General features: G+C 29.7%; 3 protein-coding genes and 1 pseudogene across 6 annotated transcripts; 3 read left to right on the top strand and 1 right to left on the bottom strand.

The window, feature by feature from the left end:
- Nucleotides 1-15,317: 15,317 nt before the first annotated feature.
- Nucleotides 15,318-16,990, bottom strand: LOC114388386 (probable BOI-related E3 ubiquitin-protein ligase 3). The gene is made up of 3 exons (XM_028348843.1): nucleotides 16,731-16,990; nucleotides 16,260-16,620; nucleotides 15,318-16,049 (listed from the first exon to the last, which is right to left on the bottom strand). Exons 1-3 carry the CDS (start codon nucleotides 16,784-16,786, stop codon nucleotides 15,453-15,455), a joined length of 1,014 nt encoding a protein of 337 aa, XP_028204644.1. The 5' UTR covers nucleotides 16,787-16,990; the 3' UTR covers nucleotides 15,318-15,452.
- Nucleotides 16,991-43,357: 26,367 nt separating this feature from the next.
- Nucleotides 43,358-48,717, top strand: LOC114387071 (kinesin-like protein KIN-1). 3 transcript variants are annotated; one of them, XM_028347188.1, is made up of 16 exons: nucleotides 43,358-43,442; nucleotides 43,860-43,999; nucleotides 44,103-44,205; nucleotides 44,546-44,592; nucleotides 44,885-44,914; nucleotides 45,002-45,124; nucleotides 45,216-45,241; nucleotides 45,399-45,480; nucleotides 46,262-46,303; nucleotides 46,388-46,421; nucleotides 46,824-46,902; nucleotides 46,972-47,191; nucleotides 47,275-47,366; nucleotides 47,514-47,628; nucleotides 47,701-47,877; nucleotides 48,327-48,717. In XM_028347188.1, exons 2-16 carry the CDS (start codon nucleotides 43,886-43,888, stop codon nucleotides 48,492-48,494), a joined length of 1,452 nt encoding a protein of 483 aa, XP_028202989.1. In that variant the 5' UTR covers nucleotides 43,358-43,442; nucleotides 43,860-43,885; the 3' UTR covers nucleotides 48,495-48,717. The 3 variants fall into 3 exon arrangements, with proteins under 3 accessions (XP_028202989.1, XP_028202988.1, XP_028202990.1); XM_028347187.1 differs by having other exon boundaries at nucleotides 43,358-43,447; XM_028347189.1 differs by lacking the exons at nucleotides 43,358-43,442; nucleotides 43,860-43,999; nucleotides 44,546-44,592.
- Nucleotides 48,718-66,398: 17,681 nt separating this feature from the next.
- On the top strand, nucleotides 66,399-66,938 carry LOC114386848 (annotated as a pseudogene).
- Nucleotides 66,939-70,648: 3,710 nt separating this feature from the next.
- LOC114387403 (cysteine-rich and transmembrane domain-containing protein WIH2-like) lies at nucleotides 70,649-71,511 on the top strand. 2 transcript variants are annotated; one of them, XM_028347590.1, is made up of 3 exons: nucleotides 70,649-70,781; nucleotides 71,008-71,149; nucleotides 71,248-71,511. In XM_028347590.1, exons 1-3 carry the CDS (start codon nucleotides 70,652-70,654, stop codon nucleotides 71,291-71,293), a joined length of 318 nt encoding a protein of 105 aa, XP_028203391.1. In that variant the 5' UTR covers nucleotides 70,649-70,651; the 3' UTR covers nucleotides 71,294-71,511. The 2 variants fall into 2 exon arrangements, with proteins under 2 accessions (XP_028203391.1, XP_028203390.1); XM_028347589.1 differs by having other exon boundaries at nucleotides 70,653-70,781; nucleotides 71,005-71,149.
- The last annotated feature ends 578 nt before the right edge of the window (nucleotides 71,512-72,089 follow it).

Below are 72,089 nucleotides of genomic sequence, written 5' to 3'. Positions count from 1 at the left end.
CTAATGTAGACAAGAAGGACCTATTAACACTTTTAGACAAAGTCCCCACTGAAAAGAAAGGGAGGATGGATGGCAAAGGCATAATCATTTTACCCAAGATGGGGGGAGTTGGGGTTGTGACCACAAACTCCAAGAAACCATTAATGGGATGAGTAAGCCTAGGTGGTGTTGGCACATGGATATTATTTTTAGTGGGGGGGAGTTGATGTTTACACTAGCACACGCCAATCTGTCTAAAGGTGAGAGGAAAACAATAGTTAACAATGTTCCTCCTTTTTATTCTCATGTTCCTTTAGTTTCTCTTTTCCATGTTTCATCCATAGTGGGAGAGGCCGGGCTTCCTTCATTCAAAAATGCAATAAATAATGTCCTTATCTTTAGCCTCACTCCACCTATCGCACCAAATCCATCCTTGTAAAGTAGCCTCATGGCAGATCATTCAAATTCCCTAGTAAAGAAATTTTTCATTATGTGAGATATGATTATTGATTTCTAGGTGAATGGTTTATGCCCCTTTCTTTTATGGATTCTTAATTGCCTATCTTGACCCACCATCTCCTTTTTGAAAATTATATACATATCACCCCATTATCCTTACAAAGTGAATTGAGAATCAAAGAATGCAAGAAAGATAAAAGGTACTACTATATATATTTAGACGCCAGCTAGGCCTTCCAAATATACATCATCTCAAAACAAATCTTAATTATAAGAGAGTAATAAAAAAAAAGTATAATAGATGGAATTGACAATGTTACATGTCCAACCTTGGCTTAATTTTCTTAACATTTAATAAAGAAAACGAATCAAAAGGGAAACAGAAGCCTTTCTCACATTGGCTTAAAAGGAAAAAGAATTAGCCTTTAGATAATGGCTGTTGAGTATGACCATCCACATTAATTTCAGAAATAAATGTTATTTTTAAAAGTTAGGCCGACCTCAATAGCAACATGTCATTGGTGATTGAAAAATGAAAAACCAAGAATTTCATTCTTTGGATTTCTAAATGCCTTTCACTGTAGCACCTTTAGACTTTGAGATTCACAATTGTTATGTATGAAGAGAGAAATGGATATGCCACTTTGGGAACCAACTTCATTTTAGTTCCATCTTACCCTAGGTGTTATCATTTTATTTTATTTTATTTAAGTGACTTGTGATATGGGACAGTAGTAGTAGTGGGGCCCTCTTCTTTAAAAGAAGAAAACATGTGTTAGGATAGAACAAAAGGAAGCAACAAAATCAATTCTATGATGGAGTAGTACATGAGTGCCCCCTTTCACAAGGGAAGAAAGTTAGGTTCGGCATCATGGACCACTCCCCCCCCTCCCTCGTGCTTTCTTTATTTAGATCCATATTCTATGCTTTGTACTGTCCCAATACTTGGAGCAGGCCCACCCAACCCCCAACTGAAAATTTGGAATATGTATATCACCGATATGGACAACTTACGTGACACATTTCTAACCCTTTTGCACCAAGTCTAACACGTCTACAACACATTCTTGAGCAAGATAATTAAAGAAAGCAACATGGCATGGGTCTAGATACTTACAAGGCTTGCCTATCTCCTTAGCCCCTTGAGTGTATATATATATATATATATATATCTGTGTGTGTGTGTCCATTGGGTTAAGTATCATTGTCCTAATTGGAGAACAGGTGCGTAGTGTGTACGTGACCCATGGATTAATTTGAACCTGCCCTTGATGATTTTCAAATCCATAATTTACTATTCCTATGAGTGGATAGATAAAGACATGTTTTAATGAGTAATTTACTCATCAAAATGAGTATCATTGTGAGGAGAAGATGGAGAGGGTGGGAAGAAAAAGGTTTTGACCCCACATAAAATGGATGTGTGATTCTATGCACAAGAAGAGGGACCAAAGCAATGAAAGTGGGTTAGTTTATTCACACGTCTTTGTCTCAAAAGGGAGACATGGGGCACTGTGGTTTAGTGTTTGTTGGTTTGCCTTTCCTTTGGGCAATAATATTATTATTCAGTCACATTGATAAGGGGGTGTATCTTTGATTGGTTGAATGTTAGATGATTTTTCGTAAAGGCATTTTCAAAGCTTGGAAAAGTAGTAGGGGGGTATTCCAATGTGCAATGCACCACTCAGCCAAAACACCCTTCATGAGATATGCCGTTTGACAAACTCAAACATACATGAAATTGAAATCCCCTAGCTAGTTTGACAAATCACAATTATCTTCAAAGACATCATTTTAAACAGGGTTACCCATTTCTTTAATTGCCAAAGAGGTCAATTATATAGTTTGATATCTTAAATTATTCATATACTCCTACATTATACCATCACCATCAATTGAAACCTTATGATAGTATGCAAAAGGTCCCACACACACTCATCAATGTGGATCCACTAAAAAAGGATTATGCCTATAATTGATTTTTTTGGGTAGGTTTATAATTGATTAAAAACAACGCCCTTCTAAAATTGCAAGTTACATTTTAATTCTCCCAATCAACTAAACTGTTCATTATTATAATTATAGGTGTTATTTGCCTTATTTATTTTATACCATGTGTATTTTAAACAATAGAACTTGAGCCAAATGTTTCCATCATGCTCAAGTCAAATCATGTATAGTTTTCTTAAATAAGTAGTCCCTGTGAATAGGTTTAAAATGATATCAAAATAAAAGTTCATTGAAACTATTTTTGCGGTTCATATATATGATGGTTCAAACTGCTTTAAGTAAACACTAATGTGGTGTTAATCGTTGAAAAATAATTCAAGAACGGAATATAAAAATTAATGAATCTTAAAAGAAATAATGTGATCACAAAATGGAATTTAAACTCATCACCTCCTTTAAACATAAAAGAGTCAATAAATTAAAATAAATAAATAAATAATTAACTAAAGATGTGGTGCTCATCGTTGATTGTGTTAGTGACTCAACCATTTGGATCTCCCATGTAAACTTTAGCTAAGTACATTGTTGCTTGTAGGCCAATATTCATAGTTATGGTTGCAAGATGCTGGTGGCCTTGGTTACAATCTTTGAAATAAATCAATAATAACAAATAGCTCCAAAAGCAATTCTTTTATTACTGTTATATTTTAGTACTCACTTTGTAAGCAATTAGAAGGCAAGCATATGACATAGTAAGACAAGGACCTCTCAATTTCAAAGTACAATAGTTGGAAATGCCAATTAAAAATATTGGGGGGGGACAACCACCACCAAGAATATGATGGGAATCAAATTCAACACGGCAAATTGATGGGAAATAGAAAAATTTTACAGATCATACATTTTTGGGCGTCACCATATCCATTGCAAAATAAATAATTAGTCAAAAAAATGGTTGTCTATCTCTAAGCATAGGGTGAGAGGTGACCCAATTGAATACCTCCACAATCCATAATTGAAAAGGAAAAATTAGTCAATTTCATGGAGCTGAGTATGATCCATACATAGGTGGGTGGCACAGACAATTTCAAAGAGAGAGGAACTAATGTCATTCCCAACGATGATATGGGTTGTCAATGAATTATATAATATAAAAATAAAAAAAATAATTTTTTAATAAATGCTAAAACTATTCAATGATTTAAATTGCAATCAAATCAAATGCAGGCCAAGGAAGCATAGAACAAATAAGAATGATATTTCCGCATCATAGATCACGTCCACTAGTGTCCGAATTCTAAAGTCTGTATTACAATAGATGTTTTTAAAATAAAATAAATAAATTATTATTATTATTATTATTATATAATAGCATACTCAAAGCGAATCATTTCTTGATTAGGTAAAATGTTCACTAACTTTTGCTTAGATTCCTAGGTAGAAGCATCCTTTCTAATTCATTATTTTATTTTCTCTCCTTTTTATTATATTATTCAGGTGGTAAGTCCTACTCCACTAGGTGATTATGATTATTAAAGAATTTGGCCATCAACGTTAGTATTTTTTAAAATAAACGTGTTCATATTTTAAAGGATATAAAATGCTCGGATTCATGTGTAAGAACTGAATGTATTACAATGATAAAAATTGATAAAAACAAATTATTTATAAAATTTAAGATTGTATAAGTTCTCATTAATAATTATGTATACTCTATTCCTACAAAATTTCATTATAATTTAGCAGAATCAAATCTCACTAAAGCAATTGGTTCATTCTAGTAACTACTTAGAGCTTATTAAGGCCAAACAGTAAGTAAAGTTATTTTATAATATCATTTAACCATATATTATCACATCATTAAAAAAAATATTGAAAAACCATCAATGTTATTCTTTTGATTATTTGATAACAAATAGTTAAACGATAACATGAACAACTTCAATACCAAATCAAAATTGAAATTAAATTAATAAACTAGGAGATAAAGTACCTAATTATTAGTTCCTGATAAAAAAAAATAAGAAACCCGATAAAAAAAAAACCTAATTAGTTTATGAAGTTCAATTGCAAAGTTTTGAAAAAATATTCATAACCACAATTTTGACGCAATATCAAGGTTTTGGGAGTGTTTGTAACGGCAACAAAGGGCAATTGTAATCGTATTTATGTGTAATATCAACCAATATGATGAAATATCAATCATCAACACAATTTTTGTTTCTTGTTTATTTTTTCACAATTAATTTCCTTTAAAGATGATGTTATTCAAGATGCGGTTTAGTATTAAACGTAATCAACTTTTCTAACAAGAATTCTAAGTTTATTTCGTTTTGTCAGATACTTCCTCTAGATTTATATATAAGCAAAAAAGTGATCTTATATGTTGGATTTAAATATAAATAAATCTAACTAATTTTGTTTTATTTAATATTATCATTTTTTTAAAAATCTTTTATTTAATTCTAATTTTATTTTTAATAACTCTTTTTTATTCATAATAGCAAGTTCAATGAATAATATTTTAAAAATAACTTTATTTTTTATTTAAAATTAGTAAAATTAAACGATGAATTAACTTTTTCAATTAGTGTGAAATTAATTTTTTTATATATATGTGAGTTAAGAGCGTTTGAATCAATATAAAATCCTTTCTTTTGTATTTGTATGAATCTAATATTATTACATTTCAAAATTTTCTTCTCATATCTTCTAGAAAACCGAATTAAATCTCAAATTGACAGGTTAGTGTCAGTTTATTCATGCGGTTATGCACCCTTTAGGAATCCATTTAGCAGCGATTACTAATCTTTTTCTATATAAAACTTTGCTAATTGATCACTTAAAAGGTGATCAATCTTAAGGATGATATTAAATTGAAGAGATTAGGATTTAAGGGGGGATGAGTGGGAATCAGATTCACGTGTTTTGGGAAGCTGCTGGTCACTAAGGGACAGATGGTCCTAATCGAGTGGGGGCCCACAAGAGGCCCAAAAAGATCCCACCCTACAAAAAATGAAATCTGCCCATTATTTTAGTGTTGTCCTTGTTAGGGACTGGTCACTAAATGCTACCTTTGGCGTTTGCTCCTGCCCTACTACGTGGGGCCCCCCCAAGAAGGGGTTTTATTGTGACTTGCTCAGTCCCACAACTGCATCAAATCAACAAACATCATTTTTTTAGCTTTTTATTTTATTTTCTCTCTGCATACATTGCACACATAAATCTCTTTTGGCCCATCTAAGCAGTGAAATGAATTGAGTTGGGTGGTGGTGACTCTTCAACTATGAAGCACGGACATTTCAGTTCTTCAGTTTTTTGTTGTGTTCAGTATCTGACACGATACCGACATCGACACGACATCAACGCTCATGTCTAAGTTGAATTTGATGTGTTTGACATATATTCGTGGTCAGTGTCTGGGTCGGTGTTTCATAGCTCCTCAATTAATTTGGAATTTTGAAGCTTTGCCTCTTGCATTGCACAACCAACACGAAACAAAGGTCGCTAGTAGTAGTAGTACGTACAGCTAGTGCTAGCTAAGCAAGCTAGCTTTTCAAATGGAGGGCACTATTATAGGCCTCTTTCTTTCTTTTTTATTTTTCTATTTACTAGCTGTACTTTTCTATTGGATGAATGTGACCATCATAGATAATTGAAGCTGATTCCAATGTGATTACACCAGCTCTACTTTTGGAATTTGCCACATTTCTTTGTTTAGTGATTTCTTTTTTTGTTGTTCTTAGACAATGTTTTATAAACCAGATCCAACTCGTGAGTTCAACTAATTAGATTGTTCATTGGTAATGGTTCTAATTTAAAAATGAATTACACCAATTAAATCATGATTGTATTGATGTAGTATCTGATTTGATTTTTAAGATATTATATGCGCACACACTAATATACTTCCAGAAACTTGTTTGTTGATCATTAATAAGTTTTCTGTAAATTATGAGATTTTATTTTAAGTAAAATCTAAAAATGTGTGTTAAAAAATTATTATTATTATTATTATTATTATTAAGTAATGATTACAAAATGCATAATTAAAGTATAACAAAAGAGATCTTCATTGTTAAATAAATATTCTATTTTGTTATGAGAATAAAATAAAGTGATAAAACTACAGAAATCAATAAAGAAATTATGAAAATAAATTATTAGAACTAAGAGACAGAAACTTTCTGTTTATTAATTTAATACGATATGATAAATTAAAATTTTGAAATTTGAATTAAGATTATTTTTTTTAGGTAAAATTAAGATTATTGTTTGTATTATTAATTTAACATGATGTGATAAATTAAGATTATTTTCAAATTTAATAATAGAAATGTTATTGTTTTTTTTTTTAAATTTAATAGACTAAATTTGGGTGTCTTAAAAATGTAGATTTATTAACTTTTAATATAGTGTATTATGATTTAAAATTTAGTGTCAATTCAAATTTAAGTTAGGATTAACTAAATTTATGTAGTAATATTTGTGAAGAATGAAAAATATAAATAAACATGAATTAAATGTTTGACGAATATGTTAAGCAATTAAATAAAAAAAATTACTTAAAAATAAATATTTAAATTTACAAAATATATATGTGTATGCATAGATGAAAGTTTGAAGCCACACTTTAAAGGGGGCAATAATCTTCACTTTTTTATTTTACAGGATGATATATCTTCATTGTCAATAAGAAAAGGATAATATATCTTGCTTGTAAAGAAAAAAGGATAATATATTTTCACCTATTCAATCGACGTGTTATATGAGTTTACTCTATTATTTTTTTTATAGCCATATTAGACTATTAGTGCACTCTATAAAATGGATTATTGTACAAACTATTTGTCAAGACAAGAGTATGTATGTTTTTTTATAAAATCATGTTGCAAATAGCGTTATTCTAAATATTTTTATAAACATTTTGAAAAAATAGCGAATGATGTAAGGATCATAGCGTCTGAAACTTGATTTGTGAAAACATGCATTGATTGGAATTCAGAAACTCACATAATGACAGATATGAGGTTGTTGATATAGTCTTTATCATGATGTAAGTTGATGAATTCCATTAATTGCTGATTCATGCGATGTTTTCCCATTCACCAAATTGCATATTATACGTTCATTGAAACTTAGGTCCTACGAATGCTTCGTCCTTAATTATTTAAATTGATTTAAATCAAATATACAGCTAAATAACTTTTTGGTGGGGTGCTACTTGTGTGTTTATTCTGAAATCATATAGCATATATGATAAAAAAAAATAGTAAATGTAAAGCTATTCTTATTACTATATGATTTTCACGAATTAGAAAATACAATGGTTATTATGTCATCTCTTAATACCATATTAATATCTTTTATTAGACCAGTGGATAATTAATTTCGGCACCTTCAAATTTCATCTCTAATTATAAGACATAATTGACTAATTTATGTTTATTAAAAAAATTAATTAATTTAATTATTATCATTAAATTTGACTATAATTATAATATTTTTTAAATTTATCTTTAACGTTATTATAAATTTATTCATCTTCTCTGATCTTCATTGAAGAAAAAAAGAGAATTTAAAATATTTTAGACAAAAAAATAATTACATATACAAAATAAATACAATAAAATTTTATAATGAGAGATAAAGAAATTTGAAATTTATTGATTATGTCTTATAAATAGTGATTGAGAAAGTACAATATCTAATCATGTTTTTATGTCATTTTCAACATAATGGCAATTAGATTTCTATTTTTTTGTTAAATCAATGCAATAGAAATTATACTGAATCACATTATTCTATTAAAGATGCAACAATGTTATGTATTACAACTCGTTAAAGTTTGTCTAGTGGTGAAAGTTGAGATAATTACGTGAAAAATTAGGTTTAATCTTCATTTTTTCCATTATATATACACACACAAAAATGTTGAATGCTAGAAAAATGAAGTTGTTTATCCTTGCATTTTAAACAAAGTAAAAAAAAAAGACAATGAAAGGATATTATAATCAAAAACCAATGTCGAGAATTACTAAGTAATGCTATGCTAGTGCTCACCATTATCAAAAACCAATGAAATGGATAAATATATTTATTATGAATTTTAACTATATTATAATTTATAATTCATAACATGTATTTATTATGCCTTTAAAAATATATACTACTATATTATAATTTATAATTCAAACCAAGTCAATAACACAACACAACATCTCTCAGTCTTAAAAAAAAAAAAAAAAAAAACGTAAATCCGTTTGTTTCCCTTCACTTTCCCAGAAAGAAAAATCCTGTTTCATGAGAAACCCATCTGATCACGCGGATCGAGTGGATTGAAATCTTGCTAATATCATTATTCCAAATATTTCTTATAAAAATTATGAAATACACATAGTTAATGATGTATGATCGTAGAGTACTCTGAAACTTGATTTGTAAAAATATACATTGATTGGAAGTCAGAAATACAAATAATGAAAAATATAAGGTTGTTGATTTAGTCTTTATCGTGATGTAAGTTGGTGAATTTCATTGCTGATTCATGCGATGTTTTCCCATTCATCAAAATGCATATTACCCAATTATTTTTATCATAATTCCTTAGATGATGATGAAGCATTACGAGAGACATTTTTGTTCTTTTTCTAGATTTTTTGTGTGTACTTTAACACTTATATTTATAGGCGGTGTTTTAATTTTTTATTCATTTCCATATTGTTATTCATTGTGGCTTTGTTTCTTTTATGTTTTATTGCAATGCAATACGGTGTCTTTGTTATCTATAATTATTAATAAAGATAATTATTGCTTTTGGTATACATGTTTTCTATTAATTCCTAAACTACTCATATATAATTATTCCATTTATGAACCTTTAAATTATAATTATTATCACTATTTTTTCAACTTTTTTTATTTTTTATTTTAAAAATTACTGATAAAGACACGAAGTATCTCTCTTTTTACTAGTGTTTTTATAATTTTAATTTATACATTCAGGTACTGAAACCTAAGAAGGTTGGGCAAAATTCATGGGCCAAATTCGGTCAATTAATTGTTAAGAAGTATTAATAAATAATATAAAATATTTACTTTTAGCATCCAACAGAGTCTAGAGGTTAAGTGCAAGGATAATTTTTTGCATTGCATGTAGTTACAATCACGAAGGATAAGTAAATCAAATCGTGCAAGTAATAAATATACGATAAGATTAAATATGTGTTCATAGAGATTTTGTTTGTGCAAAATAACTTTGTGTGAACCAAATTCTAAGTAATGAAAATAAATTATTAGTTGGTTTTTGAAACTAAAGTGCAGAAATTAAAAATATCATAAAATCAACAAGCGTTAAATAATAAGTCACAACTACAAAAACAAAAACACAAACACTTAGAAGGTAAAAACGGGAAAAGTAAAGAATATGTTAAGTTATTTGGTGCTTGACCTTACTAAACCACTCCTATTACAATATTAATGATTTTTCACTACTCAATGCTCATTGAAATGTTATCCTAATTCATAAAAATACCCTAATCAAGATTCCTCTAGTAAAAAAGCCTAAGTCACTTGGAGTGTTTAGTGCACCAAGCTTCTCAGCAATGGGCGATTTAGCTTTTCATTGTCATGAAAGACCTTACAAAATAAAGAAATACAAGAGTGAAAGGAGAGAAAATGGTGAAGAACAAGGAAGAAGCCTAAAGTGTTATGCGTTTTCGCTCCTCACCATGCCCTAAGTTGATTCCCTCTAATCCCAAAGGAATGTCCCTTTTATAATGGATCCAAGGCCTTTGTCTTGTCACTTCAGAGAATGCACTACTCATTGGGCAAATTCTTCATGAATACCAAAAGTCACTCTTTAGTTTTCTGTGCTCATTGATCGAGCTGCACTTACTAGGTAAGTTCTTATGAATTCCAAAAGTTACAATTAATTTCTTCCTTCTATAGAACTTTGCTTGTTGGGCGAGTTGCACTCGTTAGTCAAGATATGAAGATGATCTGCAGGCTCTTCCTCCATTCCTGAATTGCCACATGTCCTCAAATGGCCTCTCTCGCTGGATGAGCATATCTCACTGGACAAGTCTTCCTTGTTGTGACAACTCCCTTTTTCTTTCTTGGTGTTCCAAAAAACTTGATCAAGGCACAAAGCTAGAAGAAAAGCTTAAAGTTTTATTTATAAGCAAAGTTCTATAAAACAATAAATTCTAACTAATTAAGGCTAAAATAGACGAAAATTAAGGAAAAACATATAATTATTGTATTAAATGTAATGCAAATGTAATTATGCACCATAATTATCACATGGTCGGTCCCTTTTTCTTGTGAAGAATTCATCAAATAAAGAGTAGTTGTTTCCGTCCATTTTTTTTTCTTCTTTGTTGACCATTTGTTCGTTAATGTGTAACTAGAAAATACTAAAACAAAGCTAGTAGCCTAGTTGTTTTTGACAAATGTGATTAGTTAAGACATGTTTTGTTTTCAGCACATCTTAAAGAATAAAAACACCAAAAGTTCCTAACCATGTGTCCATGTTGGTGATATACAAAATGCCATTCATGTTTTTCAAATACAGTTAGTCATATATAGCTTTCTCATTGGTCAAATTGAATTTCTTTTGTCAATAGTTGCTACCATTGACTTATTCTTGAAGCTTAAAACCCGCACGACTTTTGCTTCTCTTGTTCACCTCTTATTCTTATCTATCTATATATCTCTTTTATTATGCATGATGCAACAAATGCTTGAATTGTTCTTCATAATACAAAACTCAATTGGAAAATTATTTGTTGTTTTTCATAATGGAAGTTCGGTTCCCACTACCATATACACATTCAATGAACAACATTATCCATCTAGCTACAATTTGTGATAATATATAAAACTGATTGAACTCACTGCTTGGATTGTATGCAAGCTAATGTAATAGAACAACATAAGTTGATAATTGGTGAAGTATCCCTTACATTCCCATTACTAAATCTTTTTTAATGTGTTTTTTTAGCTAATGTAATCGAGCAACATATTGTATTACTAAATACTTAAATTATAAATTCAAGTATTTATGTGAGGTACTATTAAACGAGGATACTACAAAATAATTAATATTTTTTAACATTTCAAAATGATAAATATTGAATAAGTTGCTATATTTAAAAAATTGAATGCAGATAATATTGAATAAGTTGCTATATTTAGGATATTTATTAGATCTTGTTAACTGATGCTTACTAATAAAAATATTTTATTAAAACAAAATAAAAATATATAAGGAGTATTTAAAATCACAGTATCATAAATTAATAATATTTTTAATAAAAATTAATTTATTATCGAGGACGAAGTTTTTCTTATATCTCCTACGTATCCTCTTACAAGTCATATTACATTTAAGAACATTTAATAAATGAAAGTTTTAATACATTTAATACCTGAAAAATAAAATAAAAATATAAAATATTTACTTTATTTAACAATTAAGCTAAATTTTAAGAACATAGTACTACTGTACAAGAGAACAAATATAGAATATTAGAATTAGTCTTTCTTCGTATGTATAAGAAAAAAATTGCATAACTTTTATGAATCTAAAATAATATTGATTGTATTTCTTAATTTTTATGTTAATTTTTTATATATAAAATTAACATATTAATCAAATTTCTTAATTCTTGTTATAAAAATTGTAAAACAAACTAGGATGAGAAGGGAGTAAATTAATTAAAAACAGTCTTAAATGAAAAATTAAATACACTTACAGAATTGATAATTCAGTTACCATTTTACTTGAATTATCAATAGATTCAATTGCAAGTTAGCAACATGTTTCATTCATGTTTAAAAAAGTTTTTTTTTTTAAAAAAAAAAAAACCTTCCAAATTCTGATTCTCATAATAAAAAAAACCTTTGTCCATCATTGACTTGAATTAGCCACACAAAACAAAAGGAAATTGACCAGTCACGTGCCGGTCACATGCGGTTCGAACCACTATTCGTAGTATTACTTTCATAATTTTGTTTTTCTTTTGGTTCTTTTCGAGGGAATGAAAAAAAACTCCTCAAAATAGTACTAATCCATTCGGAAAAGGCCATTCATCATTCAGAAAACAGAAACAGAGCCAGCACAGTAGTTGAACAGAACAAAACAAATGCAGTAATAATAGACTATAGATAGCACCAGTGCAACCACCATGGCTTTCCATTTTTAACCGCGTTCCGTGAAATCTTTACTTTAACGGATCCACAGTAATAATTAGTCAAAGGACGACCGTACCCACCTAGGAAACAGTAAATCTTTATTATAGTACTACTTATTCTTATCTTTGGAAACTATCTATCGAAAAAAATAGAAATTTTAAAGCTACCAAAATTAGAGTTTTTTTAATTATTTAATGTGTTATATATTTGGCATCTAGATAAAAAATAGGGAGAAGAAAAATAATAAAAAAATTACATATTCACAGAGTGTTATTTGATCATAAACTTTTATTCTAATCGACCTTGATTATAAGAAAAAAATAGTTTTTATACTTATTAAAGAAATTTGTACTAATTAATTTTATTAAATTGTATTAAAGCTAATTTCAAAAAGTTCAATTCCTCTTCATTAGAATTTAATATCAAACAATTTTTTTTGTCTTACTAAAGGAAAGATATTTTAAAAATAATTTCATTAAATAAATAAGATAAATATATTCAAGATGGGATGGTGTATATAATTAAGTTTGTTATCTGTTACAATTATAACGACAATGTAATTTATACTTAGTTGATCAAATAAGATTATTTTACTACTGCATAATTATTAATCTCTAAAAAAATAAGTATAAAAATACAATAAATTCTAAGAGTAATTAAAAAAGTAAGAAAAACTTGTTAATAAAAGACAATATGTTTTTTTTTATAAAAAAAAAAAGTTAAACAGACACCGTTAAGACAAATCTTTGAAATATTAAGAGTTTAATGTATACATATTATTATTATTATTAATCTAATCATTCATTATTTGAATTATTATAAAATAATTATTTTAAAAATTAATAAATTTATCATATATAATAAGTTATAATTTGATAGCTGTATAAAATATTTTCCTTCTTATCAATGTATAATTTTTTTTCAAATTAAAACTTTTTAACTGAATTATTTATTGTTTTTAAAATTTTAAATACATTTAAACTTTAGAGGAGTCTAATCCATTAACATTATAATTCAAATAATACATTTATTTGAATTTAGATTTTTGTAATTGTAAATTTACACTTTAAGATGTGTTTATAATTTTCTTCATTTCAGAAATCAATTTAACATTAACAGCACCTTCTAATTTTAGAAACTAATCAATTATTGATTGTGAAAGAAAAATAATTACTCTCACAATTTTAGTATTTTGTTAAAGTGTCAGCCCCACAACTATTTTTTTTTCTTTTTTTCCCTTTGCTTCACCAAAACTAACGAGTGAAATTCTCAAATCTTTCTCACTCTCCCACCTCAGTTTTTTACTTCCATTTCTTCTTTTCACTAAACAAAGGCCTAAGAAAATCTTTTGTGCTACAAAATCGGAGTGAGATTGACATAAAGGGAGAATATAATTGGGGTAGGTATAGGCACTGGTAGCTCTAGTTCCTATTTAACAGTGAAAATAAAGCAGTGTCGCACAGTAAGAACCGTGTGGCACGCCTCACTCAACCACCACCTTTCTTTTTCACTCCCCAAAACTGATCCATAATCTTCCACCTGCACCGCCTCCCAAATTAACACCCACCTTTTTTGTATTTTCCCTATAAACAACAAAACGCCGTCGTCCTCTCCACGCCATCATGCCACCTTCCCAAGACTTTTTCCACTGTTTTTATTTATTTTATTTTATTTTGTTACCGGTTGTTTTAAATAGTCATAAGATTTTATATTATTATAAACCGTCTTTCCATTTAACCTAATGAGAAGTCTTCTATAAGAATAAAATTATAAGGATTCATCATATACATAAGTAATCAATATTTGTAAGAATCAAAGAATCAAAGGATTCATATCAAACCTTATTATGGTCTCTTTGGGTTAGATGGAATGAAAACAAAGGGGAAAAAAATTAAAAGTTGAATTAAAAAGAAAATAAAAGAAAAGAAAATTTTTCATTTTTTTTTTCTAAAAGTCAACTTATCCTTCCTTTTTCTTTCAATCAACCAGCAGAAAATATTTGTAAGTCGTGTTTTTTTATTTTTTTATTCCTCGTTCTCTCCTATCAAAGGCATTATTAGTAAAAAATAAAAACTTTAATTTTTTTTTAATAAAAATAGTACTAATGTTTTTGGCGGGGTGTTGGGAACCACCGGTTATCTTGTCGGGTTGTGGAATGTGCATTGGCCTTTGGTCCAAAGTCTGAGCTCTTAATTAGAAAATGGCCATTGCAGTCACTCTTCAAACAACAGCGACATTTACGAGCGTCCTACGTGTCAGATTTTGCTGCACACCTGTCACTGTCTGTCCCCACCCTCGTTGACCCCACGCGCCATTCACCACGCGCGCCAATCCTCTTCCTAGTTTCTCTGCTGGGGAAATTATCTAGTAGATCCACCGCGGGTCCCACTAAATTTTACTTAGTTAAAAAAAACCAAAATGTTAATTAAACAGAAGTACTACTACTACTATTGGTAACAAGTTTCTGTTATTTATTCAATTTCAGTAAAATCTCTCCTTTTAAACTTGTTTTTTTTTTCATCTCTTGGAAACTTTTCTTAAGAAAATTGACATCAATTTCAATCCAATCAAGTTGATAAACTAATAATTAATTGAACAGCTCAAAATGCAAATTTGATGAAATACAATCGGCATTCTATGGCTGTCATCAAACCAACCAGAATGCACAAAACAACATAACTATGGTAACAAAACAAACATAGCAATTGGAGAGAATAATAGAGAAATCAGAAGGATCAAAATGAACTACTATTCTTTAACAATTTGTCAATTTATGAAAATTTGATATATTTTTTCCTTTTATGAGATTGAGTTGAGACAAAGAGATGATTCTCATTAAGGTCCTAGAGTCCTATCTTATCCAAAAATTAGGACATGTTAACATGCACACTAGCAGTCTTATAGGATTTACAAATGGGACAAATGTGGAGTGAAGACCCACACACAGTACACAAGCACAAATGACGGCACGGCAAAATCAGCACACAAGACTCTTCCTTCCTACAGTTCCTGCACAACCTCCCATTACCACCACCCTCCTTATCCTTCACCCCTGCGCACCCCGCTAACGTGCGCCAACCCCCCGTTTCCTTTTCTAAACCGTCCTCCTCGGTGCTCCCGCAGCAGGACTCGGCGTCGTCCATCTCCGCGCCGCCGCACACGGTGGCGCCTCCGCCGACGTCTTCCTCCGCCGCCATTCCGCCGCGCTGCGCGAGAACCTGCTCTAAATTACACCGCAGAGCATTCGCTGTGGCTTCGTTGGTTTCCGCTATGTTACGCCACACCTGATTCTCCATGCAGAGATGCTTCACTTTCTCTTCCAACGCCCAATTCAGTTTTCCGATTTTCTCTATCTCCTCTTCCTTCGTCTTCAGCTTCTTCATCACTCCAACCTCAATCGCTTCAATGATCCTCCTCGCTTGCCTCTTCCTCTTCTCATCAATCTCCATTCTCACCTTCTCCATCTGAACAGATTAAAAATAAACAAAAAACAATCAGAATCAGAAGATTATGAAGAGTCAAAATGAAACAAAATTACATGCAGTAAGGTTTCAAAACACGGTCTTCCACATCAAGATTTTTTTACCTATCCGCAACCACAATTGGTTCACACAAGAAACTATTTAAAACCTTGATTAGATGTATGAAACTACAAATGAATGAACGAGACTTACGCGTTGCATGATTAAATGCTCGATGTCGAGTTGCTGCTGCTGGATCTGGAGAGAAACGTCTTGGCCGAGAAACGAAAATGAATCGTTGTTGTTGTTGTTGTAACCGTAATTGTTGTTATTATCTCGGGAACGCTTTCTCGACATGGGAGAAACAGAAACGTTGTTGTTGTTGTTGTTGTTGTTGTAGGTAACGCCGCTTTCGGATTTGACGGCGTTGGCGAGAGAATGGTTGAAAACCGAGGACGGAAGCGCCGTCTCCGTGACGGCGCCGGATAACGGCAGAAACGAAGAGTAACCACCAATCGGAGTGCTGTTGTTGTACATGTTCATCATATTCGCCTCACCAGAATCCATCACTTGCCTGAATAATCATTTAAGAAATTTCACAAAAGTGAGAATAATAGTAAATAATAAACAAAAACAAGAATTTTTAAGAAAGATTAGAAGAGGAAGGGGTAGTGATATATATACCGGTTGGTGATGAGTTGAGAAGGGAAGAGATTGAGATGGCGCGCTTCAACGGCCATGATGATATCTGAGATATGCTGCTGTTGTTGTTGTTGTTCTTCTTCTTCTATTGTGCTTAAAAGGAATGAGTTTTTGTTGGGTGAGAGAAGAGAGAGCAATGGATGTGAAGGAAGAAGGGAGAAAGAAAAATATACAAAGAGTGGGAGAAAACTGAAGAGAGAATGACATGCAAATAGGTGTGGTAAGGTTGGATGGTGGGGTTTATTCGGGAGTTTCCCTCGGTCCACACACATTATTAATTACTAGATTTATTATATTATAATAATATTATTATTATTATTATTAAATGTGACCAAAAGTTAGACCAATAAATTAAAAAAATATATATAAAAAAAATAGGAAGAAAAGAGTAAAGATAGTGTTTGTTCAATTACTCCAGTGAGAGGAGGAGATCTTTTTGACTATTGTCTATATAATAATAATCCCGAGCAGCTAGACAAGACAGAGAGACAGAGATTTTCCAAGGGCATTTTAGTAAAATCAGTATTATCATTTAATTTAATTTACTTTAACCAATAGTAAAAACTGAATGAATCAGAAAAGTAATGGTGCCAGGTAATACCTGCCGACTAGACGGTGCCACGTAGGCAAGTATTAATTTTTATAACTGTTTTAATGTATGGGGTGTTGGGGGAAGGAAGAACAACGTGAAGGTGGTGGGGCCCAGGAAGTGGGGCTGGACACGTGTGTGGCAGGGTTGTGGGGAACAACAGAAGGGGGCACGTGCGAGGTGCCAGCGTGGAAGAGAGAGTACGGTATACCCGGTGGATTAAGGGGAAGGAGGGCTTTTTGGCAGTTTCCTTTTTTTTTCTTTTTTAAAAATAAAAAAAATTTTAAAAAAAATGGTTATTGTTTGTTTCGTTGGTTTGTTGAAACATGGTAATGGCATGGGTAACGTTGTTGCTTGCGATGTGTCTGTGTGTGTGCTCCCTTTAGACCCTTTTGCGCCACGTGTCCTCTTTTTCTGGGTGCGTTATTATTATGGGTCCACACCCCCTTCTTATGTCATTTTGGAAAATCGCAGCCGTCGGAACCTTCAACTTTCAACGATCCTGATTCCACCGTGCCTTGTTGTTTATACGGTTCTTGATACTTATGTTTTCCTAAACTTTTTGTAGTACTATTATGTAGTTATTATTAGCTCCCATTACATTGATTATCACTAATGAAGCGTGAAATGAGAAAATCAACTCCCGAAAAAATTTGCACCGATATTAAATGTATTTAGGTTGATGATGTGGAGTAATCTTAAGAGGTTTTAACTCTAGCTAAGTAAAGGTTTTGTTAATAAGTTTTTTTTAAAAGAAAAAAATGTTTAATGTTTAAATTATAAGAGAATGAAACAATATAATTTTTTATCTCTCAATAAAAATATTTATATTTTAAGTTTTTTCATCAATATTCTTAAAACACTCTCGTTAGCATTTGTCATAAATAAAATAAGTAGTATTAATTAAGAAAATTGGTTAATAATAATATTTGATTTTACTAATTATATTTTTCTTTAATATTATTATTTATTAGAATTTAAGATCAAGAAAAAAAATAGATTATTGAACATAAAATCTCAATTAAATAAATAACGTTTTAAATAAGTATTATTGAATAAGATGACAGTGGTTAAAATTTGTTTATTTTAATCCACAATCATAATTTTTTCTCTTATATTTAAGTTTAAGACTTCTTTATAAGTTGAATTTTGATTTTTTGTAAGACAGCTAAGAGTATTTCTACTCGATTTTAATATTACCTTCATCTGAAAATAAGTTTCACATTCATCTTTTCAATATAAATTTTAACCTTTCAAAAAATTCAAATTAATTGATGTTTTAACTTTTTATTGAAATATTTAAACGTCTATTTTAATTTTGTTCTATAATAAATAATAATGTTATCTAACTTAATAATACATTTATTGAAATTATCATTTTCTAATAAATATTAATTTTCTTGAAATACTTATTTTTTTATATGTATGAAAAAATCTTAAACATCATTCATTATGGGAGGAAAAGAATATTATTCTCTTTCATCTATCTAGTAAGATTAATTTTGTAAAACTATTAATCTATTGCATTTATGTATTAATTTTTTTATATGTATAAAATAATTTAGGACCAGAGTTATTTTGAAATTGATTAAGTATAAAACAGTGTAAGAGTGTTTTAACTGGCAAGGAACTTAGATGATATTGATAAATCTAGAGTATTTTCTCAAAGATAATGAATTGTTCGGGCTCAAATATTAAACACTGTTTGAATATAGAAATTAAACCAATTCTCAAAGATAATGAATTGTTCCGGCTAATATTAAATAAAGGTTGTTAGTTTTACCTAACTATCAATGTTTAAATGTAATTATTTATAACATATTAGCACTTTGCTCGAAAAAATATTAGCACTTAGAAGTATCAATAAGTTTTCTGTAAAAAAAAATATAAATAAGTTAAATGGAATATAAAATAAAATCATACTCGCATTGTACTAGTAGTTTTAACTAAATTAATTTTCAAACTTCCTTTATCTCTTCAGTCTTCATATATATTGTCTATCTTATTAATTAATTTATCTCTCATTTATTGCTCTCATATATATTTTTTTCATTCAGAAAGATTTAATAGTAGTATATTTCTTTTATCGTTTTCTCTCTCTCTCTTTTCTTGCGTAGAACAAAGTAAAATAAGGGTGTAATTTGATTTCTCTCAAAAAGAAAAAAATATATAATTTGAAGATGATAAAACAATTTTTTTTCTAACTGCTTAACGTACTATTAATATTTATATATCTCTAGCTTTATCTACTGTCTCTCTTATTAATGAACTTATCTCTCATTTATTACTCTAATATTTCTTCTATAGTTGCTTCTCTCCCTTATTTGATATATATGCATAAAATAAATAAAAATAATAGTGTAATTATGAAGATAAAATTATTTTTTTAAAAACTTTTCTTAACGTAATTTTTACCTTTCCTTAAAAAAACGCAATCTTTATCTACAGCTTTATTTATTGTCTCTTTTATATTTATAATTTACCTCTCATTTATTACTCTTATATTTCTTCTATCATTAATTACTTCCGTCTTTTCTTTGCTATATGCATAAAATAAATTAAAGCAAGGGTATTTTTTCGGTACATTGAAATAAAAATAAGGATATATATAATTAAGATGGTGACGCTTCTGATAACATTCAATTTTTGAAATAAATAAGAAAACCAAAATTTCTTCTGGAATAAACAATTAAAAAGAAACAGAAAAAATACCTCCAAAGACACTTTCATTTGAATCTAGAACTTATATTTTCCCTAACCTTGGATCTGGATTCTAGAAACGTAAACTTTGCGTAAAAAAGAATTTCCAACCAAACAAATTACATTCTTTCTCTTTAATTTTTTCGGTTCAAATTTGTGATACGTCTTGAGTTTACATGGGACAAAATTTTCGAAAAGTTTTTTTTATTAAAAATAAAAACAATGCATTGAATATAGACGAGATATTTTGATGGACTTCAAATATGCGACAAAATTCTAAAATCAAAGTGATAATACATCTTTTTCGTGTATGAAAAGGGGAAAAGGGGGTATGCATTAACTTCTAATAATTAATGTTGAACTTTTGTGAGGATATAATTTGTTTTGTGGTCACGACTTTATCTTTCTTTTTTTTTTTTACTTTTTTGAATGCGTAGGCTTTCTTCCATTGAAATTCCCTTCAAAATCTAACTTCTAGTAAGGTCTAATTAATTCGAGATTGCCAAGCTTTCATACACAATGCATTCTCTGAATCCAACACTTTGTCCATATCCACCTATTCATGGCAAGAATTTCGAAGTTGTGGATAGACATGGATGTGTTGAGTCCATTATTGTTTAGCTAGCTTCCATACGTGGTTGCGTGTATTACGTTGTCACTTTTCCATGAAAGTTGCCTATCATCATATATAGTCATGTTCAGTACCTATGTCTCTATTTAAGGTATTAATATTTAGAATAAATGGTAAAAATATGGGTTGCTTATTAATTATATTTTGAAGATGCAATGTTTATGATAATTGATAAAATTGTGAACTTATAATTGTTTAATTTGGCTGTTCATTCTCTTCATTACGTATCTATAAGACTTAATTGTCAAAACCCTAAGGAAACAACTTGAAAGTTGAAAGTAAGGTGAGCTAGAATTGACACACACATGAGGTGGTTGAGTTCACAATTTGCACAAACTTAGCCGCCAAGGTTTAACCCGAAAAGAAAGGAAGACCATTCTTCTAAAAAACCTTTCTGTTGAAGAATTAGTGGCAACCAATGAAGGATAGACGTTATATACTTTTAATATAATGTTAATTTTAATGAAATGTTATATAAAGTATGCTTGTCTATTTTATTTAAGGTATACAGTATTATTGGGAAGTAATCTATCTCATTAATGTTTGATTAAGCTGCCATTTTCTTTTTAAGGTGTGCATAAAATCATGTCAAAGTTCATGATTTACCTTCGACATGAACAGATAACATCATATATGTTAATACTTGAAAGAAATTAATCGATTAGCTTAATGGTATTCATAATTATTTAATGCTAAATATATTTTATATTCAACGTATCATTTCAGTTGAAATTTTGAAATTAATGTATCTTATAGAATTTGATTATTTTTCTCCATCTCGATCAATATGATATTTTCTTTTGGTAGAATCTCAATATAAGATTTAAATACACTTTTTGGCCCTACTTTAAGGCAGATCTCACTATAAAGTCTACATATGTGGTTTCTTTAAAAGAAAATATTTCGTGTTTATTTATATGTTCATAATATTAAATAAATAAAGTATTGAATAAAAAGTAAATACGTTTAATTAATATCTCAAAAACTGAAAATATGTTTATTTTTTTATTTAATAAATAGATGGATTAGTAAGAAGAAGTTGTAGGATACTTTAGAATTATATTTCTTCAATTAATCACCTGATGCTGGTTCATAAATTATAAAAAAAAATTATATAATTTGAGAAAACAATTTACTATTTTATTTTTATTAACAATTTTATAGAAAAAATTATATCGTTTTTATGTTGTCTTATTTAAAAAGGTTTCTTGTGAATAATAAAAATAAAATTTAATATTTTCACAAGTTATTATTCAAATTATTATAAATAAAAATAGTATGACATTTATGTAAGTATTAATCAATAAAAATATAAAACATTTATTCTCATCACTTGGGAAATATCATTACAATGAGACATGGAGATGTAGTTTGTCTAAAATAGTTTATCTGCATATGCTTTTTTTTAGGAAGGCAGCATATGCTGTTATTATGATTATTACTTTGTTATTATGAGCGGCATAAGGGGCAAGGAAAAGCTGCAATGATATTCAATTTACTACACAATGATCTCAAACAAAATAAAACCATACGATGTTTGTTGTATAGTTTTTTTTTTTTTTTTGTAGCATGTTTTTTACTTTAAATAAACATTATATATTAATTGTTTACATATCCAAATCTTGGACACGCTAGCTTGCTTTTAGGAGACAAAAAAGAAATAACAAATACATGCATGAATCTCTTCAGCAAGTGCCAACGAGGAAACATGGCCAAAATTTTATTCCCAGGTCAATATTAACTGATCAATCCATAAAAATAAATAAATTAAAACTACAAAGGCAAATGAAATTAATGGCAGTGCCAACCAAGGATTCCTCAAGTTGATTTAGTTTTACGTGCAAAATTTAGTTAGCACGTTGCGGAGGAATTGTGGAGCTTTAGCCTTATAATAGCATGAAATAAATTAAATATGATTAGCATGCACTCAAAAGGATACGATTGTATTAGTTAAATAGATAATTAAGTTTAGGATAAAATATGTGATTTTAATTTCTAAAACTATGATTTAATATCATTTCATTCTTCTAATCATTTTTTAGTATATATATATATATTAAAACTTTAAAGTGATGTCTATTATTAAATAAAAATGGCAAAACATGCCTCTAATCATGTAATGTCATATTACTTTAAAATAATCCTTGATGTGACATGTTTACACAGATATCATATTATTATTAAATATCATAAAAAACTATTTAAAATTTTATAAATATACAAAATTATGCCTAAACCTTAGCCTTATTAATTTTAAAGTAAAAGTAAGCTGCATAAGGCAGGCATGCCGTACAGACACAGAAACAATGCATTGTTCATATATGGCAAATTGGCCTTTCTTTTTTATAGTCCTCGATATTCCCGATAGCTTAATGTTGGATTAGAAAATGTGCATATAAAAAAGCTAGGGACATTAATTTGGTTATATTATTATGAATAATGGAAACGAATGGGACGTGATCATGAAGTAACATGAATTATTGCATCAGGATCTTGGCAGAAAAAAGAAATTATTATTGCATATGGAGGGCCATCTTTTTCCATGATTTAAAAATTTATAACCTTTATTTTTTTTTATCCTTCAAGTATGGCATGGCCCTCGGCATTAATAAGACGGAAAGTAAGAGAACATTCAATTTAACCCAATTAATTAGCCAAAGAATTTGAGGTTTAAACAATTAGTACTAATTGCCAACCTTATCAAGTTTCTTGAAAAAGTGAGATGAATTAGACAGATAAAGAATCCATTGGAAGATGAGTAGATGAGAAGTAGCTGCTAGATTGATTCCACCTTGTCAACTCTCTTCACATTTCTCTTTCAATATTGTAGCTCCATTATTGCACATATATACTCCCAACCACATTGACCCTACTTTATTTTAACCACCAACGAAATGAATATGAAAAGGGAGAGAGAAAAAAAAGTAACCAAAAGTTGGGGGAGAAAAAAAAGAGGGGTCACAAAACAACTACATTTTGATTAGTGCTAGTAATTACTTTAGTGGAGGATGATGGATAATAATAAGGGGGATATATCATGTGTGTTTGTGCTTGCCCTTCTTTCAAGGGAAAATCGTTTTTTGCATCTTGACTTGTGAAAATAGTTTCTTTAGTATGGGATCCTTTTTCTCTTTTCCCCATTCAACCTAAAGTTTTTTATATTCTACATGTGATCTCCACCCTTTACTATTTCTTGCATTGAGAGAATCTCCTATACTCTCTCTCTCTCTCTCCATACCCTTTGTTTTCTTTATTTGGGAATCTCATCTTTCACCTCCACAATACAAGCATATAAAAACTAATCCTTGAACATGTCAAGCCTCTGTCTCTCAATTTCTCTCTGTCAGTCAGAGTGTGTGAGAGAGAGAGGGAGAAAAAAAAAAAACAAAGGTTGGTAATTAATGAGGGAGGATCTTCTGCATGACAAAGTGGAAATGAAAGAACACTTCTCTTTTTCTTTTGTTTTATTGTTTTGTTTTACGAAGTTTTCTTTAATTAAAAGTATTTTTATTTGTAGACGAATATTGATTATTGTTCTTGAGGTATTAATTAAAAAATTAAAATGAGAAATATTTTATTGGGATACATAAAATTATATTTCTCATAATTTGTTTCCATTCTTTTATATGTTACACAATCAATATTTTTTAAAATTTTTTTAAGTAATGTCTCAAAAACACTTGTTAGTAATACGTTTGTTTTTATATCAAACTCGAGGGATTTTTATTTTTTTTCTTCTGAAATGGGTGTGTGTGTTGAGCTATCAGTATATCTTGTATTGGAAACATACCTTACTTGTGCTCGGATTCTTGAAAGAGGGTAGCTTTTATATCTATCTACGGGCAACAAAAAAATTTGACCGTTAGGTTGGAAGGAGTGAATTTCAGAGAAACTGTATTGCATGCACTCATCCGTAGGGTTTTTGTGTGGACCCCCCTCTTAAGCAAAGTTGAAGTATTTACTACTTGATTCTTTTTCTTTCTTTACTTATAATATAAATATTTTTTTTATAAACTTTTCATTTAATACATGTTTGTAATGATAGCAAGGTAAAAAAAAAATTGTGTCTAATCTTGGTGAAGCCACAATAACACACAGTTACTTCTCAAAATTTATGATTATATTATACACGATTTTTTGGCCCAAAATTGATTATTATGTGTCTAGCCAGATCCAAAATTGATTATATGCCTGTCCAAACACACATTTAATTAGTTATTTACATCATACATGTTTGTTTTATAGTGTATTTAGATTAGTTTAATGGCAAAAAAATAATCAATTTTTTATAGTAAAAACATATTAACAAATAGTTGTTTTTATTTTTGTATGATATTATCATAATTTTATGGAGTAGAATTTATTCTTGTGTGTTATCTAAATATATTACTAATTTCTAGTAAGATCTGGATAATAGAAATTTGAGTAAAAACTTATTCCAAGGAAAAATATTTTTTTTTAATTTAAAAATTAAACCAAACATGTATGAGTAAACATTATATATATATGTACTTGGCCAAATCCCATGCCTCAAACTGAAGAGTACATTTCCCAACACATGGCCTAATTTATTTTTATTTTTTTTTGTCAGGTTTCATAATTCCATGTGCATTAATGTGATTCTCCTTCCCACAAAATACGACAAGTCATTTCACATTTATTTTTTCAGTTCTCACATACTGTATTGAAGAAAATATGCTTATTCTAGAGGAACCACATTTGCTGGTGAGGATTATGAGTTTGCATTTGCAATTGGGGGGCGGGGCGGTGTTGTCTATACCATTTCTTGACTCTTTTGCGATAGTGAAGTTTCCCTACATACATTTATTGTCTAATATATACTCTAATTTGTTTTTTTGGGTTTCACTTACTTTTTTTTTAAAAAATATATAAATTATATTAAATTTAAAATGATACAATAAGTAAGACATATTTCGGGATGAGAGAAAATTAAAAACCTTTAATACCATTCATCATTACAAAAAAGTCTTGTAGGTAGTATAACTCAAAAATGATAAAGAGGATCAATAGTGCAACCATGTGGGAGGATATAAAAATTTCAACCAACAACGTATTGTTCTTAGTACATAGTAGGATAGGTAAGTTGATCAGAGCTTGGATAAAAATGAGTTAAATTTAGATTTGCCATAACAGTTCGAGTGCAAATTGATGAAATAACTACAAAAAGTGGAATTCAAATTTAGGTGAAGTGTTATAAATGTTTTTTATATTATTTTTTATACAAAATGGAGTTGTTTTTAATAATTTATAAAATAAAAACCGACACTAAAAGTTACTGAAGATTGGTTAAAATTCAATTTTAATGAAAAAATAGAATAAAAATACTTTTAAATAAGTCTTATCATAAAACAAATACACCATCTCGTGGCTTAAGCACTACAAGAAGCCAAATGTTAATCAAATCCTATATCTGTGCAGATGCACCTTAACAATTTTTTTCTTATATTTTCACTTCATTTGCTATATATGTATTTTTATAAAAAAAATATTATTTCACCTTCTTATTTTTTTGTTAACCCTTCAAATGATCAGGAAAAATGGATGTTAATTAATTCAAAATTTAGTGGAAGATAAATAAAGTCTCATTAAGAATTATATTTAACTTTAATTTCAATATATTAATCAGTATGTTTAATAACTTATTATTTTACTTTATTTAAGCTTAAATTAGACAATATTATTAATAATATGTTTAGTTGAGAAAAAAAAATATAGTAAAAAAAGTACAAAATTACAATATATTTTCTTTTTATTTAGTGGAGTACTAACCTGATTTTATAACTCTTAAAATCATTATGATAAATTTATTAATTTTGATGATAATTATTTTAAGATATAAAATATAATTTTAAATTAATTGATGTAAAAATTTTTAATAATCTAAAAATATTATGAAAGCAAAATATGAAAATGATAATTGTTCTATAATTCATCCCCCTATATAACCAGCAATTGAAGCAAAACATAAAACAATTTCAATGCTCAAAGTAACTGAAAGTTAAGTTTATTGCTTTTTCTTTATCAAGTTTAACCCTCATATAACACAAGCCAATGCTCGGCCTTACGTACAATGGTCAGTAGTACATTTGGTTTTACGTGACTTGACAGAAAATATGACAGTGGCCTTGTAATTCTTCTAGTTCAATAGGTTTGCATGCCAAAAAAGATTCCAAGGGTTCGGCTATATCATTCTTGGACTCCACGTTTCTGATTAAAAATATCATCATCACAAGCTCAAAAAATGTTGGGTTTGGGTCTAAGGAATAATGATATCTAGACCATAAAAACAAAATAAAAAGAAAGAAATTAATATCCCCACTACCACTTTTGATAAGTAGCCAGAATAGAGAAAAGTGTTTTTTTTTCACATTTTTTTCATCCATTTCTCTTTTTTCTTTTTCCATTCTTCTTATCATCATTTTTTCTTTCTCCTGCATTTTTTATGTACAATAGAAAATAATACAATGGAAATACAATTTCATTATATAAAAGAGGCAAAAGTAAGCTTACAAAATGAAATAATGATTTTGTTGTATTATCTAGGGATCATGAAAAATTGTCCAACAGAACCATGTTTCCTTTGTGCAATTGGGGGTGAAAAAATACATAATGAAATATGATTTCATTATAAACTTATACAACAAAAACGTACTTTCGTTGTGTATTTCTTTTCACCCCTCAATTGTGTTAGACCTTGTGACCTCAATAACTTATGAAGGGGTGAATTAATTTTTCACTAACAAATTTTTAACCCCCTTCTAAAAGAGATAGACTTAGAATGCAGAAGCAACAATCAATTTAATAATGTTTTTTAAACATGCAAGATACAATTGATTGCAACAAAATAAATAAGATAAGGGAAGAGAGAATGCAAACACAATTTTATACTGGTTCGGCAAATTCCGTGCCTACGTCCAGTATTCAAGCAACCCACTTGAGATTTTCCACTCTCTTTGTAAAACTCCTTTTACAAAGTCTGAACCACACAGGGATAACTTTTCCCTTGTGTTCAAGAATCCTTTACAACAAGAGACCCTCGGTCTCTTAATCCCTTTTCAGAAGTAAGAAGAAGAGAAGAAGAAATCTCTCTTGAAAGATAAAGATATTACAATTGAAGATCAATCAAGATTCCTTATTGAATATGCAAGTATTTGACCAAGGAATCTTTTTGAGAGGATAAGACATTTCAGTTCAGAAAAACTCTCTCCCAATTTCGTCCCAAGTCACACATATATATAGGCATTTGATGGTTATTCACAAATCCAATCAAAAGATGTGACTGTTGGCAGATTTTCTGAAAACTCTTCAGTGGTAATCGATTACAATGTTTGTGTAATCGATTACACAGTTATAATTTGAAGGGTCGTGACTTTTGAATTTGAATTTCAGGAGTTTCGTTGCTGGTAATCGATTACAGACATATGGTAATCGATTACATGTTCAAAATTCAAATTCAAAACCTTTTTCAACAGCTCTTTTTCATTCTTCCCTTCTGGTAATCGATTACCAGAGCCTTGCATGACTTTGAAACCCTTTGTTTTGAGGCAAGGCTTGATCTGTAGTGAATCTTGAAATAAAGCTTTGTTTGTTGAAGCAATCTTGAAGCAAATGTTTATCCTTTGAAGCGGCCTTGTTTGATTCTTCTTTGACATTATCAAAATCATGTATACGTACATTCACATTCTTCCCCTTTTTGATGATGACAACGAAGTGATTTCTTTTTGACATCATCAAAACATACATGATTCACATTCTCCCCCTTTTTGATGATGACAAACATGTGATTTCTTCTCGACATCATCAAAGCTTGCATAATTTACATTCTCTCCCTTTTTGATGATGACAACCACCTGTAGGTTAGGAGCAACAACAAAAGAAAATATCTATTTGCATATAGTTTTACTCCCCCTTGATTTTGCAATGATTGCTTATATTGAAGATTTCATAGATTTCATATATAAAACGTTGTCTCATAAAGAATAGATAATTTCCTTTACTATTTTATCTTATATCTCTCCCCCTTTGTTATCATCAAAAACAAATCATGAATAGAGAGAAGAAAAATGTTACCACTTGTTGCAATGTATGAAAGTCAAGTGATACCAAAAGACATTAAAACAAACTATTGTGCACTCACAAAAACACATATCCAGTATCTAAACAAAGTCATTCATAAACCAAGACAAACCAACACATCAATCAAAAAACACAATCAATCATCAAACACAATCAATCAAATATTAAATATAATCAATCAATCAAACTAACAAACATTGAAGATCAATCAAGCAAAAACAAACACATCATTCCAACAAGCACAATCAATCAAATTCAATCACAATCATCAAGAACAGTCTAAACTCAAGTAGAAAACAAGCATCAAAAGTAATCAATCAAAGACAAGTGACATGTTGGTATCATTTGATATTACTTGTTGGGCATGTTGATCAAGTGGCCTTTGCTTATTGTCTCCATAAATCACATATTCACTTTTCTTGAGATTCACTTTTCTTGGGGAGAAATGTGACCTTTGTTTGTTGTCTTCATAAATCACATATCCACTTATCTTGGGGAGAAATATGAATAAACTTTGATGCCTGCCATGTGTTTGGAGAAATTGCTATCAATGTATCAACTTTGCTCTTCTCCATTTTCATAGTCTTTCATCATGATACCCAGACTTATGATTTTATTCTCTGAATCACTTGAAGAATTTATGACATTATCTTCCCAAGTGATGTATCCTTTCTTTTCTTCCTTCTCTTTCAAATTCCTCTTGTCAGATTTTTCATTCTTCTTTTGAAAACAGGACAATTGAATCTCATGTGCCCAGATTGATCGCATTCAACATTTTGGGGCTAAGGAGGAATCTTCTTCTTTCTTCTTTCATCATCATCTTCTTTCTTCTCTAGTTTTTTTTATGTAGTTGCATTTCTCTCTACCATTGTAAGAATAAAGGAATCAAATTCAATGACTTCCCATATCTTTAAATCTATGGCTTCTTTAAAAATCTGCATTCGGGTTTTCCAATAATGATAACCCTCACCATTGAACATAAGAGGCCTATTAATAGATTTTCCCTCAGGAAATGCAAAATTAGATGAGACCATATCTATTCTTGAAATTTTTAAACTTTAAACAAGAACCCTGCTCTGATACCACTTGTTAGACCTTGTGGCCTCAATAACTTACGAAAGGGTGAATTAATTTTTCACTAACAAACTTTTAACCCCCTTCTAAAAGAGATAGGCTCAGAATGCAGAAGCAGCAATCAATTTAATAATGTTCTTTAAACATGCAAGATACAATTGATTGCAACAAAATAAATAAGATAAGGGAAGAGAGAATGCAAACACAGTTTTATACTGGTTCGACAAATTCCATGCCTACGTCCAGCACTCAAGTAACCCACTTGAGATTTTCCACTCTCTTTGTAAAACTCCTTTTACAAAGTATAAACCACACAGGGACAACCCTTCCCTTGTGTTCAAGAATCCTTTACAACAAGAGATCCTTGGTCTCTTAATCCCTTTTCAGAAGTAAGAAGAAGAGAAGAAGAAATCTCTCTTGAAAGAGAAAGATATTACAATTGAAGATCAACCAAGATTCCTTATTGAATATGCAAGTGTTTGACCAAGGAATCTTTTTGAGAGGATAAGACATTTCAGTTCAGAAAAACTCTCTCCCAATTTCGTCCCAAGTCACACATATATAGGCATTTGATGGCCATTCACAAATCCAATCAAAAGATTTGACTGTTTGCATATTTTCTGAAAACTCTTCACTGGTAATCGATTACAATTTTTGTGTAATTGATTACACAGTTATAATTTGAAGGATCATGACTTTTGAATTTGAATTTCAAGAGTTTCGTTGCTGGTAATCGATTACAGACATATGATAATCGATTACATGTTCAAAATTCAAATTCAAAACCCTTTTCAACAACTCTTTTTCATTCTTCCCTTCTGGTAATCGATTACCAGAGCCTTGCATGACTTTGAAACCCTTTGTTTTGAGGCAAGGCTTGATCTTTAGTGAATCTTGAAACAAGGCTTTGTTTGTTGAAACAATCTTAAATTAATCTTGAAACAAAAGCTTATCCTTTGAAGCGGCCTTGTTTGATTCTTCTTTGGCATCATCAAAATCATGTATACGAACATTCACAAATTGCACAACAAAAACAAGATTTCATTGTGCAATTTTTCAGGGGACAATTTTGGAATATGGATAAAATGCACCAACATGGGTAATGTCGTTAACAAAAGTGGTAGTGCAAATAACAATACCCTAAAAAGAAACTTCACTAACAACTAAGTGATTTTTCTTTCTTGGGCCACAAAAGATGGGTTTTGACTTTTAATTCAGGAGCGGAAGACTAGTATGTGCAAGTGAGGATAGGTCTTCCATCGTGCGAAGGAATTTATAGCCATTGATTATAAGCTTATAAAAAAGGAAGACACAAATTGAATGTGATAAACTAGTCTCAATCATAGGGGATCCTTTTTCATAATTAGTCAGTTCTAGGGCTTTACCCTCTCCAACACCGTGTCACCTCCTTTGCCATCCTTGACTCACACCATGTCAATAGAACAAGTAGAATCATGAAAACCCTCCATTTTGTGACTTAGTCAGAAAACCTTTTTCATTTGTCAGATAACCGCTTTCGGTATTGACGTGCCTTTTTTGACATCTCCAAAGGATCTTGGTCTTGATCTTTTATGAGGAGTTGGATGTCAGATGTCTTTGTGACGCAATGTTAGCATTCTTCGACCTATGCACATCTAGATCTGAAAAAAGAAAACTCAGATCTAACAAAAAAATGAAACCTTAAATTTGCTTTTCCTTTTCTTGATTACGATCATTCCATTTTTATTTGGTGACTTTTCTTTGAGTGGGTTTTGTGAAAAAGATTGTCTCTTCTACAATGGTGGTCAACTTTCGTTGGTGCGATGGTGACGATGGCTTGTAGATTTGTGATAGTGCATAGCGGTGGTGATGAATCTGTTTGTAATTTCATTGATTTTTGTTTATGAATTTTTGGATCTATTGAGAGACTGCTAGACATGATTTCTAAATTTATTTTTTAATTTGTTCATTTTTTGTTTTGAATTTGTTTGTAATTTCTTCAAGAAAGGGGATCTAATTTTTGAATCTATTTTTTAATTTCTTCTATTTCTTGGTTTTTGATTTCATAGATCTGTTGTATAATTTTATTTTTAATTGAATCTATTCCAATTTTCAATTTGATTTCTTTGGATTAAAGAGCAACTTGCAAGAGAAGGAAGAAGAGTCGTGGAGTGTCAGGTGGAGGAGGAAGCCGGGAAGAGAAAGAAGGATACTTTGGAAAATGGGAGAGCAGAAATAAAATAAAATGATCTTTTATGGTTGAAACTAGGTAATCTTCTCAATTCATTATAGAGCAAATATATCCAAGGATTGGAAAATGTTATGCATGGTGCATGACCTATTTCCACTCATGCACACTAGAAGTCGTCTTAATTTGACCCATTTTTCTTTCATTCAATATTCAACCTCACAATAACTTGTAATCTTGAAACTATAAATATAATAAAAACAAATCTTTCTGTTACAGAGAAAACTTCATATAGTCTTGGATTTTTCTACACACTTTTTTATTCCTTTCCTTTTTTATTTTGTTTTATAATGGTTAATTTTGATAATTATTGTAAATGACCATTTTGGTCTCTAAATGTGTAACTCGATGATAATTTAGTCTCTAAAAAAATGAAAATTCTAATTTAGTCTCAATATGTTTAAAAAGTACGACAATTACACTCTACATGAAACTAAATGACAAATTGATCCCTAAACTTTACAACTTAATGTCAAATATATCCTCGAAAAATATAATTTATTAACAAATTGGTCCTTGAGAATTATAGCTTAATGATAAAATGGTCTCATAAATTTAAAGACAAAATGAAATTTTCACACTTTTTACACATTACAGTGACATTTTTCGTGGACCAGTTCAGTAAAGGCTAGTTTTTTATGGGCTGTTGGATTTAAAAGTAAGATATTCAAAGGTTGAGATAAGGTGACTTAATTTTAACAGCCTAATTTATTTAATATGAAATGGATATTTAATTTTATATAGATTTTATGATATTTCCTTATGTAAAAAATTAGTAATTTTGGTAATATAGTAATTAGGATATGAGATTAATGGAATATTTGGGTTGAAATTGGATTTGAGTTGAAGTTTATTATTTTGGGTATTTTTTTTCATTAGGGATTCTCTAGAGTTTTCAAAGGGTTCATGGTAGATGTTGATTCATTTTCGACTTATTTGGTATTTGGATTAGGGATTGTCTGAAGTATGGAAGATTTCAATGGATGGAGTAAAGTGGTTTCAACAAACCTTGGTTTGAAGTTCCATTTGGGTTAGGATATTTAAATCTGGATAAGGGATTCTTATGTGGTGGTTCGATTTGGGTTGAAGCTGGATTGTTAGGATAATTGGATTATTGATTCATTAGGATTTGGCAAGTTGGGGATGAAGTTGTTTGTTGTTGGCAAGAGCAATATTGTTGTAATTTAACTTTCTTACATTATAATGAATAATGAAGTTGTTATGTGATTTGTTTAAGTTGTTGTACGAAAGACGGGTAAGTATTTTGTTTGGTTCCTTGAAGTATGTTGATGTTTAAGGAAATTTTTGTAAACTAAACATCCTTTGATGATGATTCCACGATTAGGTTATGTTCTACAACAAATAAGATGAAGTATATCACTAAAATGGTTTTTGCAAAATGAATATCCAACAATTGCATTTTGAAGGCTATTTTGTGACAATGGTGTGTATGAAGTTGATTCTGAATTGTTGGACTTATTTGTGACTATAATGGTGTTGAACACTAATTCCATGAGAAATTGATAAGTGGAGGTTGATGTGTAAAATATGTTAGGCTCACACAAGGGTAAGTGTACCCTATGCAATAGTAACAATGAATTTAAAAATTTGGATATCGAACCTAATAGACCAGTTATATTTTCAATTAGTTAAGCTTATTAAACTAATAGTAGAATTGATTAAGAATAGGATTTAAATATTTTTTGGTTTTGGTTTTTTAAGAAAGCAAATAAACAAATATAAAGAGGAGTTTGAGTTATGACAAAAAATGGCCAGGGGTTATAATTCACTAGTATCAATTTTACCTCAATCCTAATCTTAATGAAATTTCTTTCCTAGTTAATTACCGATTCCCAAAATCAACTAAAGCCTATGATCAATGTCAAAAGATTTTTTTTTTGCATTAAATCAATATCCCAATGATCACGAATCTATTAATTTTAGTCAAAGGATAAGATTAATTCTAGGGATGATTAATTGAAGATTAACTAATCTATCAGAGTTTACCCAAACACTTTGATCATGTAATTTGGTATAAAACATTCTCTACCTAAATCTACCAATTAAATGTAGAAGATCACTACTATACAATTAAGTGAGTATTAGAAAGACCGACTTCAAATAAACATTAAAATAAGAAAGAGAATTAATTATCATAAAAACAATGAGAAATTTCATTAAGAACCAGAAGAGGAGTACATTTAGACAATTACATCATAACCCCCGAACTAGAAGGACTAGCCACTTATGATCAGAGAAAAACTAGCAATCGTATAAAGATTAAACATAGACATACCAATGGTCAATAACGATGATTACGATCTATCCTAACGATGTTATTCATGTTCTTTAGCTCTCAAAAGTCCCTTAGTTCTCTCAAGATCATAAAAGACAAGAATAAAACATAATAAAATTAAAAAAAAATCCCTTTTTACAAAGATAGAGATCTCTATATGTAATTTTTGAAAGATATTTCACAAAAAGGCATACTCCAGCCATGGTAAATTCACCACGGCCGTTATTAGAACTGATGTTGAAGCCTTGGGCCATCATGGATTGACCACGACCCATCTGGATTGACCACAGTTGTGGGGGGATAATCACGACTGTTATCGGATCCTTGATGTTGTTCTGAGAGGGTTGTTATCTTCTTCCCAGGGTCATGCTGATTACCACGACCATGGTGAATGGACCATAATCGTTATCATGTGCGGAGTCTTCAAATCTTCATAAGTTTTTACAATTTCCAACTCTTTCACTCAATTGAACATTTTAATTCTATAAAACAAAACTAGTGTCCAAATGTGAGTTCTGCCAAGAAAATGCAGGCAAAATGTCACAAAAACTCACACAAAATACCACCCAGAAAGTGATTTAGAGGTTGCAAACAATGAATTGAATTTTGTTCACCTAGAATGAAGCGTGTTGGTAATTGGGGAACAACTTAAAGTAAAGAAGGTTGACACTTTTGAGTCAGAGAGGAAGATGAATTTCCGTGAAGGCTTAGGAATGGCTTCATTATTGGGAATGAATCCTTTATGTGCGTGTAGGAAATTGTCAGTTGTAGATTGCAAATAAATAAGGTGGAGGTCCATTATTGGTTGTTTTCGTAGAAGGATGTTGTGAACGAGGATATATGGAAAAATTAGGCTTATTTGTTTTGTCTGGAGAGACCAATGATGGCCATTAAGTAGATTGAAGACCCATTTTATCATTTTACAATGTAATTAAATTTAATTGAAAGTTAATAATAATTTTTGGTTGTACCATTTTTTAATTGGAATTGTCACACAAATGATTATAAATTATGTAGATATATATATATATATATATATATATATATATATATATATATATATATATATATATATATATTCCTTATTTCAATTTTTAGTTTGTCATTATATTTTTGTTCTAAAAATATTGACATGGCAAACCTAAGGATAGCATTGTGATGCGAAGTCATGACAAGTTTGATGTCATAAGTTGTCAAAGTCATCTTCTTTTGACTTCAACATGGAGTTGAAGTTTGTCATTAATTTGATGAATTAACATTAGTACTAACAAAAAAATAATTATTGAGAACAAAAACAAAAAAAAAGGATGAAATTGTATTAATAAAAGAATATGTTAGTCTTTTTGCGATAAGTTAGTAAATAATATTTAAGTGTTTTTGTAAATGAATGATGAAGTTGTATGGTGTTATAGTGTAATAGTGATGAAGTGACATGCTAACACGTGATGAAGTTTTTTGATGTTATGGTTTTGTTAACCTAGATTCACTAAAGGGATGGAAAAGCAAAACAAACCTAAAGAGTTAATCACAAATCACAAGTAGTCTTAATTTTGATGATTATCGATTTTGACACGAGAGTTCATCATTCCCTGATAACATAGACCTACACCATAAACCCTAATCCTAACCCTAATATCGACAATTAATGTGCATGTTAATGACAATTTTTTTGGTTTTTTAGTTGAAGGGATTCATAGTACAATTAAGAGATGATTTTTGTTAATGGAAGTTATTTGGTTTTTTAATTGAAGGGTTTCATAGTACAATTAAGGGAGTTATGAGTTTAGAATCATTTCAAGGGATTCAGAGTACAATTAAAGGAGTTATGAGTTTGGGGTCACTTCAACGGATTATATTACAGTTAAGGGAATTATGAGTTTAGGATCACTTCAAGAGATTTATAATACAATATAAGGGAGATATAGGTTTAGGGTCACTTCAACGGATTCATAGTACAATTAAGGGAGTTATGAGTTTAGGATCACTTGAAGGGGTTCAAAGTACAATTAAAGGAGTAATGAGTTTATGGTGATTGAAATGGATTGATAGTACAATTAAGGGAATTATGAGTTTATGATCACTTCAAGGGATTTAGAGTACAATCAAGGGAGTTATGAGTTTAGGGATTCATAGTTCAAATTTTTTAATTTGAATTTAATATATTTTTGTACTATTGTCATTATTATTATTATTATCTTTTGATGTAGTATGCACAAGTTTTTGTTGTTATTAAATTACTTATGTTTTTTATGCGTTCATCAACTAATTAATCAACGTGTGGCTAGTTAGTAACAACCGTCTCTTCAATTGATTCATAAGACAAACATCAATAATTAAAGAAGCACTGATAATATAGACTTTTCTTAAAAAAAACACAACGAACATATTTTTTATATAGTAAAAACATGACTATATAGATTTATCATGTATTAGAACAATGATCTTATTAATTGATCTTGGTTTCCTTGGTTAGCATAGTAGGATAAGGATTTTATGTGGAGATCGACCAAAAGTTGTATTCAATCTAATCTGACCTTTGTTACTAAATTCCGAGAAGATGAAAAACATTTTTCCCACATCATCATTGCGTTGAAACTCCATACAATATTCAACAAAATCATCACCTACATAAACAAGTTGACGGTAAAAAAGATCAAGTAAAATTCAGCAACCTCCAATGACATCCATAATTATTTTTCTTAAAGCATTAAGTGACATATCCTCACGTATTGTGATGACTTTAGGATCACTAGGACATTCAAAAAGTATCCATTCAGATGATGAAATCATGTCACCATCATATTTTAGGCAATATGGTGAATATGAAGCAAAGGTGTTTAGTTGCATCAAACCCCTACTTCTTTTTATATTAAATGATCTATTGTTCTCTCGTAACTTATACCAATAGTTTAGATCGCACTGACAATATAAACTGTTTAGATTGTGTTTATATTTAACACAATTGGTCACTAGTGCAGAAATAAGCAGTGTGGTGTGGAAAAAATAACAAGAAAATTGAGATCTAGTAACAACAACCTCACGGGAGTCCCTCACATATTCTACACTACATGCATTAGTTGGAGATGACTTGGAATCATACGATATTATGCTTTTTCTGCTCTCTGTAAGAATGATTTGTTCCATCACAATGACTTCAACTTTATGTGTACACTTCCTCATTCCACATATCAAAGGATATATTTATTTAATATAGTGTATTTGCTAATTCATGCTTGGGAGATATTCTGCTCCCAATAAATGGGATGGAGGTTTGATGAAAGACTTAAGAGTTTGAATCTATACATTACCATAGGGTTCTACGCTCTCTTACCATTTAGTTAGATTATGTTCATAACCATGGTTGGAAGACATACTAGTCCAAGAAACAGAAGTTTGTCTATGAGTGTCGGTCTTGTAAATTGTTCAATTAAGTTCAAGTAACAACTATACCTTTCTTTATTTTGAATACTTTATTACAGTAGAATATAATGATATATGCAACATGTGCCTTTTTTTAATTTGTTACCATGTTTGCATACTAGACAACCCCCTAAGAATTGATGACATACTAAATAAGAAGGTGCACCTATTTTATTAATTGTATATTTAATAAAATTTATGACCTAGACCTCTTGCTACAACCACTTTTATATAATAACACAAACTAAGACTTAAGTTCTCACATCCATGTTGACATAAGTAGAAAGCAAAGTGGTGAGCAACATCCACGTTAATCCCTCTGCTATGAGCCAACACAAGAAGTGTAACAAGTACTATGTAGTATTTGAGGGTCAACGCCCTAGGACCTAATTCTCTTGGGCTTAATGTAACCGTTAGGTCTATAGTTACTTTGGTTCAACCTTAAGGGATTTTCAAGTTATGAGGAAGCTAAATTCCACTAGATGGATTGCCACATCAATGGTGCTTACAATGTTGTAGGTAGTCATCCCGATGCTCATACTAAAGGGTAGCCTTTTCATGATAAGTATTTCACCCCGAGAGAAAGTCACAAACATGACGTTGATGATACTAAGCCTTTCATGCAAGGTGACAAACACCAAGCTCCTCATGCTAAGCCTTTCTTGTAAGGTCACAAAGATCAATCATGTCATGGTATGTGTTTCATCTAAGAAGAAGGTGAAAAAACCATTATTTCCTATTTTTTTTTTCAATAATATAAGGTTTAATATTGGTATGCACATTTTTAATGTTTATGTCATTAGCTCACTTTTGTAAATGAGGTTGTTCATTTAATATATCCTTAGGAAGCTTGGGCTCGGGGTTGAAGGTTGCATCATAGTTTTTTGAGGAATCTTTTTACATTGTCAAATCATGAAAGAGTTATTATTTAAACTTTGTAATCACTTGAGTATTCCTCCACCAAAGTATAAATGTGAAGGACTCACACTCATCAATGGTGTGGAACATTGCAAATATTATGGATCGCTGAGTGTGGGAGGAATCAAAAACGAAATTATGGTACACTACAAATATTATAAACTAAGTGAATACGATGCTCAAGAGGATGTTTCTATTTCATTGATCCACAAATTTGTTGACTCAACAAGGAAGATAATCAAAGACGTTAAGAACTACACTATCGAAGCATTATGAGATCAACCACGAAAAACCAAATATGAGAAGAAGGAAATGCAGATAAAAATAGATATATTAACATACATGTTGCACAATTTTTCTTCAAATTTGGTGGGGAATGAGTGAAAGTTTGGTTCATAATCTAAATCATAAAGTGTGGTTTTTATGTGTATTATGGGCGAATAGGTTAAGCTGAAGAATCACCTCATGTGTGCGTGTAAGAAATGTTGTTTACTTTCTGTTGTAGGTAGGATTGTTTCCATTTTCCCACCAATGTATGAACCCAGAAAGGTGTTTCACCATCATATGTAACCAAAATTTTAAATTTCAAAATCCCATGTTCTTTGTGGTAAATATGGTCTTTATTTAAAATCGTTACCTTTATTTTGGTCAATTAGATAGGTTGCATGCATCTCAATTATTGACATTGACCAAACAAATTTAACATCTTATTAATACCCTTTGTTCGGGCCAGTATTATCCCATGCATTATGTATTATTTATTTAAATAACAAAACAAATACTTAAAATAAATGTAACAACTTAAATTTTAAAAGCTATAATATCAACCACATACTAGCTATTCAATAATATATAGGTAATTTATTCAATATTATTAGTTTTCAAATTAAAAACAATCAAATAGGTACAAACTATTTTAAAAATAATAGTAGCAATTTATTTTCAATATAACATTTTTAAAAGTTTCAACATTTTATAAATTAAAAAACCAATATATTGTTTACAATTTTTTTAAGAACAATAAACAATTGGTTGACCAATATAAGATAAAAATGGACTACAAGAGGAAGTAGGATTCTAAGATTCTTATTCCCATACAAAACAAGAATTGACTGGTCATCATATGTAAGACTTTTGATCCCATATAAGACAAAGGTTGACTAAGAAAGTAACTAGTTAATAAGACTATGGATATTAGTGCACGTGCAACATTACCAGATACACTTTTATCAACTATTAAAATAATTCTATGACAACCCATTTTGAGGAAGGTGTTTTGTGGGAACTTTTCATAGTGTGACATGATGAATTTCATTAAATGTGATGGAACAAGCATCTCTCCATTCTTGTACTTCTCTGCATTCCTTCCTCCTTCTTGATGTGAATTGATCACTTCATGATATATATGCTTAGTTGTAAGTTCCTTTGGTAGAAGTGAGAGAACTTTGTATTGTTGTCATTAGCTAAAATTCTCCCTCTCCCGCATGAAATTTTCAATTAGCTCCCATGCTGTTCAAAGTTAAGGTATCATTGATATCCTTAGCTCTAAAAACTTCATAGTTATTATCCTTGTTCCATATTTGTAAGTGTTAACCATAATGCTTTTATAACAACCCCTCTGTTGTCCACCGTCGTTTAGTCTCAACATTGTAAGTTTTAAACAAATAATAGGAAGCAACTAGCCAATGATACCAAACATGATTTGACAACCCATTTTTGCAAGTGTTAATCCTTCATCCATCTAACACATTTTTTTACATTTAATAACAATGTTCGATGGCAGAAGTTGCATATGGGCAGAAGGATGTTGATGAATTAGTCAAAGACAAACTCATAGAGAAGCTTATAAACACCGTGGATGTATGCCTACCTTTAGTTGTGTTTCATTATCCCTTAAGTTACGAGAAAGAAAATAACTATTAAATAGTAACAACATACCTGGTTCTTGTTTTGTTATATTTAAACTTAAACAGGAACACAAAGGTCAGATTGTGGGTTTGACCAAAGAGGTTGGTCAAGTAAAACAAACCAACGAGGCAATCTTGTGAACTCTAACTAGAGAACCCTTCAATGATAACCCAAAAAATGCATGCAACACCCTGGAAAAAGAGCATAGTCCCTCATAAATGGATGTCTCACCCACAATGCACCAGCAAAAAAGTCAGAGTGTGGTGGACACCAACTGTTAACTCATTGACAAGTGTATCAAATTGTCTCAACCACAAGGACTTTGTTTGTACTTAAATTAATGCCAACCCAATTTAAAATCAATAAATAAGGAATTTAAAATAAAAGATAAAGAAAGATAAAAGATAAAATAAAGATTTAAAATAAAAGATGATAAAGATAAAAAAGTAGAAGATAAAATATATAAGAAATTTTAATGTAAAAGATAAGAAAAATCAAAGATAAAGATGATGATAAAAAGATAAATTCAGAATGCAAATATGTTGGGGCCTAGCATGTCTTATTTGCCTAAGATGTATTATTTTAGATTTTTCTCTATCAATTAGGTGAATTTTTTCTATCCACATCTATTACAATACTTGCCCCTGATGTCTCACGATGACAAGTCTATCTTATCTATCTATCTCCCAAATGTATTTGCAAAGACTCAATAAATAAAATGTATGAAGTTCTAATTCTAGATGTTTGCTTTGATACATAGGCATAATGTAATCACTCTATGTCTAACAATGATTTTATTAAGATATCTCTTTCTTTGAGTTCTATTAGAAATTACCCTCTTTCAAGCGACTAATCCCTAAAGCTGATGATATAAGACCTTCCTTGTATTTCTACTAAAGATTACCCTTTGTCGAGCACCTAACCCCTAAAGACGATGTAAGGATGAATGATACATGAAATTAAAATAAGAAAGAATAATATGAAAGAAAACACATGTTTGCATTGATAGATATGAATCATACAATATATCTTTTGGCTTTTTAGGCCCGTCAGGCCCTAACTAAGAGGGTTTAACCTTGAGAGACTTTACACTTTAGGGACTGATGTGGATAAAATAAAGGAAGGGATGGATAAAGGGAGAGAAGGGAATAATGGACATAGAAATAGGGTTTCCCCTATTAGAGATACTCAAGCCTAAGATGTATTCATTAGAGAGCTCTAAGTCTCCAAGGTGGTGTCTTTTCCTTCTGCTTCCTACTCCTTTTATAGGCTTAAGGTAGCTTACTTTTCACGCTGACTTCGTGCTGAGCGTGGGCTTTCGCGCTAAGCGTGCTTTTGGACTTCCTCATGGGCCTTTTTCGCACTAAGCCTTAGCTTTCCCGCTCAGTGAAGGTGAGCGTTAAGCCTAGATTGCACACTGAGCAAGCTGTCCAATTCTTCCAATTTTTCTTCAAGGCTTTTTCTTCCAATTTTTATATCAATTTTCCTCCAAAACACTTGAAATCTTCTTCTTTTAACTTATACTAATAAAAAACTACAAATGTATTAATTTCTTTATTATTTCATTAACAATGACAGTATAATAAGAAATTGCAATCATTCTTAACCAAAATTGATTATCAAATTAACTCAAATTTCACAGTTATCATCAACCAATTTGAGTATCATAAAAAAGAGCCAAAAAAATTGATACCCACGATCCTGTGCTGAAAAATATAGACACCATTTATCTTGATGCGTACAAGGGAAGTATTGGCTGGTCACAAAAAGGAGGCCTTAGTGCACCTTATACAAGGTCGAAAACAAACAAAACATAGAACCAGTTGTCTAAGGATTAGCCACTAGCATATAAAACACATGTAACTGACATTAATATGAACAAAGACAAAGACAAAGGATTGGCCACCGACTAACTAGAAGGTAGAAGATGGATGACAACATGGGATACTTGAAAAGAAGGTTATCATTTACAGGCTTTCCCACCATATTAGATAGTTCCATAGAAAACAAAAACAGTGAAGAGGAAGGATAACAAGAAAAGACAATCCCGAGAAAAAGAAAGTCTTTCAACATGGTGGAGCGTAATTCATGATTTCATGTATTGATACCTTCAACATCAGGAGCTAAAAAGTACATTATATTTATTTTGTGTTGGGTGAATCCATGATGCTTTTTTGATGTATTTATTAATTTGTAATATTTTTCTAGAAAATACTTAGGATGTGTTTGGATATGCGTTGAAATCATATTGAACAGAAAAATCACACTTTTCAAAGCAAAAATGTCAAAGCAACTATGTGGTTTCACCATAAGAACCTTTAGGACTTGCACTAAGAGGTGAGTGCAGCTCTTGTTTAATTTGGTGAAAATTGAAAAGTAAGAACTAACGAGACAAATTTTTCTGCTACCACTAAGTGTGCGTTTAAGTATGATAAACCATTGTTGGATACTTTGTGGCTAATAAAATTCAAATATATAACATAAAGTGAGATGAAATTATTTAAAGGTTTTCATGTTATATATATGAACTAATTTTATAGAACTACATTTTTAATAACTTTTTACAAATCTTTTATTAATTAAAAAACGTTTAATAAACTTTTTAATGAGATTTGAACACACAATAATTTTATATAAAAAAAATATTTTTTTTTAAAAAAATCAAATCAAGTTAAGTAAACTCCAATATAGGCCCATTTAACTGCCATCAATTCCTTTCTTCTCTTTAAGTCTCAACCCACCAAAGGAACGAACAGTTATATATATATCGCCTTATTTGTTTCCCGCCATCAAAGATCACACAAACTTCATTTCGCTGCGAGCAAGCTCTTTCGGTAAGGTGGTTTTCTCTCCTTTTCCCTTCCACGATTGATTTTCTTTATTCCTTTCGAATTGATTTTCCCACTGCAAAATGTAAGAAGAAAAATGCTTCTAACTCTAACACTGCGAGATTATCATTAACGCATTGCGTTTGAGTTTGAGAGAAGATTGCATCATGCCTAATCACCAAAATTCAACTTCTGAACAAGTGAATTTGTTAATGCGTTTTTAAATTTATTTCTGATTCGATCTGAAAATGCTATCTAGGAACTAGGAAGCTCGGAGATACCAATTCAAAAAATGGAGTGAATTTTAGATCGATATTATCAGGAAAACAATTTAGATCTATTTTTAAATATTCACCTAGCTTTGAAATCTTTCTCTGCTTTCTTATTTCATGTATAATATCTCTTTTCCATCGACAATTGCAGCGGATTACTGTCTGCGGTGAAATATCATGTCGAATATTACTGTGTGCGCGCGCTTTAGGCCTTCGAATTCGAAAGAGAAGCAAAATGGCAACGACTCTGGCTGCATTCGGAACATAGACTCCGAAACTTTCATTTTCAAGGTTTTCATATGTCAGATTAAGCGTCTATTAGTTGCTGGTTTTGTTCAGTATTTACTTTAGAGCTGTGAAATTCACCACTTAATTGAATCATAATTTTGGTCAGGACGAGAAGGATGAAGAATTTGTGTTTAGCTTTGATAGAGTGTTCTATGAAAAATCCGAGCAATCTGATGTCTATCAATTCCTAGCTCTTCCCATCGTTAGAGGTACAACTGCAGAATTCTCACTACAGATTTATATGTTAATTCAATGCAATTACTGAAATCTTCCTTAATTTGAATGACTTTTGCTTCCTTATGAAATAGTGCATCAACTTCGGTTATTTGAATTTTTTTTTCCTTATAGTTTGTTTAATGCTAATACATGTCTGTACGGTCCTACATTTTCCTTTTAAAACAATCTGGAAATGTTTCTTTTTTTGAGGAAAAAAATTGGAATGTTTCTTAACATTGAAAAATGGGGAAAATGATACTTGCCTTAACTATAGATTTATTTTTTATTGAGATCACGCTTTACATTTTATATGTATTCTCATGAATGAAACAGATGTTGTTGTTGATGCATTCAATGGGACAATTATCACTTATGGCCAAGTAAGATATCATAATGTGTCCCCGTTTGATATAAGCTTTTTGCTTCTTTTGGATAAATAAACCCACAGACACACACATGCATACCTTTTGAATTGTTATTTCACTCACGGTGCATCCGTTTTGACTTCAATGCTAGCTAATCTGGAAGTAATTAAGGAAAGAGCGCATGATGAAGAAACTAGACATTTCCCTTCTAAATATTTGGCTAAGAAAATTTGCAACATCTAGTTAAACTTACATTTCTTTGGACTCTAATTGATTACACGTTTCGTTTTTCTACAATCAATTGCAGACTGGAGCTGGGAAGACATATAGTATGGAGGTGGAAAATTATCATATTAAAAGTAATCAAAAATGATCTTGTAAAACTTAGAATACAGCAATATAAATAACTACTTCTCCGAAGCAGGGACCTGGAATACTTGAATGTGAAGAACAGAACAAGGGGCTTCTTCCAAGAGTTGTAGAAGGACTTTTTGATTCCATAAATTCTTTGGATGAAGAGAAGACATATTCAATTAAATTGTCAATGGTACACAGAAACTAATTAAAACTACACATGACTGGCAAAATCATCAGGTTATAGTAAATAATTTTTCTGATTTTGTTTATGATTTGTCCAGGTTGAAATCTACATGGAAAAAGTAAGGTATGCATAGAAAAAACAAGTAATTTTTCCCGATATATGTACTTGAGCATATTCTATCGGTTTCTGATTGATAAATTTCTTAACTTTGTTGGAAAAGCTAGTTTTGATGTGAATTTGGATTTTGAAGAGTCTTCAAAATAACTGTCTTCTTATATAGGGACTTATTTGATTTATCAAAAGATAATATACAAATTAAGGAGATTAAATCACGAGGAATAATTCTACCTGGGGTTACAGAGGTGAGCTGTATATTATCTCATTGCATTCCGATTATTCTTTTTCATTCAGAAGTCACTTTGTTGTTCACAATTAGGCATATGGTCTTATGTACAAGACTAAGACGTAAAATTTCAATTTTCAAACATGAATCCTACTTATGTCCTGACAATGGCTGACATTCAAAAACATAGGTGTTGGCTTTACCTGTTTAGTATTTTTCTTAGGATTCATAAACTTAATAGTCTGGCCTATGGTGCTTATGATGACAGTAATCCCATAAACTTAACGAGATAGAAATTTTGATGAAATAAAATTGAAGCTTTACTATTAATTATAACTTCGGAACTAATGATAAAAGTTTATTTAACAAGTGGTTGTATCCTTATCTCGTGTACTTGACATTCTGACTCATGATGCTTGTAAGTTGTGATTGGTATAGCCCTTTAAGCTTGATGTTATTCTCGAAAACATTAAGAAAATAAAGTTGTACTATTTCCTTTAACTTTTGGCCAATTCAACCGTAAGCTTATGTACATACATACACGTGTGCTTTAAGTCAAATTAACCAAGGCCTAACTTCTTTAGGTAACAACATATCAGCATTGGACGAGGCACTCCTTGAGCTGATTCAGCTAGTAGAGTAGAATGGAATCATTTTGAATTTTTATATGCAACTTTAAAAGTTTTCCTTCCCTTATATGCTACAAGATATTTGTTTTACCGAAAAAAAGAACACTAATTGGTGATTCTTATTCAATTAATGTCATATAGTACTAACAGGAGATTTTGTTTTTCCTTCAGATCACTGTACTGGACCCAGCTGAAGCATTGCAAAGTCTATCCGTAAGAAAGAAGCAAGTTGAATAGCATTTTTTGGTTTGATTTTACAATGCATTTTGGCTTCTAATTCTGATCTCAAATATGTAGAGGGGAATAGCTAATCGGGCAGTTGGTGAGACCCGTATCCTGCTTTGACTCTTTATTTTATAATGATATCAAATTCAGTGTTTTTATTTTATATTTTTATAGTTAAACTACATACTACATCCAGTCCAAAATTATTGATGTTTTATAAATTTAAAGTCTCATTAATTATTTTTTTAATTATACTCCTATTTAATAATTGCTATTTTCAAACAACCACTCTTATAATAGATATTAAATGAGAATATTGTAGACTAATGTAATAGTTTATGGATACTATTAAATAATTTCTTAATAGCGGTATATTAGCCTTAAACATCAATAACTTTGAACAGGATGTAGTAATAGATTAGGGTAAATCCCCTGTTTTCTTGAGGGAGGATAAGTAGTGGTAGGAAGGTCACTTGCCCTCTACAACCTTCCTAAACAACACATGTAGAAATGAACGTGGCCAGCAGCAGAAGTCACTGCATTTATATATTCACAATTCAGCAAGAATTTTTGTCCAGAGATAAAAGGTCTGCATCTTCCTGAATCTCTGTGGTACTTCTTATGAATCATTGTTAAACACTTGAGACTATGAACAGGACGAGGTTCGGGAAACTAATTCTAGTGGACTTGGCTGGGTCAGAGAAGGTGGAGAAAACAGGCGCTGAGGGAAGAGTTCTAGAAGAAGCTAAGACCATAAACAAATCCTTGTCTGCACTTGGGAATGTAATCAATTCTCTTACGTGTGGTTTGCCAGGAAAAGCAAGCCATATCCCTTATCGTGATTCCAAACTCACTCGAATTCTTCAGGATGCACTTGTCAGTCCCCCCTTTATAATCTTTCAAATCATGGCCATTGTTCATCAAATCAGAATCGCAAACGTGGTATTTCTTAATCGCAGGGAGGAAATGCTAGAACTGCACTACTCTGTTGTTGCTCCCCCAGCGCTTTTAATGCATCCGAGAGTCTGTCCACACTTCGTTTTGGTGCAAGGTATGTCATCCATAAAAAATTACCTCTGCCTTTTATTCTATCAAAATAGACCATGTGAGGTTCATTTGCAAATTGCAATTGGGATTTTACACTTCTACTGATGATCCTTGTTCCATTGTGGGATATTGCGTTGAATGTTGTTTGCAGGGCGAAACATATAAAGGAGTCGCCTCGTGTCAATTTCAGTGAAGAAAAATGTGACACAAGTTCCAGTGCTGCTTCTCCATCTAGAGATGAGTCAAGTGCTAGAATTTTGAACAAGGTGAGAATATTGTTATAGAATCCTTTTGTGAATTAGAATTCGTAGTAACTAATAAAACTTGTGTTAATACAGTTGAGGGGAAACTTGAAAGTTGAAGATGTGAAGTTACTAGAGGAATTGTTAATACAAGAGGGCATTCTCTTTGAACCTCCATCAGTAGAAGAGGAGTCAGACATAGAAGACCTTACCTTGCAGATAATATCCTCATTACAAGCAGCTATGGAGAAGCTCACAGCTGCTGTTGACGAGGTATGAACGACAAAAATGTGCTATAATCTTTCTCTCACTGTGTAGATAATACTGTCTCAGTCACTTTGAAACTTTCAGGCACTTATTGTTTGCAAGATTATCACCATGTTTGGTTAAAAGAATGAAATGACAAAAAAGAAAAAATAGAGAAATTATCAACTTAATTACTTAATCTTTTGTTTAATTTTATAAACATACAACTATTTACTAATAAAAAAAGAATGATCATTTTTTCCCTTTTGAAAATTTCACTACCAACCACCATACTTTAAAATTGTTATTTCTTACTATGCTAGCATAATTTATCCGACTATGATAGAAACATGATTAATGTGGTAAATACTAATAGAGATAGGAAAAAGGAATAATATTGTTAACAGTCTAAACAAATGTTATATGAATAAGAATAATATAAAATGTGTATAATCTATTGCTCATGTAATTTACAGCTGAAAAGGGAGAATAGAATTCTCAGGGCCAATGTTGATGCCTCCACGGAGTCTCTGTTCTACAAGGGAGCAAATAATGGTTCGATTTTTCAAAATATGATTTTGCGTATCCCTACTTTCTTCTTTCGCTGGTTGGGTTACACTTCTTCTCCAACAGGATGGCAGTAACTCTACTGATTCATATGCCATGCCTTGCCAGCCTTTAAATACTATCAAAATAGTAATGGTACATTCGTGGTAACAATGAATAGAAATACTAAATATGCCTCATGCTGATTGACTCATTGTTGGACATTTTGGGGTTAGGCTAATAGCATAGTATATGCTGACAAGATATATATTCCTGAACTTCAACCCACTGATCACAATCAAAAGAAAGCATAGTTTGTTAGCCTCTGTTCTATATGAATAGTAATAATAGGGTTTTTCTATGCAACTTTGCGCAGGTTAAGGCTTATTAAATACCCACCATCAACTAATTTTGACCAATATATTAGGCTTAAATATAATGTTAGTTCTTTTATTTTTTAAAATCCGTAATTTTTGTTCTCCTATTTTAAAATAAACATTTTATCTTCGTATCTTTTAACATCTGTAATTTTAATTCTCTTATTTTAAAATAAAGAGATATTTAGTCTTTTAGTTTTGTAAAATTCACAATTTTGGTCATTCCATCAAATTTGAAAAGTATTGATTATTAAAAAATTAATTTAATATGGTCTAAATTTAGTGACATGACACAAGATTATTTGTTTAATTTATGTTATAGTGAACATTAATCTCTTCAGTGTTAACGTTTTTAGTTTCATGGAAGGACCAAGAATCTAAGATTTTACAAAAGTGAAGAAGTAAATGTTTTTATTTTAAAATAAGCGGATTAAAATTACAAATTTTAAAAAATAGGAGGACTAAATGTATTTATTTAAAAATAGGAGAGCAAAATTAAAAATTTCAAAAAGTAGGGGTGACCAAAAGTAAGGCAACATATTAATTATGATTTCTTGAAAAAAAACACTAACCTCTCTTATTTATTTCAACAAATTTACTCTTTTTTATTTGCAAATTTACTCATTTATAATTTTACATTCATATATAAATAACATTTCTAAAATGGACCTTACAGTTATCATCAACTCAAATTTTTTTCTTACACATTCTTTAGAATGTTTTAAATTTGTGGTTTTTGTACATCATTGTTGATGGTGTAAGCCCTAGTCGAACAAGATAAAGTTCATATAATAGTAAGTTTAATATCATAGGACATCAAGTAAAATGGAATACTATTGGATAATGGAATACTATTCTTATACATTCTGAGTAAAATATTATTGTTAATAAGAACAACAATAATATAATGAGACATATATGTATAGACAAATTGCCACATCTCATGGGTCATGGATGAAATATCAAGTCTTCACATAAGTATAAGTACATATTAAGGTAATAATGTATTAGATTGACTCTGCATGAGAATGAGAATGTTACATAAAACATTGTCACAAAAGATTTTCAAAGTAAACATGGTATATGTAGTTTTTTTACTTGAAGTCACTACCATTTTTACATTAGAATTTGTGATGCTTTAATACCATTTAAACATCACCTGTAATAACGTGATAAAAAAAAGGTTGGTGATTTGGCATATAGAGTCATGGAAAGGGATGTGAGCAATCTAGATGTTCATCCCTTTTACATAACAAGAGTGATATTTTTGGATTATTTTAATTGAGGAAGACGGTGAAATGCATGATCAAGTTAAAATTAGTCAATAAAGGCCGGATATTAACCTCATTTGTTATTAATGTGTCTACTTAAATATCGAAAAACGAATAATTAGACTTTACAAGAATGACACATTTTACGCCATGTGTCCGATTATGATTCTTGAACAAAATGAAAAAAAAATGACATGATTCATGTCTTTCACTTATATCTTTATAAGAAAATTTCCACCACGACATGACTTTGGTTCAAAATTCCCAACAAGTACTACTTGCAAGATTTTTTATCATCTTCTATGCCAATTTGAACTTCACTTCATCACAATAATATAACGTGTGCATATAAATGTCAAACTATTTTTTCTTTATAAATCAGGCTTGAATATTTTAACTCTTTTGAAATAAAACCACTAAGTTATTTCTAAAAAGATTACTTAATATAAATTAATCTTTCACGAACTTAATTATTTGTTTTCTTAAGGTTAATTTACTCTTATAATCTCTCTCTCTCTTATTTATCACTAATTAAGTAATAAACAAGGGTTTATTATATTTTTAAAGTAACTTATAATAATATAGACTAATATAAATAAAACATCTATTAATAGTGTCATTAATTTAAAAGTAAAATATACATCGCATGCATGAATATCACATTTATTTAATTTTAAAACGATTAGTTTATGTAACTCAATCACGACATAAAAAAAAGAGACATAACTCAGTAATAGTATCTCTTTAGTGTTTTTCCCTCACTATTTTTTCTCCTGGGGTATTCGCAATGCCAGTTAAGATCAGATTTGATTAAATTTAAGACTCAATCTAATTAAATTTGATCATTTTGATTCGGTTTGATTTTCATAGTTAATTTTTAAAACTCAATTTAACCCAACTCATTCATGAACGATTTTATTTGATTCGAGTCAATCAATTATCCATCTAAATTTGATCTTTTTTTTAACTACTATTTTATACATGATTCATCCAAATATCAAATATAATTAACACATATTATCAAATGTTTGAAAGTAATAAAATTAATTCATTTAATATCATCAACATAATATTCTAAAATAGACTAATACAAATTAAAATAAAATATTTTTCAACAAGATTTATTATAATAGTCTGAATCACAACTATTTCTTACAAGCTAATTTCTTACAATAAATTTTGCTACAATCAGATTTGCTGAAACGAATGAATAAAATATGATTCATTAATATTATAAATATGGTAGAAAAAATAAATATAAAAAGGTAAAACAAATAACAATGTACCTAAAAGTAATACAATTTCAACACTAGTAGTCCTAACACTTATCGTACAATGCTTGGAGTCCCCGTATTAATACTATTTAAAGTCAAATTAAACAACTCTAAAAATCTTGATTAATTTTGATGTTCGGTTCGATTTTGATCAAATTTATAAATTTAAACTCGTGACTCAATCCGTATATGAACGATTTTGATCAGTTTGATTCAATTTTAACTTAAATACATAAATGACCAAATCCGTGATCCATACACTTCTAATTTTTTTGGTGGAAAATATGGGGGAAAACCCCAACTAGATTAAAACCGGTGTAGAAACGCAGTGGAAGAAACATGAGCCATCACGGCTGAGGAAATATAAGATGGAGTTACATTAAGAAAAACTCGCATGTCTCTCCCCTAAGGAGATTCCGTTACTTGGTTGGCTTCTCAGAAAACATAAGACGAGTGAAAGGTCCCCCTTTGAAAATAAAATGTTTAATATCTTGAACAATACTAAAGAAAGAATGAGAGTTTTGGCAGCCATGAAAAACTAGTTTCGAGTCTGACTCCACGCAAATCTGCTCAGTATGAAGGACTGAACAGAAGCCAATGTGATGGGAATTAATTATTTGACAATAAAACCAGCACCAAGCTCTACGTTTATGAAATTGAACAATATTTAATTCTTTTATCTAGATTACATTTTGCAATTATTTGACAGCATTGTTTAGATTCCTTTCGCAATTACTTTCACAACTTAAAAGAAATGCATTTTAAAATTATCTAAGCACCCATAATTTGACCCACTTTATAATAAAAAATGGTAAAGATTGGAATTTCCTGTATAGAACAAAAGGAACAAGTGAAATGGTTTGGTTTACGTTGGACCAAAAGCAAAAGAAAAAAGGGTTTGATTCAATTAATTTACAAAGTATAAATTAAATATTTTGATACGTAGCATGCAGAATAAGTGTAGCCTCCCCTAGTAATGGTGGATCTGGGCCACACCCACTAGGCTTATTATCAGCATGGCAACTTGATTTGTTAGCCATTGGTCTTTGAAATGTACGTAACATTACATTTGACCATTGATGATTTAATGGCGTCTTTGATTTTTAGTTAAAAGATCTCTAAGTTATAGTTTGGACAAAATTGTAAGAGACAAGTTTTTACCCAAGTATTTTTTTTTATAAATTTTCTTATGGTGCAAACACTCGTGTATGTATTTGAATAAACTGATAAACAAGTTATTTAAATTTGTTTTATGAAATAAGCATTATTTGTGTACATGTTTGAAGGTCTGTTAAAATTTTGAAAGAACTTATGATATATTGATAAACTGTTTTCAACTGATTTCAATAAACTCTTGAAGGATAACTTATGAAATCTGCCTAAAAAATAAAAAAACTTATGAAATCAGCTTATAACTCATATAAAAACAATTTAACTCCATTTTTTTACTATAAAAAAAATTATACGTAAAATACTTATATAATATGAATACTTTTTAATAAAGCCTTAATCAAACTGTTTATCCAAAGAGACCTAAATCTTATAGAAAAAAAATATTGTAGCAAGTTCCTATCTGCAAATCAAATTAAATTGTGAGTTTGTGTTTGTATATTTCAAATTATGAAAAATTCTTCTGCTCAGTCATATCACGTCACACACAAGTATGGGTGGATGCTTCTGTTTGAAATTGAAGGAAGAAATATCTTATCGGGAAAAGAAGGTTCTCTTTGAACTTATTATATTCAAACAAATTTAAAAATGGTGTGTGTCAACTACACACAAAAAAACAAAAAAAAAAGATTTTACGCATATTATGAAGTGTTATATTCCCACAGAAAGAAAAAAGAAAGTAAAAGGAAGGCATCTTCTTTTTATTATAATACTACCTCCGCCTCAAAATAATACCTATGTTCTTATATATATAAGACCTTTTTACTTGACTGTTTATCATTTTTTTATAAAATCCTCTTTTAAAAGTTTATTACATTAATTATTTTTATCGTATAAAACTCTTAATTAATTATATCATATTCTCTAGCTCTCAAAATATTAATTACTCTTTACTGAGAAACAATTAAATGGAAAGAAAAATAAGATAATTTTGGAAGAAGTGTATGAATAATTTACACACAAATATAATATAATTAACTAAGATAATTAGTTTTCTTAAAAAGTGTAAATTAATTAAAAAGAGTCTTATATATAAGAATGAAGGTAGTATCATTTTTACACATATTAAGAAAAAATAATAAATAAATAAAAATAGTAAATTTACAAAATTAATCTTATTATATTATCATCAATTTATTTATAAATTTTATTGTATACCATTAATATTATAAGAAATATAAGTAAAAGAGATAATTAATTAAAAAATTAAAATGATAATTATTTTGGGATAATATTTTTCTCTTATATAACAATTATAATGAGATATCAATAAGCTAGTTTTAGTTTTTGTTGATTAAAGAATCTTTTTATTTCAGTTTCATTCAGAAAAATGACATATTATTGGTTAAGCAAGTTTTAGTTTATGGCTCCCGTGAATTATTTCTACTGGAATGATTTAAGTTACTTATCACTAACCCAACGTTAATAACTTGTTTTTCAAATTTAAAACTTTTAGTGTACATATTAAGAAATAAAAAATATTACTACTAGTACTAAGAAATAATTATCAACACGTACGTGCACGGATTCCCATTAGCAATTATCCTAAAACACTAATTAACAAGGAAAAAGTTTTGGATAGACCTTATCCATATATAAGTCCCTTTCAAAAATATTTTACAACTAATATTAATAACTAAATATCGGAGTATAAGATATTTCTCGAAAGATGCATGTTTGCTACGTACAAGACTGGTTTTTTTAACAGAAGGATTTATTATATTTCATTAAATTAATTATCAATAACTAAAAATGAAAATATGAATGATTTGTTTAATTTTATTACGATATTAACTGTTCTTTTTTTTCATTTCACTTTATTTTTCTTTTGTGGGTGAATCATAGTCTTCATTTTAGTTATTTTTTCATACTGTAAGGTGTCAAAAAATTTCAAGACATAATTGCCCAATTGGCACTTTTATATGCGCAGACGGAACAGTTGTGGGTTGTTAAGCAAATACGGCGTCGTTAAAGGCTGCTGCGCATTTTAACTTTTTGGCCCCACCCAAGTTCACGTTTTTTTATTAGTATCTTTAATATTATATCGTTTATTAGTTTTTTTATATAAAAAAAATGCTTAGTGGTGGAGATTGGGTATAGATATGTAAGGGGCTAAGTTCAATCTTGGTTCTTTTCATTATATTATAATATAAGAAATAGTTTTTTCAATAATTTTTTTATGAGTTTAGTTTTTATAATGACTAGATTTAAGTATAAAATCTTTGATACGGTTAACTCATCACAAATCATATTAAAAATGATTTTTAACACTTCGTCTTATTCTTATTATAAGATACTATAGACATTATTTATACATATCAATCAAAATAATTATTTGATTTGATTTTATTGATTTTTTTTAAAATATGTAACTAAAATATCAATTATATCCTTATTAATAATCATTAACCTGATTTGAGCAATGTAAAAATATTGAAGTTCAAGAATATTATGCACTACTTTAAATTTAAAAAAACATAAATACTTAGAATATTTAATAACAACAAGTAATGAAAAAAAGATTAAATGTTTCAAAAGAATTCTAAAGTGTCTTATAAAAAATTATCATTTCCTTTTAAATTATGTATTATAATAAAGATAAGACTATAATTACTATAAAACTCAATACTTATTTGTATAAAATTATATTTAATTAAACGATGATAGTGTAATGTCAATATAAAAAATTTTACATTCTCAATCAATCAAAATGAATATTAATATAATTTTTAAAATAATTATTAATGTATATATTATTTGTGATTGAATAATATATATATATATATATATATATTATATGAACTATTTACTATTATTAAAATAACTATTTATTCTTAAAAATCATTTTAAAAGTAGGCATATATACCACTTAAATCAAATATTTTTCCTTGCACCTTCTTAAGTCATTGATCTGTCTCTTTCTTTATCTCTCACACCTAAAACGCGCTTTTCTTTATTCCACGTACAAGGCCATGGCAGCTGTCCCAAAAGTCTATTTATATACACGTTAACTTCTGATGCTTCCCACACTCTCTTTTCTCTCTCTACAAACAATATCAAGACAACTTCATCTAATTAACCATGAATCACCAACAACAATCTCCTGGTAAGTCTTTCATATATTTACTTTTTATACTGAATATAATTAATTACCAGCATTCCTTCATCAAAACTGATCTCCATCATTAAGAAAAATTCTTTCTCACTTTCTTACCAAATATGCATGGTTTTAACTTCCTATAATTTAATGAATGGCTTGATCATATTCATATTTAGGTGCTTAATTAAAAATCCTGGTTTTATATTCAAAACTAGAATTATTAATTTCTATAGACATATTGATATTTTAAAATATATATATCTAATTTGGATTGTATGATTTTCCACCAGTGACTGCATATCCAGCAGTGAGTCAGAGCAACCCAGCAGCTCCACCACCACCTGTGGGTTATCCCACAAAGGATGATGTTCCTTCCCAACAAAATGTTCCAATCAAAACCTCTACTAGGGGTGATGGCTTTTGGAAGGGATGGTGAGTTCATTTATAACCAAAATCTTACTTTGTCTAATTAATTAGGGTACTGATATTTATAGCAAGTACAATAATTAAGGACACAAGTTAAAGAATTTTAAAATAGAAAGTTTTGTATTGAAAATAACTATTGAATTAATTGTATAATTTGTATTAGAAATTACTGTGAAATATGCCATCAATACCTTTTTTTTTATATAAAAAAGTAATTTAATTTTAATTCATTAATCAAAGTATTTATTGGCCCTTTACATCTAATCGTCATGTTTTGATTTCTCAAAAGTATCTACTTTTTTTTTTCTTGCAGTTGTGCTGGATTGTGCTGTTGCTGTGCCCTGGATTGTTGTCTCTGATTGAAGTTATGGATTTGGGCTTATCCTCTCTGTCCTTTGTCATTTTCTTTACTAATTTAATTTTGTACTTGTCTAATAAGGGTATTTGTGTCCTCCGAGACAGCAAAATTTTATTTATGTATGTGATGGAATTTGTATCTTGTTGATCTTTTTTTAACTTTGGATAGGGAATCAATCACATGGACCATTGTTGCAATTAGAAACCATAACCCCTCCTAAGTTTTATCGTTTTCAATCAAGAATTTGATCAGTTATTAGTATTACTGGCTGAATCTACGTTATTCATAATCATAAGAATATTGTGTTCCAATTCCAAGGAAATGAATAGGTAAATTTGTTAACCAATATTGATGGATACAGATGATACTAGTTTGTGTTTAGAATCTTTAACATTGGGTATAAAATAAAGAAGGATAATATATCTTATTATGTGCACTCACCATTTTAAAAGAATATTTATTTTTTTTATGATAGACAAATACTTCATTTTAATATTATGGTAGAAAAAAATTAAATTCGGTACTAATTGATGGATTAGGCGATTAGCTCAACATCTAAGGCAACATTCGTCATGCACGTGTAAAGTATGTTGTCCCTGACATTTTTTTTGCCAAATATTTGATCAGACTGCGTTTTAATATATTATTAAAACAGTAAATTCAATAATTGAAGTTATTTTTTTATAAAAAAAGTTTGATATAGACTATGAGATATGAGCCACGTAACCAATGACATATTCCATTGTTTATGTCATGATATAACTCTTAGGTGTGTTTGATTTGGAAAAAAAAAATTAAAAGAATAAATAGTACAAATTGATTTGTTTCATGTTTGATAAAAAAATTATTATGGAACAAAACAAAACAAGTGATGAGGGACAAAATAAAAATATTAAAATTTGTAACTTACTAACGTGGCATTTTTTTGTTCCAAGCACAACAAAACAAAAAGTCAAAATTATCCGTCTTGTATTCCTCTCTCTTTCACACATATCCGTGTTTTTCTTTGTTATTGTTGCTGCATATTTGAAAAACCCCCTTTGGTATCGTGTGAATTTTAGAACATTAATTAGGTTAATTGTCATATCATGGGTCTCACCGGTTAGACGATAACAAATAGGAATGTTACATAGGTTGCGTTGTCTTTAATTAAGACATGATCATATGACATTTGTGAAGAAACAATGCTTGAACTAATGTCGCGTACGTAATTTTCTGTGGGGTAAAGTGGATATTGGCAAAACCAAGTCCTTGGTTGCTTGGTCAGTAGTTTGTTCTCCGAACAAAGAAGGGGGGTTAGGCCTTTTTAATCTCAAGGACTGGAACCTTGCGCTTCTTTCCCGTATCTTATGGGACTTTCATTGTAAGAAAGATTCTCCATGGGTTTGGTGAGTTCACTATTACTATTTCAGAGGGAGCGATGTGTGGAATTACAATACTTCTTCATCAGATTCAATTTTTATAAAGAAAATCATTCAAATAAGGGACTTTATTATCTCCAAAGAGCTAAGTACAGAAGAGGCCAAAAAAAGGATTCAATCTTGAAGCACCAATGAACAATTGCTTGTTGGCAAAGTCTATGAATACATTAGAGGTACCAAGCCTACTGTTAGTTGGTGTTCTGTTATATGGAACCCAGCAATCCCCCCTAAGATGTCTTTCATTCTATGGCTTGCTAAAAGGAACCGGTTGCTTACTCTTGACAAAGCTGATTTTTTGAACAAGGGTTCCCTATGCCCTTTATGTTCAAATGAGGCTGAGTCAAATGCTCATTTGTTCTTTTCTTGCAGGAAATCTCTCCAAGTTTGGGCTCACATTCGTGATTTGGCTCCTTTCCGTAGACGTTTCACTTCTTTGCAGCGCATTACTGACTCTTTAATTAGGGGCAGATCCACATCAGGTGTTCAAGGAAAATTTCGTTGTCTGGCTATAGCAATTATAGTCTACTGCATCTGGCTGTCTAGGAACAAGCTGATTTTTGTAGATTATCAATTTTCTGTAATAGAGGTTATTAGCAAGATTAAGTTTCTTATGTATAGACAAGCGCACCTGTTGCATTTGTTTTAACATCTTGATATAGGCCTTCTTGTATTAGGGAGGCTTTTAATTTTCTCTAGCTGCGGGGTATGTCCCGTTTATTGTTGTATCATTTTGGGTTTAATATAATTTACATTTTTCCCAAAAAAGAATTTGCTACCTTAGGTATATTTTGTCCTTATGTTTATGAGTAATTAGTCTTGTCGAATTTGTTAAATTTTACTTGCAGGAACAAAGTGAGACGGGTGAAGCGAGTGAGGGGGAAGATGAAGATATTTCAGTCCACGTTCTATGGTTTTATAATATGAACTCTATTTAGATAATTAATATTAAAGAATATTTTGATACATTTTACATTATTTATATTGGTTTGTACATTATCCACCAAACAATGTACAAGATAAATAATTGTCCTGTCACTTGAGTAGTTATCTTGTTTTATTCTCCTTGTGCCGTAACTCAGTGTGCATCAATATGAAATTCTAGTCAAGCAATTACTCCTCATTCATTATTTCCATACATTTCGTTAACCATTGTGGTAGGCTTGTGACTTGAATTTCCTCCACCCTGATTCTCAAAAGAGAAGCCAAACCAAAACAATTTCATAGAGGGGAAAAGCAGCAAAGCATGAAAATGTGTTTCAATTTCTCCCCCTCATAGCAAGGGCAACGAGGTCAACAGCAATTGAATATAGACATGCCCTTCTTCAAACCAGGTTCTTACATGTTGGAGATTTCTCAACAGACCATATTTTCCACTATAAATTTATGCTTGTGTAACTTGTGAAAGTCTCCTATACTTATCAAAATCCAGAGTTGGCACATGCTAGGATGGACATGACAAAGGTAGGCTCCTAGACTTCAAACGTCGGATTGAGAGTGACCTTTGTTAGAAAGATAAGAGGGAGGACCTGCAAAACAAAGGACTCTGACGCTCAAGTAAGTACATGAGTTAGGAGAATAAGAAAGAGAATGTGTATACACGGGTATATAATCAAGTGTGTATGTGTGTTCGAGATGTGTTGAGGGTTCGAAGGAACCTGATACTTATAAGAGTGGAATGAAGTTGTAGGTCCTTGTTTGTAGGAGGTGTTATAGCCCTTGCAGATAATTATCTACTTATAAATAATACCAAATAGCTTATAGATAAAGTTAGAGATAATATATAGCTTAGAGATAAAAAAAAAACTAGTAGATAATTTATACCTTATATAGATAAGGTGTGACTTTGTAGATAATTGAGTATCTACCAAGAGATAGAAAATGATAGTATATTCGAATAATAGGGCGTTAGAGATAACCTGTCGGTTAGGGAGCCCGATGGCTAAGGGTTGAGGTCTGTGCTTTTGTGCTAGAGCTGACATGGAGGGTTGACATATGTCTCGAAGTGTCACCTACGATGTCATGTATATTTTGTGGACCCTGGATCATACATCCCCAAAAATTCTTCACTAGACATAGCTAAGTGATATCTTATTTTAACATTGTACTCACCATCAACTATGTAAGGCCAAGACAATTCATCCTCTCGTGGGCATCTATTCAAAGGAATAGATAAAACCTACCTTGTAATATACAATGGGAATAGAGCTTCGATTTTATCAACTTCCTAACCTTCACCACTTTCTTTGATAGGTTTTGACACTATCATGTCATTATCAACTTCATTTTTTCAACTATGTAGAAACTAGTTGGCATGAGCCTTTGGTATCCAATTATCACACCACACCTTGATTGTGTATTTGTTGCCAATAATCCAACATGCATCTCTTTGAATGAGCCATTTATAGGAGAGCACACTAGCCCAAGTGTAACTAGGATTGTATCCCCTGACTGCATCAAAAGCAAATCCTTTGATAGTACTTTGGCTTGAGAGATCTAGGCTAGAGAGAGTTTTTTTTATGCATGACATGTCATATTTGTTTTGCCAACAATGCATTATTAAGAGCAAATATCATCTGAATGCCCAAAACTCCTAGGGACGACCATGGGTCTAACTAGAAATAATGACCTAATGAATTCAAACCAATTCAAAGAGTATTTTTTTGGTTGTTTGGATCATTAGTTTGATTCGTATTTTAAAATTATCCTACATCAGTTCGAGTATTAAATTTGAACATATAGAATCCAAACCAATCCAAACTCATTATTTTAAAAAAATTATGTTGTATAATTTTATAATTCTATAATTTTTATATTGTATAATTCTTACTTTTAATATTATCCCTTAGTTTCTTTTATTTTATTATGATTTTCTATTTTTTAATTTTATTTTATTAGGTGATCCAATGACCTAATTTGAATCAATTTAAATGTGATTGAGTTGGTTTGATTTAGGTTTTTCTTATTATAAAATATTGAACTAATCCAAACCAATTAACATTGATATGTTAATTGGTTTGAATCAAAATATCTTCTAAACTTGAACCAACTTGATGGTGATGGCCCCCTTTGATTTAGGATTAAGTTAGTGAAATAATATTAACTTAAGGTTTGAAGTCGGACACACTCTCCATGGCTGTTATCCTGAGTTAGTGTTACTTGGATACAAATATAATACAGGTAATATTGACTTAATGTTTTAAGTCGGACCCGTTCCCCGTAATAAAATGATTAAATACAAAAAGGGACCAAGTAAGGAAATTAATTAACGTGATGGAAACAAATACAATTGAAAAGAAAAGAAACAATTGCTATTGAGAGGCAAAAATTGCATGTTAAATGAATCGAAAAAAGGGGAAACATGCATTTATGAGGGATGAGATTAAACAAAAAATTGAAAAGAAACAATTGCCATTGATTGGTCAAATGTTGTTCCTTGCACCTTCTTCAGTCCTTATTCTGTTTGTCTCTCTCTCCTAAAACGCGCTTTTCTTTAATCCATAAGGTCACTCGTCGCAGCCCTCACCAAATCCTATTTATATACACATTATCTTTCTATGCTTCCCACAATCAGCTAATTAATCCCACACTCTCTTTTCTCTGCCTCATACTACAAAAAGATCAAGAGCAACTTCATCTAACGATGAATCACCAACAACAAACTCCTGGTAAGTCTTTTAAATATTTATCTTTTATGCTGAATGATTAAATTATCAATATTCTTTTATCAAAATTGGCTTCCCTCCTTAAGAAAAACGTTTTTTTTTTCCACTTTTCGTTTTTTGGTTGAAACCAAATATATATGCATGGTTTTCACATCCTAGAATTAATGGATGGGGTTATCATATTTGGGTGCTTAATTAAAACTCCATTTTTCTATTCAAAACTAGAATTATTAATTAATATAGGAAAATACTTATCATTTTTTTTTATAAAAAAATTATATCTAACTTGGATTGTTTGATTTTCCACCAGTGACTGCATATCTAGCAGTGAGTCAGAGCAACCCAGCTCCTCCACCACCACCTGTGGGTTATCCCACAAAGGATGATGTTCCTTCCCAACAAAATGTTCCAATCAAAACCTCTACCAGGGGTGATGGCTTCTGGAAGGGATGGTGAGTTCATTTACTTTGTCTAATTAATTAGGGTATGAGATGTGAAAATATAAGTTTCAACTTAACTCAATTGTATGAAATTTTACTTTGTCTAATTAATTAGGGTATGAGATGTTAAAGTATAAGTTTGGACTTAACTCAATTGTATGAAATTCTATTTGTTAAGTGAATGATGTTTTTACTTATATACTTTATCATGAAATTATTTTTAACATATGTAAAACTTAAGTTTTTTCTAATACTTATAAATATTAAAAATACAATTGAATTGCAGTACTAAAAATTACAGTGAAAGATGTTATTAATACTTTTTTATAAATAAAAAATACTATTAATTTCGTAACATATATTTATTAGAGCGCTTTACATCTAATCATGTTTTGATTTCTCAAAAGTTCCTTCTTTCTTTTCTTGCAGTTGTGCTGGATTGTGCTGTTGCTGTGCCCTGGATTGTTGTCTCTGATTGCATATCACTACACTTGTGGATTAGGGCTTGTCCTCTCTGTCTTTTGTTGTTTTCTTTACCAAATTAATTTTGTATTTATCTACTGTAAATATATATTAAAGATATTTGTGTCCTCTGGGACATAAAAATTTATTTATGCGAGGGAATTTGTATCTTGTTGATGTTTTTATACTTTGGAAAGGGAATTAATTAATCTCATGAAGCGTTATTGCAACCACTAATTAGAAACCATAACGTTTGCTTTAATTTACAAAGAAAAGAAAAAAAGAGCCCCCATAAAATTTTAATCTTTTCAATCAACAAATTGATATGTTATTTACTGGTTGAATGTACGTGTTAATTCATAAAAATTCCAAGGAAATGAATAGGTGCATAGTTAACATAGGTTGTGTTAGGAGTTATTTCAGTTAGCTTTAAGATTTGTTTATTACTAAATTTTTTAAAGTAATTCTTAATATTTTTTTAAATACTAACTTTTAATCTCTAATTTTTTATATTTTATTTCCTTTTTATCTTTAAGTATTTATTCAATTTTCTTATTAACATTTTAAATATGTCATTTTATATTTTTCAATTATTTCAATAGATAATTTTATCAAATATTTATGATTTAATAAATTAATTTTTTCAGTTTTAACAACCACTCTTCAACTTTCCATTATCAATTAATTTTTTAACTTCTAATTAAATTTTTAACTAATTTTATTGAAAATAGCATGTAAATATGGATTACCTCAACACTCCTAGTGCATGTGTAAGTGTAACTATCTTGACCCTTGACAGTTTGGCCAACTTTTGGATAAGACTGCTTTAATTTTATTAGAAAACTCACACCAAATCGCATTTTTTTTTTTAATTAAAACAGCAAATTCGGTAATTGAAGTTTTGAATTTCGAAAGAAAAAAAAAACTGGACAAAGACTGATATAGTTTATTAGTAAAAAAAAATAAAAACAAATTATTATTATATGATTATTTTGAAATGTTTTATTAAAATGAAATTGTTTTTGTCATATTATTTGAAAGTCGTTAAATCATGTAACAATTTTCAATGTCACGTGTCTTTTTTTGTTTTAATTGTACTGTCATATTATATTAATTATAAAAATAAATAAATTTAAATAAAACATCAAATTTAAAATAAAGATCAGTCAGTTTTCTTCTGTTTAGGACTACATTCAGGATCCATCTTTGTCTTTTTCTTCACTACAGTGCTCGGTTTTCTTCTTTCGTCACTTGGTAACCAGTTCTTTAGAGAAATGTAAAAAATGTTAATTCAAGAAAAAATCAATTTAAATTTTCCAGCAATAGCAATTCAACACTGTACTATTTATTTATGTGAAAATATATACAACAATGTTATTTTTTTATAAATAACATCACTTCCCATAAGTGTTACCATTAATCTCTATTGAGATTTAAGAAAATTATACAGGTTTTTTCTCGTTTTTTTAAACTTACATAAACTTTCCAAAGAAATTACTCATGCATCTCCTTCATTTTTAAAATATACCTATATTTAATGTTATTAATGTTAGTATGAAATTGGTTCAGATAATTTTGTGCGTTGGATCATTGATAACTTGATTAAGATAATTTCATTTGATTGTTAACACCCATAATTATTCTTTTGGCTTATGGGTTTGTTGGAATGGGGTTGACTCAATGGTTTTGTCTCACGATGATATTTATTTGACTTATAGGTTTAAAGATATGATAACTTGATTGAGTTTTTTTTTTTATAACTTTTTTGAATCCAAGTTGTCCAATATTTGAAGGAGGAAGACAAGGACATTTAGGGGAGAAAATAAAACTCATTAAATGTCATGAAATATTTAGACAACATTTAGGAAAATTTGTGTAGATTTTAAAAATTGAGAGAAGATGTATGTAATTTTCTTAAATTTCAAAAAAAAAAATTGTGTAGACTTTAAAATTAGAGAAATACATGCATAATTTCCTTAAAAGATATTTATGTAGTTTACTCATGAGAAAAGAACAAAAGAGACCGACACATCATAATGTATGATGAACACTTGGTAATAAAGTCACTCTTCCAAAAGAAATTATTTAAATATCAGTTTTAAATTAATTACTATAAAATATAGTAATTTTATTATATATAATTATCATAATTAAATAACAACATAAAAAAAATTGTTACATACATAAAAAAAACTTTTAAACCATGCATTCTACTTAAATTCTTCAACTATATATTTATTGCCTTCTTCTTTCTATAAAATTCTTTTAACTAATTTATAAGAATTAAGAAAATTAATAAATTTAATTAGTACAAGTTTGCATCAATTTTCCAAATTTACTCTCAAGATTTTTTTTCTAGTATAGATTGTATCTCCCATGTGAAGCAATCTTCATTACAATTTTTTTGCTATGATAATGAGTTTGTTATAGTGGACCAAGAAACTGCCAGTAATACAAACACATTTCAAAGGATTTGTCAACCAGTAAATTATAGTCGACTTTTTAATCCGTAATAACGATGAATTATAGAAGGTCTTGTCCTTAATAAATTACAATGAACTTTACCGTCGCTATATATCTATTACGGAATACTAATTCAATTTTTTGTTAGTCAAAGTCATTACTACGATTTTTCAAACACTAATATACGAAGTAATTACAGTGGGCTTAACTAACATTTGTGTGGGTTCACTATAACAGCATTTTCTTAAAACTTTGTATAACTTTCACTTTATTGTCTACGTAGCTAGATTGTTTTAATTTATATAAATGTTATATATAATTTATATAGTATAACAAAAAGAAGTAAGTAAATTGGGTAATCACTCTAACTGATAAAGCCTACTCCTCTTAATATTTATCACGGCTGCATGTTCAGAGTTCAAAATCAAAATTACTAGTGAAGCTGAAACAAAAATGATTAGAACACTTAACTCATTTATTTTTTACAATTAAAAAAAAAAAAGAACACACTCATTACCCTTAAGATTTCTTCAAAAAAAACTTATTACCCTTAAGATTATTGAGATATATATCACTCTTTTACCTAATTAGTTATATGAAATAGTGATTATGTAGTTTATCTTATTAATTCACAGCCAGAAATCTTCTATAATCCTCACGAGAGAGAAAAAATCATCTTATTAATTTATAACATTATTGTTTATTAACTACTTCTATATACTAATTAAAAATACTTCAATAAAAAAATTAAATCCTATAAAAAAAGGTTAACTAATTAAATATCTCAAAAATTCTATCTAGCAGGGAGGTAAAAAGACTTGATATGATACGTGGCAACCCACAAAGTACGCTCCACCTGGCACAGAAGGTTCAGATGCAAACACCCACTTTGCTTTCTTAACTCACGTTTCTTGTTGTTGCAGACGCCATTCGGATTTCGATTGCATTAAGGAACCAAAATCCCCCAAATGAACCTATATATATAAGTACACATGCATATTAATTTGCTTCCATAGTTTCCAATTTCATATCCTCTTACCATTAAACTTAAACCCTTTGATTGGTATAAGAAAAGAGTAATTCCATCATCATCATAATGAGTCACTTCAACATTGAGCAAGAAGCCCCTGGTGAGTCTTTGTTATATCGTTCAGCATAATGTCAGCAAAACGCTCCTATTTTGGAACAACAAAACATGCATGGTTTCCTATATGTTAAATTCTTATTTTATCCAAATCGATTGGCCACAAATAAAGATGAATTGTCCATCTTTGCATCCTCAATATTCAATAATGTTTACTCTATCTTCCTTAAATTAATGTTCTGCAGTTAGATTTAACATAAAGTTTAAGCTATACTTAATTTATTAATGAGAAACACGATTATGCACTAATAGTATTTTATAATGTCATCCAATAGTCAATCATTATATATAATAAGTTCATTAATTTTTATAATATTTATTTATTATTTATAATTAAATAACACTATAAAACTATTTTATACTGTTATGCATGATCACTAAACTCTTTGTTAATTCTCATTCAAATTGTGAATATCTTTCTAAATGGGATTTAATTACATGCATGCAGGATTTTACTATATACGATGAAGAGGTATCATATCCATCTTCAGTTGAGGCCTATCGTCCGGCTCCATATGCTACTGCCCCACCACCTATAGGTTATCCTTCCAAGGATGGTCCTGCAGCTGCAGGGTACCCCCAACAAAGAGTTCCAGAAGAAACCAAAACCAGGGGGTGATGGATTTTGGGAGGGATGGTAGGTTCATTGCCAACATCATTGCACCTTATATTTAGTTCTAGCATTTCATTAACACTAATATTTTCTTTTGACCTTTTTTCTCTCCCTTTTCTTGCAGTTGTGCTGCTTTATGTTGCTGCTGTGTCCTGGATTGTTGCTTCTGATCATAGCACAGATCTGTGTATTCTTTGTAGTTTGTGAAAAAATAAGGATATGTCCTCTTGGGTAGGGCGCATTTTATCCTTTGTCAGATGCTTCTTTTTCCGTTATACTTTGAATTTTATTTTATTTTTATAATGTATACTTAGTCATTATCATATGATTTGTTATTAGTGAGAAAAAAATTATCATAAATATTGCGTTGAGAACAGTCTAACGGTTGATAACCAATACATTGTTAGTGTGTGTAAATGATAAATAATTCTATCTTTTAACCGTACTTGGTTTAACTATGAAGTTTAATTTATATGAAAAAAATATTAATTGGGAAAAATACCTTGATTTACCCTAAAAAATTAAAAAAGTAATTGTATTTATGAGTTAGGGAATGTTGGGGATAAGTATGAAAATTAAATTATTTCAATAATCGATTATATGGATAATCAATAATTTTTATATAGGATTAGAAGTTTATTTGGTGTTTTGATAGATTATGAAACTAATCATTAGTCTTTCGTTTTGTTATACTTAAATATTTTGTTCATTCCTTAGAGTGCATTCTCTAGTGATCGAACACATGTTTTTTTCATAAACTTAACAATTTAGCATGTGTTATTAACTAAACTCCACCAATTGAATATCAAAATTAGTTTTTGTTTAGGTAAGTTTGCTTGAAAATTGATTTTAAGATAATTAGTTTTGTTTGTATGTAAAAAAAATTAAATAATAAAAGAGTATGAAAATAGCTGAAAAGGAAAAAAAAACTTTTGAAAAATAATCATTAGCTACAAAATTTCATATTCATAAAAACAACTTATTTTTTCAAAACAAAAACTTTTTAAAATTTAAGCTATTGTCCCAAAAATACAATGAGTGTTTAGGCTAGCTTCTCCTTTTAAGGATTAAAAAGGAAAGAAAAAAAAGTTGGACTAAACACTATATTATATCCAATATGTGGAAACCAATAATTTATGGTTTTTATTTTTTTCATTGAAGTTTTTATTTAAAAAAATATCAAACAACTTTTAGCTTAAAAGAAGATTTTAAGCAATAAAAAATTAAAATTTGGCAAATCATTTCTGATTATTTTTTAAGTTCTTAATTTTAGCTTTAATTTAAAAGTTATTTTTAAGTTAAAAAAAGTCGGACCTAACATACCCTAAGTCTCAGTTCATGTTATAATCTGATGTTGCATTAGATTTGCTATTTAGGGGGCTGAATTCATTTTGTAATTTTGTTATCGGGACTGTGCGCCCCCTTTCTTTACACATACACAAATCGCCACAGTTAAGATGTTTTGTGGAAATTTTTTCTTTAAATTGTCACAATTAAGATAATTTTGTGATGGCTTTTTATTATGGCGATTTTTCTAAATGGAGGTAAAATTCGTGATGTTTTGTTCATAGGGAGCAAATTTGCAAAAAAATTTAAAAAAAAATAGATTGAAATGTTAAATTTGTGACATTGTAAAATTTTGGGAGAAAAATACAATTAAACCTATTTAATTTTATATTAGAAAATTCCTAAATTATGACTTAGAAAAAAAATTATCTCCTAACTTTTACTTATCATGCAAGTGTTACCATAGTTTAAATATTAGAAAATTGTTCAAGACTAAAATTACCTACCAATAAAATACAATACGCACTCATTGTTTTTTCTTATAGATGATACATATGTTTTACTAGAAGTAACTCTATTCAACTTGATAGGATCATAACAATGATGATAAAATTTTCATTATGAGTATTTAATAGTAACAAACCTATTCACAAATGAGGATATGCAAATGCACTTCCTCGATTTAATAAAATAATAAATATTTATCTTGAAATTTTATATTTTGCATTTCTTAATTTTATATATTTGAATTCCCTAATTTATTCTTAAATGAGGGTAAGTAAATGCATCTCATTATTTTAATAAAATCACAAGTATTTACTTTAAAATTTATTTTATACTTCTTATTTTTATGTGTTTGAATCCACCATTCCATTTTTTCACTCTTCTTCTATCTTTATCCGTATGTGTATTTATCTTTTAATATTTGTTTTATTTTAAGATTCTAAGAGTATTTTTAATGGGAGTTTTTGAACTCAAGAATCTTTCTTTAACATATTTACTACTATACATGCTCTAGAAATCTTCAACATGGAGGTTGGGTTCCTCCTCCAGAACTACTCCCATTTCAAAAAATATGTATTGTTTAATATTTTTTTCCCTAACTGATTGATAAAATAAACTCTGCAAAAGAAAATTCTTAGATCTTATATGACATCCTGAGATTAAAAATATGATCCAAAAACTCAAAATTGAGTCTATCATTAAAGATATTCTAAAATCATTTTATACAATTCTTAAGTCACTTAATCATCTTTCTTTTAGATTTCTTTAAGCTCATCATAACACTTTTTTGTTAAAGTTAGAAAAATCTCACACCAATTAATCCATTAATCCATCCAATCTGTGATTGTTATATATTAACCCAACAATTCAGTGTACCATAAGTCCATAACGAGAAGGTGGATAAGCAGAGACGAAATCCGATATTTTTTATAATCAATTGTAAGAGGAAAAAAAAAATATTTACCTCCTCTCCAGTATAGTATAAATCGCCAGTATTTTAGTATAACCATATATTTTTCTATAATTAAAATTTATAATGAATAAATATTTTTTAATAAATAAATTATTTTATAATAACTAGCCTTTGTTGATATATAAAGTATATTTTAAACTTATCATAAATAATTTATATTGTGCTATAAAAAATTATTTTTAACTATTTAAATATTTTTTTAATAAAATATCAAAATGTAATTTAAAAGTAATAATAGAAATGATGAATCTGATGACATGTGATAAATTGGGAGATATCATCTCATGTAAATATTTACCATCTCAGCCAAAATTAACATAGTTAGTACAAAAAAATAATGGATTAATCATTTTGGTCTAACAAAATATTGTAAGAATAAAGTGAAATTTTTAAAATTTAAGAGATTACACTGGAACCAACAAATCCAAACTCAAATTATATTTAATTTTTTGCAAATGTTCAAAATGGGTCCATTAACATTTTGTGTGAGGATTGTAACAATAAGGATCAATTTGAATCATTTTTAAAACATAAAGGATTGAAGTGAATTTTTTTTTAAAAAAAAAAAATAGGAGATCAAATTCAAGAGTCAAAAAAAAAATTAGGATTAAAAGTAAATTTTAACCTTAATTATGGTAAAAAACAAAAAAAAAAAAATTTTATATTATAAAATAATAGATAATTTGGGGTTGACTAAAATCATACTTTTTTTATTTTACAGGATCAATCATACTTATTTCAGAATGGAGGAAATGGCACAATATGTTTACTACCGTATTTAACCTTTGCAAGAAGGAATTCACATTTTAACATTACATATACATTTCACTTTTCCAATTTATAGTTAAAAACGTACTAAACCGTAAATCGGTCCTTGTATCTATGAATTTTACTAACCATCAATGATAAGGAAAATAAATTTCTTCGTTAGCTAAAAAAATTGAGTTGCTTTGGGTGGGGGGAAATCGCATTCAATCATGGGTTTATCTGGTGCAAAATCATATATATAAAGAATGTAAATTAAGTGCATAAAGACTAACGACAACGCAGTCATGAAAGACGAAATGTCTCGAAACTACGCGTGGAAGTTGAGGATTTGGAACAATAAGAAATGAAAAAGACTTGTGACACGTGGCAAACCATTTGTGCATCCACTTGGCAACAGAAGGTTTTCATGCAACACCGACTTTATTTTTCAGTCAAATAATATAATATAATCATAACGCGTTTTTATCTGTCCCACGCGCCATTCGATGTTCTATTGGATTAAGGAACCATAGCCACCAAAGAATCTATATATACTGCTAGGCATGCATATTCACTTCCATAGTTTCCAATCTCACATCCCCTTATTGTTAAACCCTTTGTTTGCACAAGAAAAGAGTTACTTCATCATCATCATCAACATGAGTCGCTTCAACAATCAGCAAGAATCCCCTGGTGAGTTTTGATTATATCATTCAGCATAATGTTAGCAAAATGGTTTCATGTGTGAAGTTTCTTTTGATCCAAATAGATTGACACCATATTTGCATGCTCAATGTTCATTCAATAATATGTACTTTCTTTTACATAAAGCTTAAGCTAAAATTAATTTGTTACTTTTCATGAGAAATGTGAGTGTATTTCTAAATGGGATTAATGACATGATATTATGATGCAGCAGTATCATATCCTCCAGCACTGTATGTTAGTGCCCCACCACCTATGGGTTATCCTTCCAAAGGTGATCCTACAGCTGTAGGGTACCCCCAACAAAGAGTTCCAGAAGAAACCACAAGCAGGGGTGATGGATTTTGGAAGGGATGGTAAGCAAAAATCACTTCACCTTATATCTATTTCTAGCTTTTTCAGCAACATGCACCAAATCTTTGTTTTAATATTTTTTTTCCTTCTTTTCTTGCAGTTGTGCTGCTTTATGCTGCTGCTGGGTCCTGGATTGTTGCTTCTGATTGAATCATAGCACAGATTTGTGTTTGTCACCATGTTTTCTTTTTCACATTGCCAGTTTCCTATTTGTATTCTTTGTAGTTTAGAAGAATAAGGATCTTTGTCCTCTTGGACAGCTTGTATTTTATCCATTTGGTTGATGCTGTTCTTTTTCCTTGTATTTTGAATTTTTTTATGATGTATTTAGTTATTATTATAAGATTTTTTTTATTATTAATAAGAGTAAAGTTATCATAAATTATTGAGTTCGAGAACATTCTAATCGTTTGCCTAACTTGGTGTTTCAATCTCAGACACCTTTGCTAAATATATATGGATGAATAATTGAATACAGATTCGATAAGTACCTATTATAAATACTTATGAAAGATTAAATATAATATTTTACATAAACTAGTTTAATGGTTAATGTTAAAAAAAATAGTGCATTGTGGCCCTACAATTTCAATATCATAATACATAAATTTCATTTAATAACTTAATTTTCTCTTTTTAAAATTAAAAACTCTTACTATTGTTAATATCTTCATCTTCATGGTAAAATTGGTTATATACTTAACTTAGGAACATGTAATGATCTCCAATTTTACTAAAATTACCACGCATATACCCTTTAACTTCAAAATACAAGTTTGAAGTTTTTTTTTCTTTTTTTAGGCAGGATAACTTTGAAGTTAATTTTATCGAGAACATAAATTTAATGATTAAATATGTTTTTCATATTTGTAATATATTATTTTTTAAATTATTACCAGTTAATTTTTTTATTTTACTACTTAATCTTTTCAGATTTTTGTA

The sequence above is a fragment of the Glycine soja genome, chromosome 15 (genome assembly GCF_004193775.1).
Source record: "Glycine soja cultivar W05 chromosome 15, ASM419377v2, whole genome shotgun sequence".
NCBI lineage: Eukaryota > Viridiplantae > Streptophyta > Magnoliopsida > Fabales > Fabaceae > Glycine > Glycine soja.
This window is presented reverse-complemented; position numbering and strand designations above follow the sequence as displayed.

What these genes read in the sequence shown, in the direction of transcription:
- LOC114388386 (XM_028348843.1), bottom strand. Translation starts at nt 16,786, where the DNA reads ATGGCCGTTGAAGCGCGCCATCTCAATCTCTTCCCTTCTCAACTCATC. An exon ending in TCTCAACTCATCACCAACCG is followed by an intron (nt 16,621 to 16,730) that starts GTATATATATCA and finishes ATGATTATTCAG; the next exon opens with GCAAGTGATGGATTCTGGTG. An exon ending in AGCATTTAATCATGCAACGC is followed by an intron (nt 16,050 to 16,259) that starts GTAAGTCTCGTT and finishes TAATCTGTTCAG; the next exon opens with ATGGAGAAGGTGAGAATGGA.
- LOC114387403 (XM_028347590.1), top strand. Translation starts at nt 70,652, where the DNA reads ATGCATATTCACTTCCATAGTTTCCAATCTCACATCCCCTTATTGTTA. An exon ending in CAATCAGCAAGAATCCCCTG is followed by an intron (nt 70,782 to 71,007) that starts GTGAGTTTTGAT and finishes ATGATGCAGCAG; the next exon opens with TATCATATCCTCCAGCACTG. An exon ending in GATGGATTTTGGAAGGGATG is followed by an intron (nt 71,150 to 71,247) that starts GTAAGCAAAAAT and finishes CTTTTCTTGCAG; the next exon opens with TTGTGCTGCTTTATGCTGCT.
- LOC114387071 (XM_028347188.1), top strand. Translation starts at nt 43,886, where the DNA reads ATGTCGAATATTACTGTGTGCGCGCGCTTTAGGCCTTCGAATTCGAAA. An exon ending in CCGAAACTTTCATTTTCAAG is followed by an intron (nt 44,000 to 44,102) that starts GTTTTCATATGT and finishes AATTTTGGTCAG; the next exon opens with GACGAGAAGGATGAAGAATT. An exon ending in AAGCATTGCAAAGTCTATCC is followed by an intron (nt 46,304 to 46,387) that starts GTAAGAAAGAAG and finishes TCAAATATGTAG; the next exon opens with AGGGGAATAGCTAATCGGGC.